General features: G+C 47.2%; 1 protein-coding gene and 2 long non-coding RNA genes across 4 annotated transcripts in view; 2 read left to right on the plus strand and 1 right to left on the minus strand.

The window, feature by feature from the left end:
* Positions 1–2,447: 2,447 nt before the first annotated feature.
* On the minus strand, positions 2,448–23,265 carry LOC103567275 (uncharacterized). The gene is made up of 3 exons (XR_011526249.1): positions 22,977–23,265; positions 10,739–10,845; positions 2,448–2,713 (listed from the first exon to the last, which is right to left on the minus strand). It is a non-coding gene; the product is annotated as an uncharacterized lncRNA (long non-coding RNA).
* Positions 23,266–23,355: 90 nt separating this feature from the next.
* On the plus strand, positions 23,356–24,983 carry LOC103556435 (uncharacterized). Of its 2 annotated transcripts, none has more exons than XR_011526250.1 (4): positions 23,356–23,495; positions 24,003–24,070; positions 24,314–24,412; positions 24,709–24,983. It is a non-coding gene; the product is annotated as an uncharacterized lncRNA (long non-coding RNA). The 2 variants fall into 2 exon arrangements; XR_546202.2 differs by having other exon boundaries at positions 24,321–24,412.
* A 41,339-nt stretch (positions 24,984–66,322) lies between these two features.
* LAPTM4A (lysosomal protein transmembrane 4 alpha) overlaps positions 66,323–71,542 on the plus strand; it is a 17,881-nt gene continuing 12,661 nt past the window's right edge. Inside the window, exon 1 of the mRNA XM_008528549.2 lies at positions 66,323–67,643. Within this exon, the coding sequence (XP_008526771.1) occupies positions 67,533–67,643 (111 nt within the window). The 5' untranslated portion in view covers positions 66,323–67,532. The remainder of the gene's footprint in view (positions 67,644–71,542) is intronic.

A 71,542-nucleotide genomic window follows, 5' to 3' on the forward strand; every position in this document is an offset into this window, starting at 1 on the left:
TGTGCACACACCCGGCCCTCGTCACTCAACCTCTCGAGCGAAGCCCCAGCTGCTGGGAACCACGTCAGCGCTCAGAAAGCTGCCTGCTTCCTCCCCTCTGCAGACGTCTGGCTCTGCTTCTGTCTGGGCGCCTACCCCTTCCTGGTGGGCCTGGTTAACCCCTCTCGGCCCTCCAGGTGTCGCACGCATAAACAGCCGCTCCCTTAGGATCCCCTCAGCCTGCCCCCGGGTCAGGCTCTCCCACGACCAGCCTGCATCAGGCAGGCTCTTCTGGAGCCCGTGACAGAAAGCCCACCCCAAGCCAGGGTGAGCAAAGATGCCACAGCTTGGCTTCTGAACCTGCACAACCCAAGGCTGGACCTGCTACTGGCAAGACTCTCTCCAGGATCCCAAGGAGGGCACCAGGGCCAGGTTCCCGCCCTCCCTGCTCAGGTAGACTCTGCCCCATGGCAGCTGCACGTGGTGCCTGACCACACTCGCCCCTGCTGAACTTTACATTTACATTTAAGTTATTTATATAAACATATTTGTATTTGCATTATTAAGCGTATTACTAAATGCTATTTATATTTTAAATACAAATTTAATACACGAACATGAAATTTGTATATATCTGTATATTAAATTTATACTTATACTTAGATAGAAGAAAAGAAGCATTTTAAAAGGAAGTGCTACCTTTTTTCTCCTCCTTGGCCCGCCTAGGTTTTCTGGCCACGACAGAAGTGAGTTCTGGTAGGAGATTAGAGGAAAAGCTTTATAAAGCTTGGTGGTATGTTTTTAAGAACTAGACATTAGATGGAGGGCAGTTAAAATTTTAAGTGCACTTACCCTTGACCGAGCAATTCCACTTCTACGAATTTATCCTATAAATATTTGACACTTGTTCAAAATAACGTATATACAAGTTTATTTATTGTAGCATTATTTGTAATAGTGAAGTATTAGAAGAAACATAAACAGCCATTAATAGGTGATTGCTTAAACAAAGTATAGTACATTCCTACAACGGCAAACTGTGACTCTGCACAGTCATTAGCCAGGGATGAAAGCTCTCTACACGGACACGGAATGAGCCCCAAGATATGTTCAATGAAGAAAAAGATGCAGAATATTGTGCAACCATTTACGTAAAAGCCGTGCGTGTGTGTGCATGTGTGCACATGCACATGCAGACGTATTATGCATAAAATATAGTATATCTGGAAGGCACAAAATACGGGGAAGGGCGTGTTCCTCTGGGAAGGCTCAGAGGGCAGCATTGGCACTTTTGGGATTTTGTACAGTTTGTCTTTACTTTCCTATTCTAAAATAATAATAGTTTACTCTTTTAAGCACTTCAAAATAATGAAAATAGAAATAGAAATAAACGAAATGCTTAGAGCAGAGCCTGGCATCTGAGAATCACTAGTGAATTTTATCTGTAGCCCCTCCTCCCAGGCCCACTGTTCTCACTGCATTGTGTACACTCCTCCCTCCTAGCATGATGTGATTGTGCAATAATTGCCTATTCCCATGCCTGTCTGTCCAACTGGACCAAACGTGACTCCAGGGCGGGGATAATACTTTTTCGCTTTATGTCCCTGCACCAAACAGATATTGGCACATAGTGGATTGTTGAGTGAATGAATGACTGAATGAACTTACTAATGGAATGTGTTAGAGGGAAAAATGAAGCTGTAGTCCTTGCTCTCGAGAACCTCATGGGCTAGTAGTGGGATAAGAGTCACTCCTGACACGTTTCAGTGAATGCAGTCCCCATATGACTATGATCTTGTGATCCTGGAGATCTTGGGGAAAGAGAAGGAAAGATTCCCTAGAGCAGAGAAGTGATTACAGTTGCAGGGGTGGCGTTTGGGCCTGCAAAAGATGGGAGTCAAGAAAGAGCTGGTCCAGGACAGATGAAGCAGAGGGATCAGGTCTGAGGTGGTGGGAAATGTGAGGGGGACCTAAGCGTGACCAAGACAGCAGAGCTATGCTCAGTTGGCCTACTTCCCTGTGGGCCAGGCTGGGAGGTGGCTCAACCATCCTGTTTCGCCATACCACAGCCTTCAATCTCAGAGCCGTGCGAGCGCATCTGAATGGCATCTGAGCCTCACCATCTGCTTCTCTGGGCCAGCACTCAGAGATGGAGCTGGGGAGCCAGCCAGTTCCCCTGCCTTGGTCTCCAGCCCTGTGGGAACTGGATTGGGTCTTTTGAAAGCTCAGTTCTGGAATTGACAGCATGTGTGCATCCCTTCCCATACTAAAAACTGGCCCGCCTGCTTGGTATAGATATTAACTTGAGTATTCACTTGCTTGTTAACCAAGCCCTGACTTAACCATGTCAGGTCTTGGGGGCTGGGAGGAAGGTGGTACAAGACTCAGGAATACCAGCCAATCTCTCAACGGGAAGACTGTTTTTGTTATCTGTCACTGCATAACAAACCAGTCCAAAACTCAGCGGCTTTAAAACAACCACTATTTTATTCTCTCTCCTGGGTCAGTGGGTGGACTGGGTTCAGCTTGCTGGTTCTTCTGCTGGTCTGCTCGGGGTCTCTCACGTAGGTGCATCCAGATAAAGGCTGGGGCTGGAGTCATCTGGAGGCTGAACTAAGATGCTGAGTCATCAGCTGGGCCTCTCTTCCTCTCCACATGGCCTTTTCCCATGGTCCCATGAGCAGGGGTGTCAGACATCTTACACGGTGACTCAGGGATCTCAGAAGTGAAGCTTCTAAGAAAGAGGAAGTAGAAGTTGCCATTTCTCTTAAAAGCTAAGGCTGGAACTGGCATGGAATCACTTCTGCCACATTCTATGGAGTAATGTGTGTCACAGGCCAGCCTAGATTCAGCGTGGGAGGGGACTATATCATGACACGAATACCAGGAGGTGTGCATCATCGGGGGCCATCTTCGGAGACCATCTTACCCAGCCCTGCTGAGTGTTAGAGGAGGCAGCTGAGGCACCGAGGAGAGAAGTGATCAGTGGTCAGTGATAGATAGTGATCTGAAGGTCCTCTGAGCTGGGCTGAGGAGGTCCTGGGCTGATCTCAGCTCTCCTTTGCACAGAGGAGCCAAGCCCAGGCAGATGTCCTTGCATACAGCACTGCCCCTACCCCAACCCACTCCCATCCTGGCTGTGCCCAGAGCTTTGGTCCCACTGTCCTCTGAACAGATGCCCCTTGACTGGCCACTTTAGCATAGAAGGTAAAGAGGCTCTCGGCGTGGCAGTAGGTGTCTGGTCATTGCAGGGGGAGGCTCCAGTCTCATGCCCAGCTCCTTCCTGGGCTGTTCCACTTGGGTGTCCCAGAGGCTCCTCAAACTTAGTGTGTCAAGAACTGATCCCTAACCTCCCATGCCCACCTCCCCCTGCTGAGAGAGGCTTTGCCCGGGAGCTCCAAGGTCATTTGTCCTTCTAGACAAGTTGGCCCAAGGGACTCCAAGTTGATTCTCTGGCTTCTATTAGAGTAGAGCAGAAAAATCCAGTTCCATGTCTGGAAGTGCTCTTGCTCTATAGGAAAATGAGGATGGTAACCATGCCTGGCTCAAGATTGATCCTGAGCAGCAGACTGGATAAATTACGTGGAAGCGTTAAAAAATGTAGAGCGCTATAACCCAGGGAGGGGCTGCTGTTTAAGGCAGGGGCATTTGACTTCTGTTGATTTATCTGTCTAGTACCTGTTCCCTGTTCTTCTGATAACAGAGCCCCTTTTCCCCTCAGGAAACCCATTCCATGTGGTTTGGATGGGTTGGCCTCCTAGAGAGGTAGGTACATGGCTCAGGCTTAGCCAATCAGAGAAGTCTATATCTCTGACTGTGAGGATCGGTTCAGAAGTGGGCATGTGACCTCAGATGAGACCAATCAGAGTTCTCCAAGCCTTTCCTGCTGGAGCTCTTGGGAGAGATGGTTTCTGTCTGCTTGAATTCCTAGGGTCAGTCTGGCCTCCCGTGTGGCGAGAACCCAGTTGGGCAATATATGTAGAGAAAGACAGAGCCCTGTTGACATCATTCTAAGCCTCTGGATCCAACACTGCCTGAAGCCAGACCAACGCTGACTTTTCAGTTCCATGAGTCAATCAATACATTATCTTTTCTGCAGCCTGAAGAACCTGATTAATTCAGTGTCTTAAAAAAATGTACACATGAAAAACCAAACTCTTTTCTCTTCATTTTCACTATTCCATGACTTTCTTCAAGAACTAGCTCAAGTTCCCCTCTTCCAAGAAGCCTGCTTGAATTACTCCATCATATGGTACATATAGTGCAGTTTACACCTTGTACTGGTTTGTCTGTAACGTTATAAATGTTTTGGGGAGGGAGTGTTTCTGGAACCTACATGGTCCTCCCAAACAGCACGGGAGCTTCCAGAGGGCAGGAGTACCTTGTGCAGGCTGTGAGCATCTGCACGCTGGGGTCACTGCCTCCGGTGGGAGGGTGAGTGTGTGAGGACGGAGGTGCCTGTGCGAGGTCAGGAGGTCAGGTGTGGGTGTGTGCATGTGACCAGAGCAGAGATGATGTGCATGCCTGCGTGTGTGGTGAGCAAGTGTGTCAGCGTGTGAACAGAAAGACAGGCAGCAAGATCCATTCAGAGACAAGTCCCTGCAGGACTGGCAGGAGTGTGTCTGCTTCAGGTCTCACGGTGTGGCCTTGGGCTGAAGCTTCCTTGACCTTCATAGCTCGGCTTTGCCTCTTAGACCACAGAGGCCTGAGCCTTTTCACTGCTGCCTCCCCAGCGCCCAGCACAGGTCCTAGCCTGCATTCAGAGCCCAGTGGTTAGTGTCAAAGGAATGAATGAGGGAATGAATGCTCTGGATCTAGACGATGGTCTCCCCTCCTCCAAACAACCCAGGGAGGAAGGAGGCGAGCCCTTCTGCCCTCGGGCAGGCCGGATGGTCTGCAGGTGCGGTTTTCAGAACGCCCTCACTATGCTCTCACGCCCTCTGGCTCTTTGTATGGTCAGGTGTCCCCGCCTGAGCTGAGATGGCCGCCTCCTCTGCACCTGCCTACTGTCCGTTAAGTCTCAACTTGGACATGACCTCCCCAGGAAGCCTGTCCCTGCACACGCTCGCACACGTTCTGGTAGGTGCCCTTCCAAGGGGCTCCACAGCACCGGTCCTGGCATTTGTGGATGTGCTTATCACATTGCATTATAAATGCCAATTAGTCTCCATCGATCCATATATGAGCCCCCAGGGGCTGGGATCACGTCAGATCCTGTTTTAGTTTTATCTCTGTTGCCTGGTCTCCATTTGTTCATTTATTCAACAGCTATTTATTGAACACCGCTAATGCACCAGGCACTGTCCTAGACACAGGAGATCTGGCAGAGACCATGATAGAGAAGACCCCTGCTCTCGTGGAGCTTCCACCTCAGTCCAGTGGGGGAGACAACCAACAAGCAAGGAAACCAACACTCAGAACCGGTCATTTCCATGATGATACGTGCTCGAAATCAAACAATCAGGGGGATGTGGCCCAGAGAGCCGGGGCTCAGAGATGCCTCTTCAAGGAGGTGATGTTTGAGCTGAGACAGGCAAAGCCCTGGGGCAGCGTATTCTAAGCAGAGGGAAGAGCTGAAGAGCTCTCCCTAAGGTGGCACTGTGCCCACTCCCCAAGTTTAGCAACAGGATGAAGGCTGATGCACAGGAGGAGCGGGGACAGTTGAGTCGGAGAGGCAGGTAGGGGCCCTCTTTTGTATGGAATTGCAGGCCATAGCAAGGAACCTAGGTTTTATGCAACTAACAATAGGGGGGACATTATCTTATTTAAAAGCTTCGAAGCTTGCTCTGGCTGTGTGGTTAGAGCGGACCGTAGGGGACCAGAGGAGGCTCCAACAGTCATGTGGGCGAGACAAGGCATTAATGGAGGTGGAGGAGAAAGGATGTGCTGAGTGGGGTTTACAGGACCTGGAGATGAATCCCATGAGTTGAGTTCACAGGTCTTGGTGATGAATGCCATGTGGCTAGGAAGAGAAAGGGGGGAATCCAGGGTGCCTTCCAGTCTGGAGAGACGGAGTGTGTGCTGGTTCCAGTTATCAAGATGGGAAAGACCAGACTGGGGTGGGGACAGAAATCAAATTTTTGTTTTGCCTATGTTAATTTTGAAATGCCTGATAGGTATGCAAATGGAGATGACAAGTAGACAGGAGCCCATAGCTCAGTGGAGAGGTCAGAGTTGAAGATGCAAGCGTAGGAGGCATCAACACACCAGTGGTTTTAAAACCTTGATTAGATCATCTAGGTAGAGTGTCTGGAGAATAGCAGAAGGTCTGTGACCAGGCTCTGACACAGACGACATTTAGAGGTTGACTGAAACCAAGAGAGGAGCCTGAGACCGGCAGAGAGAGAGAGATTGAGAGAAAGGGGGAGGGGTTTTTTGCTGAAGACAAGAGGGGAGACATAGCCAACCACCCCAGCACTGCTGATAGGTGCAACAGGTTGGCAGAGAAGTGACCACTGGCTTCCTCAATGTGAAGGTTGCTGGAGACCTTGACAAGAGCAGTTTTAGTGGAGTGGTGGTAAAGGAAGCCCAGCGGGGTCGGTATGGAGAGAATGGGAGTGGAGGAGTGAGAGCGGCAGGTAGAGAGCGCTTCTTGAAGTTTCACTGGGTTGGAGAGCAAATAATCAGAGGGGTAGGTGCTGCAGGGGGAGGGCATCAAGGGGCAAATTTTTTGTTTGTTTTTGTTTTGATTTTTGTTTTTAAAGAGACGGGAGCTCCTAGAGCATTTATGTATGTCCATGGGAAAGATCCTGTAGAGAGGGGGAAATTATGCTAAAGAAGGGAAGATAATAAGATACTTTCATGAGCAAAGGTCTTGGGAAGGCAAGAAGGCTGGGACCCAGAACTTTAGATAGGAATTGGCATGGCGGCAGGCAGATGGGTACACATGCAAACGGTTATAGTTTTGGTGGTGGGAAAGTGAAGGGATTCTTTCCAATATTTTCTATTTTCTCAGTGTAATATGATCAACAAAATGATCAGCTGAGGGACAAGTGGCATTTGAAGACAGAGAAGAAGGTAGAGTGAAAATGCCAGGGACATATAGGCGAATGCCATGTTGGGTGCCCATTTGAGAATTCTGTTAGTTGGGTGAGATCCGTCAGCCTCATGTGTGTTTCTCTCCAGCCACATTCAACCACACAGGTACAGGCGTACAGGAGGCAGATGGTTAAGACACATGGCCTTTGGGCAACCCAGAACTTGGGCCTGACCAAGAGGATGAAATGTCCAATGATAACATGGCGACTCAGACCCTAGGCCAGGGCTTCCCTGCCTTCCAGGCGCAGACACCCACACTTCTGCCTGTGCCTGCTGATCCTGGCCTCACCAACAGAGAAGACTGTCCCTCCACTGCCACCCCTGGGCGCGTCCAGCACTCAAGGAACATCAGCTCTTTCCGTGGCTGGGGGAACTACCTGGGGGTGGGATGGAGGGAAGGCTCATCCCTGCAGGCCCCACCCTCCTCACATGCCCCCTCCAGCATGCCATAGAGTAACCACCCCCACATGGTGGACCCGTGAACACAAAGGAAACACAGTGTGGGGCTGGATCCTGGCCCTGACAAACAGGCTGCCCCGGGACCCAGCCCTGCCACAAAGAGCTCTCAGAGTAGTTTTATTAGGGTGCCTATGTGTGTCTCTCCTTCGCTGTCAGGTGCCCACTTGCCCCCAGAGAAAGGGCTCCTTCATCCTTCATGTTAGTCATCTGTCCTTGCACAAACAACAGGTCCTTTCCACAGCTTTCTCACCTACCCTCACCAGAGCCTAGCACAGCGGCTGGCACAGAAGATGCTTCGTCAATCCTTATTGAACAAATGAATGAGTGGACACATCAAGGCGCCCATCTGTCCAAGGGAAGGGAACCCTTGCCTTCGACCTGGCTGGACTGAGCAGCCCCTCTCTCCTCTCTTCCCTGCAGTGTAGCTGGATAATCAAGACCAGCTTGGGCAGAGCCAGGAGGTCTCCAGGTTCACAGAAGTTCCTCCCGGGAGGGGAGGGCAGAGAAAGTCCTTGGGGGCTGAGAAAAGAAAACAAGCCCGTTCTTTCCTTGAGTTGGTACAAAAGAGCCTGGTGTCAGTTTGGTTCTGGACACCATGGCGGGCACCAGCTTGACTGCCTTCTCTCATGACCTCCTGGTCCTGACCCCTCAGTGCCATGAGCAGCCTCTGGCACACAGGCCTCAGCTCCTCACCAGCAGTCGTGAGGCTCCTGACCTCTGGCTGAGGGCCTTCTGAGCAGAATGGTCACCTCAGAATGGCTGGTCAGGGGTCATGCGCAAAGGTGTTGCCATTTCCAGCAGGGCTCGTAGTTCTGGGATGGGCTGGGAGGAGTGCTGACGGAGACTTCCTCCAGGGGGTCCAGGCCTGAGGGCACATGAGCCATCATGCCCTTCCTCCTGCTCCTCTCTCTGTTCCCACCTCTCCTTTGTCTCCAGGAGTCTCCTGAACACTCTGGTCAGCTAGATGAGGAATGGGAACCATAGTTGGATTTCTGGAAGAAGTCTGAGAGGCCAACCTCAGGGAATATTAACTGAGCCCTCCTGAAGGGTTCTCAATCTGGCCGGGAGCTAGAAGAAAGAATAAAGCCAAGAGGGCTGAGGGCCCAGCAGCGGTGCAGATGAGGGGTGCCCACACCCAGCTCCGGGCTCCTGCTGAGGGGCTGACAAGGCCCTGCCGGGCAGGCGCAGGCCACAGCTGCCAGGCTGCCAACCAAAGAGAGGCCCTGAGTGCCAGGGACGCTTGAGAGGGCTGACAGCCTGTCTGGGGCTGGCCAGGACAGAGCCACGCTCCAGCAGATGGTGAGGGTGACCCTACCCCAAATGTGAGGGCTGGGAGAAGGGCATGCCCCTGCCCAGCAGATCCTAGGTCCAAGGAAATACCCCCCATGAGGAGGCCTTGAGAGGAGCTTCCGGGACAAGCAAGGCGGCCTATGGTTGAGCCCAGTGACCTCCTTAGTAACTGTGATAGGGTCCTAGGGCCACCGTAACAGAACACCACAGACTGGGGAGCTTAAATGACACAAATTTATTTTCTGACAGTTCTGGAGGCTGGAAGTCCAAGGTTTAGTTTCTCCTGAGGCCTCTCTCCTTGGCTTGCAGACGGCTGCCTTCTCACTGTGTGCGCACATGGCCTTTCCTAGTGTCTCTCCCTCTTTCTCTAAGGGCATCAGTCAAATGGTATCAGGGCCACCCATACGACCTCATTTAACCTTAATCACTTCCTTAAAGGCCCTGTCTCCAAATCCAGTCAGAGGCTGAGGTACTGGGGGTTAGGGCTTCAATGTATGAATTTTGGGGGACAGAGTTTAGCCCCTAACAGTGACCATGGATATGTTATCCTGATTGTGACTGTGCATGTTACAGAGCAGTTGACTGCTGGGCCCAAATAATAATAACAGCAACAACAGGAGCGACAGTTCCTCCCAGAGCCTCAGAGAAGGACAGGCATTATTGGCCCATTTTACGGATAAACTGAAGGAAGTTGCCCATGTCACACAGAAGGCAAGAAGCAGCCCTGAGATCTCTGCCCAGGCTGCCTGGTGTCCTGGGTGCTCCCTGCCCCCTGTCCCACGCTTTCCAGCAAGGTGGTGTCCGAGGATCTCACTGCCCACTTGGAGGAACCCCCAGCATTCAGCTGTGTGTTCTCCACCCCTGTGCTGTAGGAGGACCTGAGGTCGCAGCCTGCTCCCTGGAGGTGAGGTGCTCCATGAGGCCTGTCATTTACTGGCTGATGCAGTAAAGGGTCTTATCTCCCTGCCTCACTTGATTTTCAGGCTCTGGAAAGCTCAGTGATTTGCCCAGGGTCTGACGGGTGCCTGCACCCATAGGTCAGGGCTCCATCGCTGCTGGGCTCAAACCCCCTAGAGGCCCTGTGCAGGCTTCTGGAGGCCTTCCCTGAGCTGGCCTGGACCAGGTCCCTCCTGGCAGAGCACATCTGGCCTTGACTCCACCCTGACAGCCTTAGTCCTGCTCTCTGGGAGACCTTGCCCCTCCTAATCCTGTGCCCCCTTGGCTCACCCTTGTCCCTCCACTTGGATGTGGAGAGGCTCAGCTCCCCAGGAGCCTCCTGTGGAATGATAAGGGCCAGGGCAGGCAAGGTGGGGTGTGGAGGGCAGCCAGGAGGCTGGGATGCCCAGTCTCCAGGACACTGGCAGTGTCTCCTGGAGGCCATGGAAGCTCTTCTTTGAGTTGGCCTCGCCTGATCCCACCTAGTAGGAGAGCCTTGACCAGCTGCCTTCGCCCACTGGCTGAGACCTTGCTTAGGTTTCCTGTTGGAAAGCTTCATCTAGACACTTCCAAGGTGCTCAAGCTCTCCATGCCTGCCCCCATGACCATGGCGGATGGGAGGCCAGAAGGCAAGTCCTAACCTGGCCGTGGCAGATGAGAGGTCCATGGTGGGAGGGCCACGGCCTGGAGATCCACTCATCTTTGACTGTGAGCTTCTTCCAGCAAGGCAGTCTCTTAAGGGGCTAGAGCAGGAGCCCTGGAATGTCCTCATCTGCAATTTTGGGTCTAATCCTGACTGCTGTGACCTCTCCTGCCTGGCCGTGGTTGCCTGTGAGTGGATCAATGGCCACAAGGGCACAGCCCCTGTGACAGTCAGATGGCTTGAGCTATTTAGGATCTCTTTTAATCAGCCCCAGCGTTCAGGCCCGTCCTAGTCCAGTCTCCAGCAGAGGCCAGGACACAGTGACCAAGAAGCACGCACTGCTCTGTCCAGCCCTCTCATTGACAGGGTGGAAAATGGGACCGGACAACTCACTTGCTCATGTGAGATCCCCAGGGCTCTGCAGGGTTTGTCTCGTTCGCTGCCATGTCCCACGTCAACACAGTGCCCGGAAGGTGGTGGACATTCAAGCATACTTGTATCTGTTGAAGGAATGAACAAATTCAGGTCCCCAGGTAGTTCAAATCTCCCTCCCCCAAGCCCACCCCCCAGGGGTCACGGTCAAGGACTCGAGATTTGGTTCATCAGGGCAGGTGGGTAGGAGGCACCTCTGCATCTTCACAGGAGCCCCAGGGGGTTGCCTGGATGGGAAGAGACTGCAGGTCTATCCCGGCTGTTGCCCTGAGCATGTGGCTTTTCAGGAAATAAAGAGGCATTGATTGTGGGAGCCCTCTCCACAGGTAATTGGAACTGACTGATTCCCCTCAGACCAGACCCTGCGGTGCTCCGGGCTCTGAGCCGGGCAGCCGTGAAAGGCGCTGACTGAGGCCTGGCCTGGCTCCAGCAGGAGCGGCGTGGGAACGTGGCCTTCAGCCCCTGCTGGGCCCTGCATCTGGGGAGGCGGCCGTGGGGGGCTCTCTAAGGCCAAACACTAGGGCGGTCTCTGATGGACTCTTCTGGGTAAACCAGGCCTCAAATGGCCCCAAGCAGCCACTTCTGTGTCATTCATCCCTTTCTATGAGGGATCCCAAGACTCTGTCTTTCGATGGCTGGGGCTTACAGGATTCCCACATTCCCTTGAGTGGACGTGGGCTGTGTTGCCGCCACTCCTCACAGGGACAGTGCATGGCCCATCTGGAGAAGCCGTGATCGCTAGAGTGGAGTAAGACCAGAGAAGGATGGTGGGAGAACTCTGGATCCAACAGTCCCATCCTTCTTTCCTCCACGTCTTTGGGAGAAGGTAGTTTCCTCCGTTTTGACACATCAGTGACTAAGCAAGTGGGGGATGAGGAGTCACGGGGGGAGTGTCTTGTCTAAGGGCTGTGAAGAGTTGCTGCTACTCTGTGAGTGACAGCCCCGGTGGGCGGGTGGCCGCAGCAAACGGGGCTGCTCTGCCGGAAATTCTTGGTCTGGCCCAGCTGCTCCAGAGCCCCAGGCCTGCGGGGAAACCTGCCTTTCCTGTCCTGCGCTCCCGACCCTTGTCAGGCACCCTGGGTGAGGGCAGGGCGCGCTCACCGGTTCTCATACGAAGCTCTCTTGGGTTGGGTTCCCAGCAAACAAGGCCCTGCCCCATCGGGCCCACTCACTTTTTCCTTCTTCCTCTCTGCCTGGTGCAATGGAAAGTGGTAGAGAGTCTTGCATTCAAATCCCGGCTCTGGCCCTTCCTGACTGAGGCCTGGGACAAAGCCACTTATTGTCTCTAAGCCTGATTTCCTCATCTGGGAAACCTGGATGGTGCTTGTGAGAATTACCTGAGAAGAGGTAGGCCAGAACAACCAGCACATCAGAGCCAGTCCCTGGTCCCTAGTACCCATCCCTCCACGCCCCCAATCCCCAGAGTCCTGAGCCCTGAGGCTGCTTGTGCTCTTGGCCTGACCCTGCCAGACCCTCTCCTTGCCCAGAGTCCGGCATGGGCTTTCCAAGCCCTTTTTCTTGTCATCCTGCTCCTCCAGCCAGCTGCCCGTGAACTCTCCTCGGAGGCTGCTGGGCTACACCCCACCTCCCAGCCTCATGCTGGCATTGGACCCTGCTGCAGTGTGGCCGCCCTGCCTCCTTCCCTTCCCCTGCACCCATCCTTCCAGCTCCTGCAGGCCCCTCTCCCCCTCCTCACCTATTCAAACCTCATCAGGACACCCCCCTGAAATGGCGGCTGCTCGCTGCTGGCGGAGGAGTGTCAGTCCTGTGCACCAGCAAGCCCAGGGGGCCCCATCAGGGAGCCCCAACCATGCCCACACTGGAAATCTTGCTGAGCATGCAGGGTCTTCGTAGAGCAGTCCTCCACACTCTCACCTGGGCTTAATCAACTTGACCACAGTGTCCTGCCTCCCATGTGCAGGGATTCATGCTCAAGATCTTGAATCCTCCCAACAACACTGTCAAATGGGTATTATTAACCCTACTTGCAGAGGAGAAAACTGAGGCTCAGAGAGGTGAAGTGACTTTCCTGAGGTCACACAGCTAATCAGTGGCCGATTAGAGACTTGACCCTAAAGTGCATGCACTTTCCACCTAAAGTACTTCCTGGAGGGAAGGAGAGGGCAAGGAGCTTTCTCAGAGGCAGTCATGAAGAGGGGCCCTTCTGAGGGCCAGCTAAGCTGTCAAAATAGACAGCAGCACCCCCAGCCTTGTGGAGTCATCTTCGGAAACCCCCTCGCATCTTTGGGCCTTTAGCATCTGAGGCCGGACTTCTCTCCACAACAGCTAGTGTCAGAGAAGCACCCAGCCTCCACTGGGCACCCACGGTGGGGAGCCCCTTCCCTGACTAGCCAAAGCTGCCAGCCTGCCTGCCACTCTCCCCGTCCTCCCCTCGCCCCAGCCCCACTGATTTGGGTTCTGCCCCATGCAAAGGGGACTGAGGACAGCGTGGGAGGGGCCCAGGTTAGGATACTTATGGACTCAGGGGCCACTTGCCAAGGCCTAGGGTATGTCAGAAACACTTCATGACTTCTAATAAGGAGTTTGCAAACAGACAGATCTGGATTCATACAGTGACTCCGACATTTACTGGTGTGACACCATGAGAAATATGTTTTACCTTCTATCAGCCTCAGATTTCTCATCTGTAAGTGGGTAAGGATTAAATACTGAGAAAGCATTTGCTATTGTGCTTGGCATATAGTAAATGCTGAATAAATGGGGGTGGTTGTAATTAACATTTCTCTAGACCTGGATATTCCAGGTGGAGCCACCCACCCAGGAGTTTAGGGAACTTGTGGATTTCATCGTTGCTCTGCACTGAGAGTTCACAGGTGGGGAGCTGAGATCAGGGCCAATTCACTCGATAGGGGAACCCTCTGCGGGGTCAGGAAGGCCCACAGGGGCACGAGCTTCTGCAGGGGCCAGAGAGGCAGCCCAGAGGCAGTGAAAGCACATCCTGGGCCAGTTGCACCAGCCCACCTCCCGCAGCGGCCCAGAATGCTGCCCCGTCCTTGGACCCCTGCTTGTGTGCAGCCTTACTCCACGGCCCCAGTGAGCAGTAAGGTCTCCTGAGAGTGAGAGCCTCGAGGACCGATGCCGGCAAGCTCTGCTCTGCAGCCTTTGTGGAAGGCCAGCCCAGCCTCTCCCTGCCCAGGGTGACACCAGGTTGGTCTGCATGGGAGGGCCTGTGACAACGATAGGGTTAGCAGGAGGCTATGCTTCCTGTCACAGGGGCAGGGAGCCGGAGAGAGAACCCAGAGGGAAGCCAGCAGCTGGGGGCCAGGGAGCCGTGGGGAAATGGATGGGACTGGCTGGAGTAGGTCTTTCCCCCACCCTGCGGCTTGTGGTCCACATCTTAGGAGCCATCCCTCCTTGCAGGGCCTGCCAGACTGGATTGTGGATGGATACTGAGCTCCCCTGGAGGCGGGACATAGGTCCCCTGGGAGCCAGGCCCCAGCACACTGTGCCCTCCCAGCCTTGGGACTGGGGCCTCAGGGAGCCCAGCTCAGGGAAGACGGAGGACATTTCTTGTGGCTCTGGCTGACTTTGGAACTTCTAAAGCAAAATCACCTCCAGCTTTTTTCTGCATAAAAAAGCTGGTAAGGGGAGGATGTAAGATCTGTCTGCTGGTGGACGGGGTCAAGGGCCTGCAACATTTCCAGCAAACAGCCTGACCCAGAGGTGACCAGGCACTTCCACTCACGTGCCCCAGCAGCTTTGTTGGTCACAGCATGGCTGCAAATTACACGTTATTAGAACAGTCCAGATGATGAAGTCACTGCAGCCTAATCCTATTTATTTCAATGACAGCTTTGGCAGGGCTGTAAATCTTGCTGCCGATCATGTCTCTTGTGGCCAGTTCCCCAAAGAAGCTATCATCAGATGTGACTACAGGAGAGGTTCTTGTTAGAGGCACAATTTGCCACTTGTCACCTTTTTCCTTCAAATGGAAAGTTCTTCCAGGAAAGCCTGCCATGTGGCAGATTGTATTTTGCAACGATGGCCTCCATGGTGTATCCCATCTTACATGTTCTTCTTCACACTCTCCCATTGAGTAGTGGTCTGTGTCCCGTCTCCTTGAACCTGAGTGGGACTTTGTGACTGCCTTGATGAACAGAAGTCACTGCAGAAGTGACACTATGTGACTTCCAAAGCAGGGTCAGAAAACTGCCGTGCCCTTCCACTCTATTTTCTGGGGACTGTTGCTCTTGGAATCTGGCCACCACGCAGTGAGGAAGCCCAGGCCACACGGAGAGGCCACATGGAGGTCATGTAGGAGGCCAATAGCTCCTACTACCCTGGCTGACCACCAGCATCAGCCACTAGCCACTAGCCAGTGAGCAGACTTTCCAGATGATTCCAGCCCCAGCTGGCAGCTGACTGCAAGTGCATGAAGGACCCTGAGTGCGAACTACCTGGCTCAGCCTGGCCAACCTCCAGAATGGTGAGAGATAACAACACAATGATTATAGTTGCTTCAAGCCACTAAGATTTGAGGTGATTGATTACGAAGCAAGGGATCACCAGAACACCCACGAATGATGACAACGGACAATCTTGGCCTCTCGGCTTCTCTGCTATTGAAAAATGGAAGCACCCTCCTTCCTCTCAAACTTTCCGTCTTAGGTTCTAGAACTTTGTAATATCTGGGTGATTCCATGTCTCAAAGCAGGATTTGAAAGCGAGAACTGCAGATTTCAGGAGCTGTAGGACTGCTCTTTTAGTCACTTTCCCAAGGAAGTTCTTCTCTTGAGCATTTCTCCTGACAGAGGCAGACACAATGTCGTGGAAAGATCGTGACTCAAATGTCAGGTCGACCCGGCGTCTTAGTCTGTTCAGGATAATATGACAAAATGCCAGCGACAGAGTGGCTGATAAACAGCAAACATTTATCTCTCACAGTTGTGGAGGCTGAAAAGCCCAAGATGGTGGCACCGGCAGATGTGGTGTCTGGTGAGGGCCCATGTTCTGGTTCATAGCTGTGCCTTCTATCTGTGGTCTCACATGGCGGAGGGACTAGCTAGCTCGTGGGGGTCTCTTTCCTAAGGGCACTAATCCAAATTGTGAGGATTCTGCCTTCATGACCTAATCACTTCCCAAAGGCCTCACCTCCTAATACCCCACTTGGGGGGCCACAAGCATTCAGACCATGGCACCCAGATACAAACCCCAGTTCTGCCACCTCCCAGCACTCTGGCCTCGAATCAGTCACTTCACTTCTTTGTGCTTTAGGAGCCTCAGCTACAAAATGGGAAAACTCATACCCACCTTACTGGATTGGTATGACAATTCAAGATTCTTTATAACCAGTCTTATTCTAAAAGAAGTATTTGGGACAGGTTATGGAGTGATCCGTGTAAATTACCTTGTGTTAACAAGAACTACTGACATTTGTCAAATGCTTACTAAGTGCCAGGCACAATTTTAAGCACATATTACCTGATTTGACGGCCACGACAACCCTGTGAGTTAAACATTATTATTATCTGCATTTTACTGATGGGGAAACCAAGGCACAGAGAGATTAAGTAACTTTCCCAAGGCTACACAGGTAGTAGGTAGCAGAGCTGGCATTTTGCCCCTAGAGCCCGCCCTGCCACACTGCCTCTGAGTGACTGGCTCACTCTGGGTTAGGGGTGCTGATGGCATGACTGTCCAGCCCACCCCCTTCCTGAAGACCCAGTCTGGAGAGATCCAGAGTTTGAACCAAAGTGACATCTGTGGCGGATGCTTAGCGCTGAGTTATACTGATGGGGGAGACAGAGTGCAGGTGAAAGTCACACCCAGCAGCCCCAGGCCTGAGGGGGTAGGAGGGGGTGCGTGTGTGTGTGTGTGTGTGTGTGTGTGTGTGTGTGTGACAGACCAGGAGGGAAGGAAACAGCTGAGGAAGAGGACACTTTGCAACACCAGGACAATAACACCCATCTGGAGCCCTCAGGGGCCTGAGTCATTCCTGGAGAGAGGCAGCTGTGGGGAAGTGGAGCTGGTGGAAGTGTCAAGGACACTTGACATTGAGACTTGCTCTTTTACGTAGGCCATGGGACCCTCAGTGAGTCACCTGCCTCATCTCTATAATGATAATAAATTGTGCAGCCTCCCCGATGAAAGTGTGCGCACAAAGTGCTTGGGAAGCCAGAAATGACAGCCACCACTCAGTTTTCTAGTTAGCAAAGAATGTATTCTTTTAAGCTTAAGTAAATTTTAACTATTTTGGAGGGAAACTTACTTAAACTGAATAATGTGCTTCCTTAACTACTTCAACAGAGTCTTGAACATCGCATAACTTTTCTCTGTGACTCAGGGTTAATCATTACGGGCACCCGTTTCCATATTGAGCTGCAAAGTGATGACAGGCTTAGAGGGCACTCCTCGTCTAGGTGTGGCTCTGTGCCCCGCGCCAGATGGCCCCGGGCTGCTGGGCTCTCTGGGCCTTACGATAGGCCTTTGTAGATCATCAGACTCATCCCTCACTAAGGCTGTCAGCTGTCACCTCTCTGTGCTGTCAGAATGTTGGCCCAAAGCAGTTTAACAACACTTTGATTTGTTGCTCCTAATCTGTTGTGGGTTTACGAACCAGATGCCTGCATTTGTTAGAAATGTTCATAAAAACAGGAATTCCTGAGTGCGTAGAACCGAGGGGTTCAACTCAGGGTACAGTGCATGAGCTTTACTGTATGGAGATTGTGACATCAATCTTGGCTACTCACAGACACTTTCTGCTCCCTTCATGGATTTCAACAGCTCCAGGTGGGTGTGTGTGTGTGTGTGTGTGTGTGTGTGATTATAGCTGGTGACCTCTCTGTGACCCTCTTCATTTACTTATTTATTACATAGAACTGTTTCTCTTCCTTCCTGCAATTGGTGTTTATTATCCACAGTAACTTCAGGGCCATCACTGCTCCACCAGTCCCAGAGCCTCAGTCCATGCCCCGCTCACATCCAACCTGGACCCAGTCTCCTTAGGCTACACCTGGCAAGCATTTTCTAAGTGCCCCTATGTGCCTGGCACCCGGCCAGGCCCTCGGTAGGGATGGCTAGGGCAGGCCAAGCCGGGGCCCTGCCTTCCGGGAGCTCACAGTCTGGCTGAGGAGGCAAAGTCGAAGCCCAGGAATAGTGAGGGAACCCACGGGAGGGCCAGAAGTAGAGGCTGGCTGGCTGTAGCCCCAGGGGCCAGTATGTTAGCGCAATGGGCCATCTGGAGGGAAGGCTGTGATGACACCTGCAGTGACACATGCTGAGGGACACCTAATACTTAGCAATACTCAGGTTCCAAAACATGCTGCAGGTGTGAAGCCAGCCCAGGCCCCCTGAGAGCAATGAGGAGTGGAGGGGCGGGGAAGCACGCTGAAGCCCCTCAGGATTACTGGCTGATGGAGAGATCATGGGCCTCCCTCCTGGAGATTTGGGTTGGGGATGAAGTGGGGAGAACACCAGGAAACAGACAGCAAGAGTGGAGGAGGGCGAGGGAGGCTGGGAGCCCTGGGAGGTCAGAGTCCAGGCCAGGAGAGCCGCAGTGTGAAGGGGGCATGGGAGGAAGGGAGGCGGGACAGTGCCGAGCTCCCCCAGCATCCCTGGGAGTCTGCCCAGGCTGAGCTCAGACAGAGCTCCTTCAAAGCCCAGGGGAGCCTGCAGACACCCAGCTTCTCCGGGGTTCTGGCTGCGGTGGTAATAGGCAATTATCAAAATGAAATGTAAACAGGAAGCCTCTTATTTGATCACCTTGAAATTGGTTTCAAGCAATATTAACTGAAACGCGCACACTCCCTCCCTCACACACCTCTTGCACACACATAAGAGAAAGTTTCTTTTCAAATTTACAACCGGTGGGGAGCATCCTGCACATGCGCAGGGAGGGCGGAGAGGCCCCTCCTCCCACCGCCCGCGGCCCTCCTCCCCCAACAAAGCAACCTGCTTTGAGGGCAGAGATGTCCCAGGAAATATGGTACTCAAAGGTCCTAAGGAAGGCCTTGGAAGGGTTTCAGGAGGTGCCTTGTGTGTTCGCTGACATTGTTGGAACTCAGATAATCAGCGCATAATCCGTGCCCATCCTGAGGCCTGGCCTTGCCCCAACATGCCCGGCTCCCCGCCCCACAGTGCTCTCAGGGCTAGGAGGCAACGCGCTGCTCTTGCAGGGTCGTGGTCCTAGTAGGGATTCTGGCGAGGGCAAGGTCAGCGGGGAATACTGGCCCTTGCTCCAGAGACCCCAGGAGTGAAGAAGGGGCGACCGTGTGCCCGCAATGCACCTTGCACACCCCTTGTCTTCTATTAAATCCTCTTGGTAGACAGCCGCATCTCAACTTTGTTTAGATGAGGCCACCCAGGCCCAGAATGGTGCAGCCACTCATCCGGGGTCACACAGCTGCTAAGTGACAAAGCACAGACTCACTGCAGCTTTCAGGCCCAAGATGACAGTGAGAGGCCGCCGGGGTGGAGGAGTGGGGTGGGCGGGACGCTGATAGTGATTCTCAATTTGGACCCCATGTTCCAGAAGGCGTCGACAGGAGGTAAGGGTCTCTGGTCATCCCGCACGTCCCCAGCTAGATCCCACCCAAGGAGGACCCCCGCCCCAGGGGCTCTACTTCCTCCCAGGATCCTGTTGGCTCAGGCCGGCCCCTTCCCAGAGGGAGGCGCCCCATGGCTGGGCGGGAAGCGCCGAGAATTCAGCGGGTACCGGGGGCAGGGCGGGCCAGCCGTGGGCCCGACCAGACGCCCCCCCGTGCGGCCTGAGCGGGAACTGCGGGCGCGTCCTCGCCGGCCGGCCGGGCTCCTCAGCGTCCGGCCGCGGACCTCCCATACTGTCTTCACGGAGCATCACCCGCGTGCTGAGGCCCCCGGCTGCCCCCCGGCTGCGCGCCCTCCGACAGGGGCGCAAACCAGGAGTCAAGCGACAGAACGGGCAGCACAGTGACCAATGCCAAATAGGAGCAGGGGCAGAGAGGAGTGCTCCGGAGGGAAGGACACCAGAGACCCAGCAGGACCCATCCCCATGGGACAGAAGCTTTCCAGGGGGAAAGAAGAGCAAGAATGGGACCAAGGTTGGAGGGGAGGTCGCGGCACCAGGGCCATGGGCAGGGCGGGTCAGGGGCCCTTCAGCGCCCCGCCACCCCACCCCGCCTCCGCTGAGAAGCGGGGACTTTTCCTGGAGGTTGTTGCTTCTGAAAGGAAAGGAGGGTGGCACCCCGCTTCCAGAGGCATTTGATGATGTGCAAGGAAATTCAGAAGTCCCAGGATAAACGTCACTCGCCTTCCTTGAGTTGCTTGAAAGTACATAATTAAATACATAAATTTAAAATTTTAAAGTGGATATCTTATGGAACCTACAACACAAAATCCCCTGCATTTAAAGCTAAAACAGGAGACTTTGATTCCATCTGAGCTGTGGTGGGCTCTTCAGGATGTGCCCCCAGGTAAGGGACACTATTCTCTCCACCATGCCCTGAGAACGCCTGGCAAATGCTGGCAAAGCCCTAGGAGGGACTGGAGGAGAGGAGGTCAGGAGCATTGGATAAAGATCATGGGCTGCCCCAAGGGAGCAGGGCCAGGAGTCAAGGAAAGGAGTTAGGGGGCTGCTGCCAGGGTCGGGGAAGAGGTGAGCTGCCATGAGTTCTCTGTTTTGAGGTCAGGGCTCCCTGAAAAGGGTGTTGAGAGCTGCTGAGTTAAGAATAGGGTTGTATGAGCCACAGGCCCAGGCACAGAGCTGGAACCTAACTTGGTTTTTAAATAGCTGTCTTTGGAGCTCAGGTTCCCTTTTCTTTGCTCATCCAAAGAATCTACATTGCACTGAGCTGGGCAGGGTTGGTGCTCCTGTGATGTTCTGTCTGCTAAATCAGGAGACTGGAACAGGATTCATGCTCATTATGTGAGATAATTCATCAAACGCAGGCAGACAAATACATCTACAGATACAATTGTGCTTTCATTTAAAAGTCATTTTCCAACACAGGGACATAAACAAAGTTATGGGACATTAGAGCTAGTAGGCCCCTGAAAATTCTAGTGCAACTCTCTCATTTGAAAGATGGAGAAGTTATAGCCCAGATAATCCAATTCAACCCAGTTCAACAAACATTGAAAACCTATGATGTGGAGAGTAAAAATAATGCCAGGGGTTGAGGGACGGCATGTTCTTTTAAATAGGGTGTCCAGGGGAAGGCTCTCTGAAAGGTGACTTTTGAGCAAAGGCCTGAGGGAAATGAGGAAACAAGTCATGTGTTGTTTGGAGGAGAGGGTTCGGGCAGAGGGAACAGCAAGTGCAAAGGTCCTGAGGTCAGAGGACACCTGGCATGTTGAAGACACAGGAGAAGACCAGTGTGGCTGGAATATAGACAGTGGAGAGAGGTAGGAAGTGAGGTCAGAGAGGGGACAGGGCAGATCCTGTAGGGCCTACAAGGCCATTGCAAGGACTTGAGTTTTGTTCTGAATGAGATGGGAAGCCAGTAGAGGGTTTTAAGCAGAGCCATCACATAACCTGACTTAGAAATTAATTCCAGTCACTGCATGGAGAGTGGACCAGGGTTGGAGGGCTGGGCCAGAAGCAGAGAGATGAGCAGGAGGCTGCCGCCTTAATTCAGGTGAAAGACGAGCATGGCTGGGGCAAGAGTGATAAGAGAACAGAAGTGAGAAGTGGTCAGGCTCTAGAAACGTTTTGAAGGTCAAGTCCTCCTAAAAGGAACTTGCCCAGGTCACGCACAATTAGGAAATGATGCGGCTGGGGCTTCGGGGCTCCTGAGTCCCTGGCCAGCACCTCAGTGCTTGGCACGTATTATCTGTAAGTCTGACCCCAACTGGGGATGCGGGTACGATAAGTCCAGTTTTACAGATGAGGAAACTGAAGTTGAGATGGACAAAGAGATCTTCCCAAGGTCACACAACTAGTGAGTGGCTGTCTCAGGACCACTCCAGAGCCCCATTTGCCAAGGCCGGGCATCACTACTGACCACCTCCTTCCTGGAAATTTCAGTCGACACAGCAGCCAACTCTGGGGGGCGAGGACTGCTGTGAACACCTCCCAAAATCTCCTGCCCTAAGATGCCCCCTTGGGTGGCTCTTCCACTTGTCTGAAATCCCCATCTAGAGATTTCTCTGAGGGTTAAGGCATTGCAGGCATTGCCTATTACATGAAAAGAGTGATTAAATCCTCATGAAGCTTAGGGTGCGAGGAGTCGAGCAGGGAGCTAGGGTAGCAGAAAGCAGAGACCCCCAGAACGTCACAGGGGCACGACCCTCGCCCACCTCAGTGCCATCTCTGGATAGCAAAGCAAAGGGAACCTGAACGTCAAAGACAGCCATTAAAGAAAAATTAGGTCCAGATCCGTACCCACGTCTGTGGCTCACGTGACCATATTCTTACTTCAGCAGTTCTCAAAGTGGTCTGGGGGCCTCTGGGGGTTCCCAAGACCCTTTCACGGAGTCTCGAGGTCAAAACTGTTTTCATAAAAATACTACGATGTTATTTGCCCTTTTCACTTTCCTTCTCTCACGAGTGTACAATGGAGTTTTCCAGAGGCTACGTGACATGTGACATGTCAAGAGACTGAATGGACGCAAATGTAAGAATCTAGCTCTCTCACACTGAGCCAGACATCCAAGAGATTTGCAAAAGTGTAAAACAATGCCACTCTTCTTACTCTTTTTGTCTCAAAATGTCTAGTTATTTTTCATTAAAATGTTGTGTTAATATGAGTTTATTATTGCTATTTTAAAAGAATTAGTAACTATTTTAAAATTCTCAGCTTTAGTTTCTTACGTGGTATAAATCAACAGATACAACCCACATAAACATACTGGGACCCTCGATAATTTTTAAGAGTGTGAACGTATGTCGAGCGTAAAGGGTTAAAACGTTCGGTCTGGTGACAGACGCACTCACACTCAGGCGTCCGGCCGCTGCACTCCCAGCGGGAGAAGCCACCTAAAGCCCGTCGAGTTTCAGAGCCCACAAAGGGGTCTGCCAGGCAAACGGGAGGAGAGGAACCCAGGGAGGGGACGGAGGCTGGGAGGAGACGAGGTAGGGAGGAATTACTCGGGCTGCTGCGGAGACCAAGCTGACATTACACCGAAGTGACACATGAGGGCGCTCTTACCAACCAGTAGATTTCTTGTAGCTCTGGATATTGGGATGACCGGTGGAAACATCAGTTTCATTCACCACATTAACAAAAATCTAGTCTCTTGTTAATGACGATGTGGTGTTTACCTCTCTCGGGCTTCCCTGGCTCAACGTGTGTTCCAAATAAACTCGCACTGCCTGGCTGTTTATCGACTCCACACTGGGGAGTCTGGGAATTGTCCTGTCCTGGTCAGCCACCTCCTGGTCACATCCCTTCTGACCCCTCCGGAGGGTGACTCGGAAAGGCACGACATCATGCATCTGGCACTGCACCTCCTGAAGTGGCTGCCTAATGCCAGCCTCCCATGGGGTCCTGGAGAGGACGGAAGGACACTTTACTACGTGGAGCCCCCACAGAAGCCACAGTGTTTTGGCAGCCACCCTAGTCACTAGGACTGACGTTTAACACTTGGCTTTGTGACGCCACAGGCTGTCTTCCCTGGGTTTTATCTCTGTCCCGTTCTTGGGGTTATCCATACTTGAGACTGGTTCCTAACAACAAATTAGACCTCGTCTTTGGAGGGGTGCAGCCGGCGGAGGGGGACTGACTGGCTTCCACACATGCCTCCTTGAGCCCTCAGACATTCATGGGTCCACTGGCCAGAGGTTCTCACCTTTCCTGCCTGGGTCAGAGGGCTGTTATGGGACTCAGATGGCACAACCATGTGACAGGCATTGTCAAGGATAAGATATTAACAGATAAAGTGTGGATGTTTATGGAATTCTCTTATCTCTCCTCCTTTGGGGGTGGGCAATGACAAGGTTCTAGTAGGGAAAGGACAGGGTCTATTTTGTGTCTTAGATTTCTCTGGTAGCTGGTGGGGAGGATATTTTGGAGGACAACAAAGGTGGAGGGACACGAGTTAAGAAGCAGTTCTTAGAGGCGAGGCAGCACATGAGGAAAGCCATGCTAGGGAGGTGATAGGGATCGGGGGCAGGGGCAGGTGGTGAGAAACCTCAGAAGCAGAATGGAGGTGTCCTAGTAACTTCGATGGGAGTGAGGAACGGGCTAAGATAGGATTAGGCTGAGACAAGTCCCAGGGTGTCTGGAGGGGAAGGAGGAACGTGTTCTTGGGGATGGAGGTCATTTTTTTCAACCCTCTCACTTTAAAGATGGAGAAATTGTAACTCAGATACTCCAATTCGACTCAATTCAACAAACACTGAGCACCTATGATGTGGCGAGTAAAGTCAAGCAGAGTTGGATGCCTGGCACTGAGGGCTGGGGTGTGCAGTGGTCTGAATGTCTGTGTCCACCCCCCAACCCAGTTCATATGTTGAAATCTTGACCCCCGAAGGCAATGGTATTGGGAGGTGGGCCTTTGGGAGGTGATTAGGTCATGAGAGTGGAGCCCTCATGAATGGAATCAGCATTCTTATAAAAAGGACCTCAGAGAGCTCTCTGGCCCCTTCCAACATGTGAGGACACAGCAAGAAGTTGGCAGTCTGCAACCCGGAAGAGGACTCTCACCAGAACCCGACGATGCCGGCACGGTGATCTTGGACTTCCAGCCTCCAGAACCGTGAGAAATAGATGTTTATTGTTTATAAGCTTCCCAGTTTATATAGCAGCCCAAATGGACTAAGATAGGGTGTTACCTTAGATAGGCCGCAGGGGGAAGCCTCTCTGATGAGGTGGGACTTACAGGTGGGATCCCAGGCCCCTCACCACCATGAAGGACCTCAGGAGGCGCTGGAAGCAGACCACGGAACTCCCTGTCCACAGTAAGCGTAGGCTTCAACTCCTACTCCAGACAGACTTAACTAGATGTCTTGGCTCATACTTCTCCCATAACTCACTTCTTTGGTTACATTCTAGGACCACAAGATCTGGTTACATTCTGGGAGAAAGGATATTTCCATCTATATTTAGAGGGTGGGAAAAAATACCTACTGACAGAGAAAAATCATCAATGAAATATTTCAAGAAAATTTCCCAGAGCTGAAGGAAAAGTTTCCACATCAAAAGGGACCACTCCAGCACAGTGCATGGAAAGAGACCCACAGCAAGGCAAGTCATTGTGAAATTTCAAAACACTGGGGACACACACAACAAAAATATTAAAAAGAAAAGTCCTCTTGCGTACAAAGGAAGCAGAAATCAAAAGGGTTTCATATTTCTCAACAGCAACATTTTTTTAAGGCAATGGAGCAATATTTTCAAAACTCTAGAGGAAAATATCTCCAACCTAGAATTCTGTATTCAGCCAGACAATCAATCAACTGCAAGGGTTGAAAAAAGACTTTTCCAGATATTCAAGAGTCAGAAAATGTACCTTGAATGCACTTTCTCTAAGGAAGCTACTGGGGGATGTGCTCCACCAAAATATGGGGGTGACACTAACCCAGGAGAGGGGTGGAGGGATCTCCCACTGATGCGTGTGCTCGGGCCTTCTGGGGAGTCATCCAGACAGGAGCAGGGCTGAAGGACGGACTTCCCAGGAAGACAAAATTGGTAGGTCGCCGTGCATCTGAATATCTTGAAAGGAGATTCATAAGATACTTGACAAAAACTTTGGGGTTTAGATAGTGATAAGTCATTAGAAACCCAAAGAAATTAAAACAAACAAAAGACGATAATTAATTTCAGGAAAAACACAAAAATAAGCAAAGAAGAAAAAGTTACTATAATATACTATATAATTCAGCTGTGAGTATCATTGATCCAGTAATAATGTATATGCAAAGTATTGATCTAACTAAAATTATAATGAAACTACATTTCCAGGGATAGGAAATATGTTTATGTATAGGTGGAAGGAGTGAAATCCCATCTTCCATAGTAGAAAGTCAATGAATGACACTCAAAATTGGATAATCCAATAGCAGTAATGTAAGTGTAACATTTAGAGCAGCGCAGGTAAATACTAAAAGAACTAGCTGGAAGCTTGCGGGGGGAGGAGAAGGTGAGAGCTGGGGCTGGGGACAAGGACCTTTAAATTGTAAGCATGTAGACTGATAAAAATGCCAACTGAAGTTGAACGCACACCCCTCTGTCAGCCATTCAGTGATCTTTGTGACTGGGTCACAGGCTGGTTTACTAAACTTATTTTCCACTGCTCTTCCCCCTACCCACATAGCTGTGATGTCTCTCCCTTCCAGAAGCTGTCACCTCTGTCTAGGATGCATTCTCCCATCTGTCTCCTGTCAGCTTCCTAACAAAAGTCAGCTTAAACCCAACCTCATCCAGGAGGCCGTCTAAGATCCCATAGACCCCGCCCCCACCCCGCAAGCTGGAATCAACTTTTTAGGCTTCTTTGTCCGAATATCAGGCGCCCTGACTGAGGCTATCCTGCTTATCACAGTCTATGAATCAGCACACGAGGCCACCTCCCCGCCAGGTCTTGGGGTCCTGAGATCCTGATCCTTGTCCGTCTGTCCTACATGGCCCAGCACCACTGCATCTGGCCCCCTCTGGACTTGTTGAATCTCAGTTCTTGGTGTCAGAGCCAGACACATACATATGTGGGGTGATCCCTGGAGCTCTAGAAACCCAAACTCTGGCCTGTAAGGGTAACTGACTGTGACTTCCTCCTGCCCTCAGGACCAAGACAGCCGTCGTTCCCCTGCTGGGCTGGCCAACAGGCTTCCTCCAAGACGGCTCACTCAACGGCCAATCCCAGCACCACCCCTCACAGCTCTGTCCCTCTGCCTCTAGACTCTCACTGTTCTTAGAAGGCAGGTCGGGACAGGAGGAGTCAGATTTCCTAGAAAAGATGAAGGGACAATTCACTGAGATATTAATACGTGTTCTCTCGCTGTTTCTCCTCCCCATTACAAGCAGGTAGCCAGACCTGGCTATGTTCTTGCCTGAGGGAATTTTGCAAAGCAGGTCTTGAGGAGTCTCCGGGAAGAGCTGGTTGATGTCCTGCAGGGGGCACCTCTGAGAGTAGCACTGAAAAGAGATTTTATCCCCTAGCCTGTGGGAGCTCACAGTGAGGCCTGTGAAGAGGCCCGTCCCTGGGTGCGCCTGGGCCTCCTGGACCCTAGAACCTGGGGCTTCCAGTCTTGCTAGATATTCCTGCACTGGAGATATTGTACAGAAAGCACAGAACCACCTGACGTGAAGGGTCCATGTCAGACTAAGTCATTGGGAGTCCAAGTGGTATTTGGGGGCGGCCAATGACTGATGACAGGAGGAAACTCCGAAAGTTTCCACACAGTTCTAGTAGGGGTGTGAGAGCACTAGGGTAGATTAAAGTTGATTTAGAAGAATTAAAGGTATATGAATTAATGGAGCCATTCGAACCAGGTGCATGTCAGGGCCTCCCTGGAGCTGACCACACGGGGTTTGGGCTCTGTGTGGGGAAGACTTTTGCTCCTGGGTGGCCATTCCCAAGAGGATGGCCAGGCCAGACCAGACACTGGTGCCCAAGAGGTGCCAAGACCACTGGCAAGAAGAAGGAATTTCCACGAATGGTTTAAACTAGTTGAGATTCATCTCTCTAGGCTGGGAAGGGGACCTTGAGTTTGTGGCCATCAGGTCTGGACCAAGACAGAAAGGTGGACAGAGAAGGCTGTTGGGTAGGAAGCGGCCATGTCTGCTCACACCTACGCTCTACCTTGAGAATTTCTGAAGTCTGTTGGATGTTGCCATTTAATCTGAAAGGAAAGAAGGTGGAAAAGAAGACCAACCTGTTCTTTCTGATAATAAAAGTAACACTGGGAGGAGCAGCAGCATGGCTGTCCCTGAGCTGGGGGCAGACGTGTGTGGGTCTGTCTGGGTCACTGGTGGGGAAGAAATCTGTCTGCCTGGGGGTCAAAGGAACCCCCGGGGAAGCATCCACATCAGAGGCAGAGCGTACCCTCAAGGAGAGATCCCAACATGGTGAGTCTGAAGCAGTATGAAGCCTCGGCCCTCAGCGAGGAGGACCGACTGGAGATCAGCGAGTGCTGTCCCACAGACTGTCCCCTTGCCCGGCACCCCTATGTCCTCAACAGCTCCGTGAAGCCCAGAGTTAGGCTAAAATAGAATGCTGGGCTGTGGCAAAGCCCTGACTGATTGCAGCTCCGGCTTTGAAACCATGAGGCAACGTGTAGCGATTTTCCTGGAATGATGTGGCTTTGAGGATCCCAGAGGCTATGGTGCCGCTGTGGGACCCTTTGCAGAGCCCTGATCACCAGCACAGTGGGGTCCCGAAGTGACGACAGTGCTGCCCAGCAGGCAGGCTGCCCAGCAAAGGCGGCTGAGACCCCAGGGACTGACAGCACAGCCCGAGGGTAAAGGCGACAGCACCAGGTCTCTTCGCCTGGACTTGCTCCCTGGTGAATCCCAGCCTGGCTCCCGTGGGCACACACAGGGCTGTGTGGGAATTAGACACAGGCGCCCGGCTGGGCAGACAAATCACGAAAAGGCGGCCCTCCTCTGCTCTGAAGCGGGGCTTGACAGACGGGGCTCAGGCTGAATTTCGGCCTCACCTCGCGGCCAGGCACTTCTGGACAATGACTCTGGACATCCACGAAACACCAGTGGAGTGGCAGATGTGCAGAGAAGGGGATGGGAGCTGTCATGAAAGTGTGTGTGTCGGGGTGGGGGTGGTAAAATACTCTGATTAGAACAAAATGTTTTTAAAACCCAGAAGAGTATAAAGAAGAAAGTTGAAATCACCCCAGTCTCAATCTTTGATGTTCAAGCCTCAGAAAATTTGATGCAGAGAGAAATCAGATCCAGAGGATCCTTTAAAGCCCTTCCTTTGATGTTGCTGTTGAGTCTTGCGCCAAACCAGGGCCTTTGTGGGATGCCGGACCCAGCCGCTCCCTCAGCAGCCTGGGCTGGGGGCCCTGCTGACATACAAGTTATGCCGAACAAAGTTATTGCTTCCTCTGCAGCCGAGACTTGGGAATTCCATTTCTCTTCGTAAGACCCAGTGTGTTGGATTCCTGGGGCTCACAGCCCCTGGGAACCCCCCAACCTCTGGAAAACCATTGATTCATTCTCTTTCAAGAATATTTCCTGAGCACCTCCTCTGCCCCATTTTTACCCTCAGGAAAAAAAATCACAGTGTGTAGAAAGGAACGGTTGGGTCCCTCCCCCTCTGCCTGCGTGGCCAGCTGTTGATTCCTTGCAGCTGTTCCTCCTGCTCAGAGCCTGGCCTCCCTTGGGCGGCGCCCCCACGAGACAATCACACTGCATGCCAGAGATCCGTTTTATGTTGTTTCTCTCCAGCGGTCAGTCCCAGTACTCGTCCCATAATACTCCTGTGCTGTGTTCTGCCTTTTGCAACATCCTTTATACTGGCTCAGGACTAGATTCTGCCATTACCCTAAAGGTCCCAGCAGATGACAGAAAGTGATTGCAGTAGACGGAAGGAAAATGTCAGACAAAGCTCCAAGGAGGAGGTGGGTTGGAAGGACTATGAGGTTTTCAAAACGTGAAAATGGCAGAGGAAGGCTATTTTAGGCACAGATGGCAGCGTGGGCAGAGCATCCTGGGGATATGCCAATGTAACCCAGCACACTGTTTCAGCACATGCAAACCTCACATGAAGGCTGACATCACACACCTGCACGCTCACACCTGTACACAGGCTTCTAACTAAGGCTGAACCCTAAGAGCTTTAATGCCGCCATAGTGGGGAAGGGTGGCGAGTAGCTTCTGATGCCAGAGGTGGAAGCTTCAATTAGCCTTGAGGGCAGATCCTTCCTTCCCCTCCTCCCTTTCCTTCCTATCTTCCTTCTTTCCTGCCTCCTGCCTTCTTTTCTTCATCACCAAAAAGGGCCCTCGGGTCCCACAAATATAATGTGACCATTGTTCTTGGGGAAAACTGTTAAGTGATTAACTCGTAAAGGACTGTGTGTGCATGCGGCTGAGCTATGTTATCAAAGCTGCTGGCAGTGTGCTGGTGGTGGTGCTGGGGAGCAGGAGGGCGGGACGGGCAAAGCTTCTGCAAGTGTGCAGTTTGGATGACAGCACTGTACCTCCGCTGTCGCTCGTTCCTAAGGAAATAGATGATGGCTGAAATAGAAAATAGGGGACAGATTGCGCCAGATTGTTTTAAAAGCTGTTTCTTCAGAAATATGAAAATTCGGAATACATAGACACCGCAAACACGCTAACAGATAACTGCATAACGTTGTTTCGAAGTCAAAGAACTGTTTCTAAAAAATAATATCATAGAAGCTGCACTATCAACGAGCATAAATGAACAGTTGATGTGTGTGCAGATATATTGTCAATAACCTCTAGACCTTTCCCACCTCCCCAAGCTGGTGCTCTGGCACATTGTGGGGACATCTGGCCACCCTGAGTGGAGAGGGCTCTCGGGGACGTGCGAGCCGAGCTGAGGAAGAGGCCGAGGGGCTGCAGGCAACACCAAACACGACGTTCTCTGCTCTTTAGAAGACCTCACAGACTCCTTGAAACCCATCCAGGGACCACAAGTTAAGAACAAGAAACACTAGCGAAAACTCTTTCTCCCATGGAAAAAGCACCACAAATCATTTGAATCGAGTCCTTGCAAGAAAAAAACATGAAAAAGATGTTTGGTAATCTTGATTTTAATTAAAAAATTAAACTTTATATTAAAAAGTTAATCTTGTTAAAAAGTTCTCACGGAGCCAGCCTGGTGGTGTAGTGTTCAAGTCGCTTGCTCCTCGTTTGTTGGTGGCCCAGGGTTCACGGGTTTGGATCCTGGGTGTGGACCCACATGCCATTTATCAAGCCATGCTGTGGCAGCATCCCACATAGAAGAACTAGAAGGACTTACAACTAGGATGTACAACCATGTACTGGGGCTCTGGGGAGGAAAAAAAAAAGGAGGAAGATTGGCAACAGATGTTAGCTCAGGGCCAATCTTCCTCACACACAAAAAGGCTCTTGTGTCCTGGAGGAAGTGGCGCAGACAGCAAATGGAGTGTCCTCACTCTACCAAGAAGGACCCTGCATCCCCGATCCTGTGGGACACTTCCAGCTGAAATAAGCACTTCTTTCACCAGAGTAAACTCAGCAAAGATTTATTGAAAAAAAAAAATGTAAACAAACCCAGATTATCTGATTCCAAAGCCTGTGTGCTTTTTTTTCATTGTACCGCGAGTACCAAATTAGGCAGATCTTTAGTTATTTAATAACTATGATTAAACTGTTGAACTATAATCAAAGGATGTAATTTAAAAAGAAAATCATTGCGTTCACATTCCCAGCACTGGGCTGAGGGCAAACTTAGAAAAAGACCCTTGTATTCTGGTGAGGGAGAAGCAACATGGAGACGGGCAGCAAGGAGGGACCGGGCAGCCCGGAAGAAGGGGAGAGAACCCCAGCGGCAGGTCCGAGGGTGCCAGCAGCCCTCCAGGACTTCCTGGCGGACACAGTGGTTGGGCCTTAAAGACCAGGGAGGGTTGGCTGGGCAGAGAAGTAGCTTTAAGTGCGTCCTTCCCCTGTTTCCTGTTTTGCCCAGAAGGGGGTGAGGACAGATTCCCCTGAGGGCCTTTCCAGTTCTAAATTCCTTGACTGCCCAAGGGAACAGCAAGAGCAAAGGCCCTGAGGCTGGATTATCCACAATGAATTCACTGTTCTCCCTGGATTCCTGCCTGCTCAGAGCACTGGGTGCTTCAGGGGAGCAGAGGGATAGACTCCTGAACGCTGAAGAGATTGAACTTGCTGCTGTAGGCAGTGGGAGCCATGGTGGGTCCTAGAGGAGGGAAGTAGTACTACATTTAGTCCAAATCGCTAAGGACGCAGTGAGGAGAGGATAGAAGTCTGCATGTGAGTTGTGTTGGATATTTTTCTGTTTGTCTCTCTGCTCAGAGCCATTCTCTGCCCTCCTCTGTGCCAAGGACCCCCTGAGGACTGCATCAAGGGCCTCCCTTGTTGAAGAGAGATCCAGCAGGAGATCAGAGGCGGGGAGAGAGTGAGATGGGGGTACTTATTCTGCCCCTCCTCACCCCTCTGCTCATTCCCTCTCTGCCTTGCTGAGTTCTGGTGCTGGCTCTGTTCCTCTGCCCTTGGAGAGCTCTAGATCCACCGGGTCCCTGGGGGCAGTTCCCTCCCATCACCTTCCCAGCTGAGCTGCCCGTTGTAGGTAGTCCACAAGTGTCCCTAACTTCCTATTGCCAGAAGAAAATACGGGATGCCCAGTTAGACTTGTATTTCAGATAAATAATGAGTAATTTTTCAGTATAAGTATGTCCTAAGTATTATAGCTATAAGTATTTATCAAAAAATTATTTATTGTTTATATAAAATCCAAATTTAACTGGGCATCCTGTGTTTTTATGTGCTAAATCTGGTAATCCTGTTTTCATCTCCCTGATCCTGCCTACACTCTGCCCACAATGGTCCTTTCATCAAACCTTTACAGGGGAACCCATTTCCTGGTGTTTCCGACGCACACGCAAGCCATTTGCTTTCTGCTGTGGTTCTCGGTGGAAGCAGCAGGCCCTGCCCCACACGGAGGCTGAGCTTTGCCAGGCCTTGAACCCCTGGTGTCCAGATCTGCCAGCGAGCACCCCTTCTCTTGCTGCTGCCTCCTGCAGTGCACGATACACGGAGGCCTAAGGGAGCCCCTCAGGTGAATCAAGGGGAGCCAGTTACCTGCACAGGGCAGGGCCCATACGGGCCTGTGCCTGAGAACGACAGCTGAACAGACTCAGCCTCTGCCACAGGCCTGGGCGTCTGGGAGGAGACCCTCCTGATGCCCGAAGCGTTGTGGCTACAGGTGGCGCAGGGCCGTGGATCAGACGAGCGGCCGTACACTTGAATCCGGGCTCTGCCACTTATTGGCTGGGTGGTCCTGACTGCTCTGAGCTTCAGTTTCCCCATCAATAACTTGGAGATATACTCACCCCAGGCTCATCGGGAGGAATAGAGATCATGTACGTAACAACTGGGCACATAGAAGGCATTTCAAAATAGCAATTCTTCTCATTATCATTGGTTGTGTATGCCTGTCTCCCCTGTGAGACTGTGAGCCCCTCGTGTATTATCCACTTCTGTCTCCTCGGCATCTGCTCAGGGCCTGGCAGAGGGCAGCTGGGAAATGTCAATGGAGTGTGAGTTAAGCTGCGTTAACCATCTGCCAAAGGTCACAGAATGGGCAACAGAGAGCCACTGCCATGTATCGGGCTTCTGAGCAGGGAGAGGTCAGTGTGAGGGACCACGTTCAGACCTTTACAGGCCCTGAGGCCTAACTGTAAAGTACAACAGAGTTGGCATCACCGTTTTGATGATTTTTCTCAGCTATCAAGACCCCCTACCACCACCTTTTTTGGGTATGTGATCCAGCTTTGCTAATGTATTAAGTACAAGCTTTATCCATTTATTATGTGATCCAGTGCTGGGAGGTGGGGCTAGGGCAGGGGGCCTCCCGCCAGACGATAGTCAGGCCCTCCTGCAGCCCTCTGCCACCCTCCACTCCTCAGGAGAGCCAGGATTTCTCCTCCAGGCCACAGCCCGGCAGAGTCAGCCTGATCTTGGCTGGTTTCTCCTGGGCCACAGCCCACTCATCAGCTCTGGGAGTCCTGGGCCAGAAGCCCAGGGGTTTTGGGTGGATTGTAGAGGGAGTGGCATGAAAGGGCCCAGTTAGGAAGCCCAGAAGTGCAGCTCAGACACCCCTACCCCCAGGGGACAATGGGGCTTCTGAGCACCCTGGGTCTGCCCTGGGACCAGCTGACTCCTGGTTTGATGTCGGGCTGGGTGTGGGTTCGTCACAGACCACCCAGCTCAGACCTCATCTGGGCTGTGCAAAACAAACACAGTGAGCAACACCTGGCTGCACAAAGGCCAGACCCCCTCCTGGACTCAGACCTCCCCAGGTCCCTACCACACTGAAATCCTATTCTTGGAGCCAGGCCAGGCCAGGCCAGAGGCAAACCAGCGGAGTCCACGGAGGGTCAGAGCCACCTCACAGATGTGAGAGCCCATCTCTCTGCCATGGGGGCACAAGCCACAGACCCACCCACCCAGATCCCAGATCCCACTCAGCAGAGGCAAGAGCAGGGGATGGAGAGCTGACACTGAGCTGCCCGAGTGACAAGGATGAGAGCAATAATGTAAACTAACGCATGATGAAGTCTCTGAAATGGAGTAAGGGTATTTTGCTTTTCTTTCTGCTCAGTGGTTAGTACTAGGTTAGGAAGATTGGATCTACCCTGTACAAAATTTAAAAAGCTGTTTTCTCTGCAATCTGAGCTGTGGTGTAGATCACCCCGAACCCTGTGGCAATGGAGGAAGTGTTTCAATAAAGTGAAGAATTACAGGGTCAAGGGGCCATTGAGGGGTGTGTTGAGGACACTTTTGAGGCTGACATCCAGGGCTGCACACTTTCACATCTGTTATAGGGTGGACATGAGCTGTGACAAGGAGATCTTCTCAGTTCTCCCTGTTTGGTCGTTTAACTCACAAGCTGTCTCTGCGGCCACAAGTCAGTGGCGGAGGAGCAGGGCTCAGGGTGTGATTGCAGGTGGCTGCAGCTCTGAGGACGACGGCAACTGTGTGTGGCTACAGAACTGTTGCAGAGCTGGGGGGGTTTCTGCTGACCGTGGCTAGAACAGCCCCCACGACCAGCCGGCCCCTGAAGTGCATCATCCTGGACCCATTTATGTGTCTGGCGGGATCTTTGAAAGATGTTTCCTTCTTTTTCAAAGGATGGCAGGGAGCCTCGCACAGCGCCCTGGACTTGTTTTATTAAGGACCTTGGAGATCATGTAGTCTCTCTCTCCCCACCAATTTATAAGCTTCTCCTCCCAACCCATGCTCTCACACTGGGGCTGCTGGTTATGTTCCATTTGCCCTGATCTGCCTTGGGAGGCTGACACCTAGGGGCTGCATCACCTGTATGGCCCTGCTCTCTGGCTTCCGCTTGGGTTTGGTTAACGAGAGGCACCAGCAGAAGATGGGAGGGCAGGAGGAGAGAAAGGGCTGGGTATTCATCTCCATCTCTACACGCACGCGCGCACACACACACACATATACTCCCCTTCCTTGCAGGTAACACAGCTCCTTCTCCTGGTCCCTTCACGCTTCCTCTGATGCTGGTCCTAGGGTGATTTGACATTGCCCTAGCTCCCTTAAACCTGTATGAGTTCCTGCCAGGAAGACAGCCTCAGAGGGCTTCTCACTGCTCATCTAAAATACTAAACACCCCAGGGCCTCTATAGTGGTTCTGGAAAAGCCCCAAGCTAAGGACTAGGTCTCAGCTGTTGGGCAATGTTGATGCATTCTGTCACATTTCTCAGATTCCCCTCCTCGACCGCCTTGGGATGGTTTGTGGAAGTCTGATGATCTGAGAAGGTTTGGAAGTTGCTGCCTCCGTCCGGGCCTGTCTGTAGAGAGGAGTCACCTTCTGTCTCATTCTAAGACTTTCTAGCTACTGGATGCTTTGCAAAATCATTGCAACCTTTCTAAGAGATCCACTGAATCTCTCCTAGGACTCTGGGAAGATACCGCATCAACTTTACCGCCACTATCACCACCGCTACCTCAAAAATATGATCAGAATAGCGCTGGGGTCAAATTTGGGTCACACGTGGCAGAGGCTGGGGTGAGCCAGGCTCCAGAAGAACCAAGGGAACTTTACACCTCGGGCACCTGCAAACTGGAAGAGTCTGCTCACTCCCCACCTGACAAAATGGTTCTAGATCCAGCCCATTTCTCAAATGTCACCTCCTCAGTGAGGTCTCTTTTCCTCAGCAGAATCAATTATGGATCGTGCTCCCGTGGTGTTTGGGGACATCACATTGTGTAAGTTAGTGCTCTCCTCTAACCCACAGCCATCCCCAAGGAGACTGAGAGCTCTTCAAAGGCAGGCCTCAGCTCATTCATTGCTTAATAGCAGTGGAACGAAAGAATGAGGGCATGAACACTTTCCACTAATTAGACTGAAAGACTAAACCATGGATAGGTTGGATCAGGCAAGTCAATGTTTTCTAGATGTTCCCTGAATTTGCCTCAAATTTAATTTGCCCGAGGTCAAGGCCAAGAAATTCACTGTCAGTTTCATTTGCCTTTCTTGAAGACCAGTGGGGACCATAAACATCCTAGAATTTCCAATGGTTGGAAAACTCGCTCACTTCACAGGCTTCTTTGCTGCTGAGATTAATAAGTGGAAGAAGCACTTGACCTCAAGTCCAGAGACCTGGGCCGAAATCCAACTCCACCGCTTGCAGCTGGGTGACCCTCAGCAGTTGACCGCAGCTCTCTGCCTAGCAATTTCCTCACCTGTGAGAAGAACTGAAAACAATAATGGGTGCAGAAAACCTCTGGAGTTGGAGAGCACGCTCCCATCAGGACTCTGGGTAAGGACAGGAGTCCAGCTAAGTGAGCCCTAGTGTTGCAAATCCCGCAGACGCTGTATGGCTAGAAGGGAGTGGTGGCCCTCTGAGAATGTGTTTGACAAAACAGTAAATGCACTGTTGGGTTCAGCTTTGGATTTCCTGAGTGGAGAACACAAGTGGCCCAGGATTTGGGGAGGGTGGATTTGCAGAGGGGCTGGAACTTTTTGATTTGAGATGGAAAAAGAGGAGATGTGGGAAGGAGAGAGAAAGAAGGAGGAGTTGCTCTAAGGGAGAAGAACATGGAGGCAAGAATAGATTTATAGTAAGCTTGTCTGAGTGAGAGCTGAATAACATCTTGGCTTCCCATAAAATCCTCAGTAAGATCTACCCTGTGCGCCAGGGCCTTGGTGGTGGATGTATGACTTAAGGGGCTACAGTAATCAGCTGAGATTGGTCATGAGGCAAATGTGATGAAGAGCATGGCTGTCACAAAAGACCTGGTCACGTTGGACTGCACAGAGCCCAGCTGATTTGAAAAGGAGTATAGCAGGTGGGTAATAGAGGTGTGACAGCCCTCCCCATGTAGTCAACGCCTGGGCCATTCAACCCCTCTCTTCCCTGAAGTGTGGCTGCAGAGTAGGTGTCTTGTAGACATCTAGACTTTTGTCCACCAGGACATCCTGCTCCAGTCAATTAGGAATGACCTTTCAGGTATAGGATTGAGACGCAACACACACGTGACTCCTTCCTATCTGAGAGTACAGGTGGTAAAAAGTTGCTACAGAAACAAAAGAAGCTGCTTCAGAAAAAAAAAAAAATAGAGCTAATCCAAGATCAATTAAACTTTGTAGGTCTAGGAGGAGAGAGGATGAAGAAATGTCATGTTCTCAGAAGGTCCTTAAAACATAAGTTTATAATGATTTAATAAACCAGATTATTGCTGATCTGAGCTATCAGAAAATGGTTAATAATATAGGTTTAATTTCCATAGGACCTTAGGAGAGTGTCTCAGTGTTTGAATATAAGTACACAATATTTGTGGAAAGGGTCTTGCCTCAGCTCAAATAACGAAGTCCCACAGTGTAGGACCAACACAGAAGGGGCTGTTCTATATCCTGTAGCCCCTGTGCTCCTGTTTCATGCTCGAGATGGACAGAACCATCTCTCAGATGGTTTTAACACACGTTTATGATTTCTGTTCACCTGGTTCATGTCTTCCCGGAGGCTGCTGACTGCTCGAGGAAGGAAGAGGAACAGGAGAGCTTGAGGGAAGTGAGAAGTAGCATTTATTGACTGTCTTTCATGTGGAAGGCAATGTGCTAGGTAATTTGTACATATTCCATGTGCTGCTTCAGAAGATGGTGTATTGTCTGAAGTTGGGTGCAAGAGTCTGCATATCAAGAACTGTGAAGGGTCTAATATTTTATCCTACTTGAAATTTAGTAGCTAAGCCTGCTACAGTTTCATGGATGCTGACAGAAGACACGAGACTCTTGGATCAGAGGCAAAGGGCTTTATTACTCATGGCATAGCAGGCAGCATGGGCTTCACGGTTGCCTGATTCTCCTTGCCCCACAAGTCCCACGAGGGTGATATGGAGGGGCCCAGGTGGATGCTGGACATGCAGTGGGTTTGTTTCACAGCTGAGGAACCCCAAGCTTGGGAAGCCTCCAATTTCTATGATGGACTGAAAGCAAACCTGCTCAAACTTTTCCTTGGAGGGAGATGTTTATCTTTATTATACAGGACAATGAACAATTTTCCTCTGCTCTGGAGAGAGACATTATCTCTATATTCCAAGCCTGTTCACTACACAAGCATCCTTGAACATCCTTGAACAGATATCTGAAACAAAAGCTGCACTCCCAAGGAGTGCAGAAGTGTGAGAGACCGATGGAGAAGTGTCTCCCAACACTATGTAAGCATATTGTCACAGTTGTTAATCACTTTGTCAAATCTTTCTAATTTTTTTTTGTGTGCTTGATGTATGAATACTTGATGGAGGTATGTAAAAATCCCTCACAATTATGGTGAATTTGTTAACTTCTTCCTGGAGTCCTCTTATTTTTGCTTTATATATTTTAAGGCAATTTAAATCAGTGGCATACAGGTTTAGAATTGTTATATCTTCCTGGTAAATCGAACATTTTGGCACTATGTTGTGATCTTCTTTATTCCTAACAATGTTTTTTGTCTTAAAAATCTATTTTGTCTGACATCAACTTTCTTTTGGTTACTGTTTGCCTGACCTATCTTTTCCCATTCTTTGATTTTCAACATCCTTATTTCCAGGTGTGTCCCATGTAAAGAACATATAGCTGAATTTTTTTATCCAAGCTGATAAGCGCAATCTTTCAAATGCAAAATTAAGAACAACTAAATTTATTACTCTTTTCGGTACATTTGGTCTTGGTTTTAACCATCTTACTTTGTGCTGACTGCCCCATTGTTCTGTTTTTTTTTCCCCTCTCCTGTCTTGCCTTTGATGGATTCTTTATATATGGATAGAGATTAGAAAGAAAATCCCAAAGGAGGATTGGAGTAAAGAGAAATAAGCTATAACGTTCTCCAAGGAGAAGAAAACAATACTTATTCTACTAAACCCCTGCACTAAGCAGGCCAAATAACTGGTTTTCATTTGATCCACCAAAATAAGCATTTGTCTCAAAAAATTGAATCTGCTTATTCACTATTCTTCTTTAGTAAAATAAGAAAAAGAAAAGAGGAAAGACTAAAATTGCAAAAAATTGCAGTCAGCCAGGCAACGACTATTGAGCACCAGCTTTGTGTAAAGCTCTGAGCTGGAGTCTGGGAGCTTCTATGCTAAGGAGAGGCAGACAATAGACAAGTACACAGGCAGGCAAATTTCCCCATGTGAAAATTACCATGAGTAAATTAAAGAGAGTGGTATCAGAGCAAGGGACTGCAGTCAGGGTGGGAGGAGCTACTCTAAAGGGGACAGTTTCTCTGAGCTGAGATCTGCAGGAGGGGACGAGGTAGCCTTGGGGAGGTTCAGGAGGAAGAGAAGAAGGAGGAGCAGGCAGAAGGAACAACAGGCCACAGCTTGAGAGACAGGAGTAAACTTGGTCTGTTGAGGGCAGACTGGAGGCAGGGTGGCTGATAGGAAGGAGGGAGGCTGAGAGTGGTCCAGGAGCAGGAGGTGAGGAGAGAGGGGGGTGAGATCCAGATCACAAAGGGCTTAGAGGCCATGGTTAGGAATCTGGATATCAATAAGGGATGTAACATGATCTGATTTTTTTTAATTTACCATTTTGTAGAAGGAATTTTGAAGAGGATGAACAACTCATCCCAGACAGCCTTTTAGTACTAAAAAGTCCAATGTCCTGGGAACCCCCTCAGGCCTGAGCAAACTGGGGTGGCTGGTCACCCTAAGTGTATCATAGGGATGAATCCTGGTCTATATTCAGGTCTTCATGAAACATTGCTTTATTTCCAGTAGCTCAGTCTAATTTTTCTCTAAGCCCCTTCCTTCCTGGCAGGTCATTACTGAGACCTCTCGCCCTTTCAGGACCACAAGGGAATCATTAGGCACTCAGAAAACTGGGCAAGGGCGTCTACCTGGCACGGTTACAGCAGGTACCCTGACTGTTCAAGATTAGAATGGGCCCCTCAATGACTCTGCCCCAGCCGTGGGTAAAATCCCCCTTCCTTGGTGTCCCAGGCTGCCAAGCTGTCTGATCGGGTTGCCTCCTTCCCCGGAGCCTTGGCTGGGCTCCTCACTGCTCTCAGCGCTCACAGAACTCTCTCTTCCAAGTTTGGGAAAAATCTCATCTCTGGCTCTGTTGCTGGGTCCAGACATACTCTCTCCCCACACTTTCCAGGGCATCTAGCAAAAAGGAATCTGATTCAAGCTTCTACAAATACACACACATCATTAGGCCTTTCTATAATTCCAGGACCACGAGATTATAAAGTCTGTCTACCTTGAAAAATGAAGTGGAGGAGGCAGAGAGCGAAGCAAAGAAGGGGAAAATATAGAGAGAACTTTTCGATCAGTTTTTCTCCCACAAGCAAAAGCAGAGAGGCAAGCTAGGAAGCGATTGGATATTCCAGGTGACAGAAGGTGGTCGCTTGGATGAGAGTGACGGCAGTTGAGGTGGAGAGAAGGGAATAGGTGTAAAACATATTTCGCACATGGGAGATGAGGAGACAGGGCGCTCAGGGATCATATCTTGAGTCATCCTTTTGGCTTGAGCATTTGGCATAAATAACTTCTGGTTTGGAGACTAGGGGCGTGTGCCCACACACCAGATAAGAATGCATGGCAGGCACTGCACTTCTTCCTCAGGTGGGCAAGCTGTGGCAGGGGATGCGGAATGGCTGTCTCTCTAGGGACAGCCCTGTCACAGGAGGGCAGCGGCTACAGCATCATGAATGAGCCGCGGGTGGCAGTTGTACCTCGGAAGATCTGAGAGGCCTTTGTTCTGCATGTCTTTTGGAATGTGGCACCAGACACACACGATGCCGGAGAGTGAAGAGATAAGCTGTGCTTTTCTCAAGAATGCACCAAAATGTGCTCAAACCTCTTAAAAGGGTTCAGAAAGTAAATAGGATTTTTGTTACATTGAAAAAAAACGCTTATATTTTTAAAGACAGCTAGACCAGTGGGGCAAACTCCTTTTTTAACTTTCTCCCTCTGATTTTATTGGGACTTTACAGTTCATTCTTCAGTGGGTCCTGAGTCATGAAGTGCTAGCTTTCTGGAAAGAAGGGAAAGGAAAAGAAGGAAAAAGAATCTATTAAAGAATGCCCTCCCTTTGCCCCCCAAAATAAACTCCAACAAAACAAACAAAACACCAAAGGTCTGCTTTAGAACGTGCAAGTGGGTCAACTCGGTGAGAGGCAGTCACGGCCGGGGTTCTGTTCCCTGTTTTGTTGCTTTGAAAACATCCGACAAAGGAGCGAGGAGGGGAAGTGGGAAATCAAGTCAGCCTAGAGTCTGGGGGGAAAATTAGGAGAAGTGGGAGAGGGGCGTTAGCGAGGTGGGAGCATGGGAAAGAGGGAGGAATACTGTGGGCATTTGGAATTGCCCAGCATATGACAGAATCTGTTAACCAGGACTGTGTTCTTCACAAAGTGGCAACATAGGCTGGTTTTTGGGGGACGGGGGCAAGGAGAGCAGAGCCCTTTTATTGTGGAGTCTGAATCTTAAAGAGCCGGCAAAGCAGGTTTCCCTGTCCGGCCCATGCAGGGATTTCCTCCGTAGGACCCCAGGGAGGAGGGGGTCTCTTTACACAGACGTGTAAACCCAAAAATGTCAGAGCACAGGCTAGTCTGTAACCAGAAAGAGATTTCCTCTGGGTGGGGCTGAAGGCCCGTGGGACCTGTGTCATCTTTTCCGTCCTCGGACCAAAGAAGCGAGTAGGCCAGACTTCACTGCAAAGCGAAAAGCACTGCTTGGTGGAGCCATGGTGCTCCTTGGCTGAGGCAGCCGCATCCCGGCTCTCGCAGGCCCCCACGACTCCAGCCCTGTCTTCCCCATTCCCCGGCCTGGGCTGTCCGCCCCACAGCAAAAGGATGGGCTGCACTCTGCAATCCTGTCCATGTGCTCCGAGCACACTCTGGCCTCCATCCCTGCCCCTTGCCCTTGCCAGCACTTTTGCTCTAAAGTTGCTGCCCCTGTGCCTGCAGCCCTCAAGGGGGAAGGCTGCGACACATCTCTGATGAATGTGGCTGGGATTCAAAGCCAAAGCTTCTTCTGCACATGCCATAAAATATCAAAAAGACAAAAGGATGCAGAGTGAAATAAAAAATGTCTCCTTTCTTCCCTATTCCCTGGCCACTCAGTTCCCCTCTTCAGAGGTAACCTCCTCCTCCCCCATACCAATGTCTTGCATGTCCTTTATGATATATACATATACATCTACAATCATAACCACATATATTATTAAAAATTTTTAATAATGGTAACATGTTTTACATACTTTCTACATCTGGCTCTTTTCACTTAATATATCTTGGAGATACATTCATTTCAGTACATATAGAACCGCCTTTCCTTTTTAATGGCTGCATAGTATTCCTTTCATACCTGTGATGATTAATTTTATACGTCATCTTGGCTGGGCCATGGGGTGCCCAGATATTTGGTCAGACATTATTCTGGAGGTTTCTTTGAGGGTGTTTTTGGATGAGATTTACATTTCAATTGGTATACTTTGAGTAAGCAGATTTTCATCCATATTGTGGGTGGACCTCATCCAATCAGTTGAAGGCCTGAATAGAACAAAAAGCTGACCTTCCCTGAGCAAGAGAGAATTCTGCAAGCAGACTTTTGGACTTGAACTGCAACATCGGCTCCTTCCTGGGTCTCCAGCCTCACTGCCTTTGGACTTGAACTGAAACTCTTTTCCGAGTCTCCCACCTGCTGGCCTCCTTCATCATATTTTGTACTCACTTCCACAGTCACATAAGCCAATTCCTCAAAATAAATCTCTTTCTATATATACATACATCCTGTGGTTCTGTTTCTCTGGTGAACCTGACTAATACAATGCTATAATCTATTTGACCAGGCCTCTATTCATGAACCTAATGTTTTTCATTTTTCTGCTATTACAAGCAATGCTAAGATGAATATTTTTCTATGTATGCCGTTAGGCACATGCCACACCCATGTCTTAACCACTATGATACTTTGCTTCAGTATAAAGGAATTCAGAAAATCCTCTCCCCAAGCAATAGCCAGGCCAGCTTGGGAAACGCCTTGCTATAAATCTCATTCTGAATGTCATTAGTCATTTGGGAAATAGAAATTGCAACCACAGTGAAATACTGCTGTACACCCACTAGAATGGCTAAAATGGCAGACTGGCCGTGTTAAGTGTTGGTGAGGAGGTAGAACAACTGGAACTCTCACACCCAGCTAGTGGGAGGAAGAAATACTACAGCTACTTTGTACAACAATTTGGCAGTTTCTTAAGAAGTTGAAAAGCCACCAATGTTATGACCCAGCCGGTCCATTCCTAGGTATTTTCCCAAGAGAAATGCAAGCATATGTCCACACAAAGACTTGTACACAAATGTTTACAGCAGCTTTATTTGTAACAGCCAAAGACTGGAAACAACCAAATGCCCATCAATGGGTGAACCTATTGCGGGATATCCATACTATAGAATATTACTTAGCAATAAAAGGAGTGACCTGCTGATTCATGCAACAACAAAGATAAGCCCCAAAATAATTATGCAGAGGGAAAGAAACCAGACAAAACAGGGGTAAATACTGTATGATTTCATATACCTAAAATTATGGAAAGGCAAATTAATCTATAGTGACAGAAAGCAAATCAGGAGTTGCCTGGGAACTGAGTGGGGGACCAAGAAAACTTTTGGGGGTGACGGGTATGTTCCGTGTCTTGATTGTGATGACCATTTCACAGAAATATGTGTGTGTTACGTGCCGTCAAGTCGACTTCGACTTCTGGTGACCCTATGAATGAGTGATGTCCACAACGTCCTGTCCTCAGCAGCCCTACTCTGCTCCTGTGGACTCATGCCTATGGCTTCGTTTATGGAGCCAATCCATCTCAGATTTGGGCTTCCTCTTTTCCTGCTGCCTTCTACTTTTCCCAGCATTACTTCTTTTCTAAAGGATCCTGACTTCCCATGATGTGCCCAAATTAGGACAGCCTTAGTGTTATCATTTTTGCCTCCAGCGATAGTTCAGGCCTAATTTGCTCTAGGCCCCACTTGTTCGTCTTTCTGGCAGTCCAGGGCATCCATAGAGCTCTCCTCCAACTCTATATTTCAAATGAATTAATTTCTTTCCCATCAGCCTTCTTCACTGTCCAGCTTTCACACCTGCACATGGTAACTGGGAATACAAGGATTTGGATAATCTTGGCCTTGGTCTCTAATGACATTTCCTTACACTTGATTTACATATATGTCAAAACTCATTAGATTGAACACCGAATTGAATATGTGCAGTTGTTGTATTTCAACAAAACTATAAGAATCTTATTTTGAAAGTCAAAAGGTGAATGTTAATACTTTCTTTTTTCTTTATTCCTTTTGGGACAACCTTAATCTCCCCCATGTAAATGAGTGCCTCTAGGCAGACTAGAGAATGTCACATACTCAGAAAGGCAAAAGAGAAAAGCGCATGAATATTTTTCTAAAATATCACTCCAGTTACAAGCTTATATTGTGAGTATGCCCCCTAGCCCTACTCTGCTCTTCAGCCCCGTCTCCTATCACACTCAAAAGGCCAAGTAAACTACACCATACTGAACTGTCCGTTCCCCACATACACCAGCTGTGGTCACTGTGACCTGTTGAGCAGACAAAGCTGAAAGCAGCTGCAGAGTCTCCAGAGCAGGAGCTCACTCCAGCCTTGAGGGCAGAAGCCGGAGGGTGTCCAAGGGGCTGATGCCCTTCCCTGCTCTGAGCTGGGCTCTCCTTGCCTGGCTCCAAGCTGTAGGAGGAGAGATGAGTCAGCGCCACAGTGTGGCAAGATGCCAGCTGAGAGGCCGGGGCACTCCTCACTGCTTGGCAGCCTGTGCAGATGCCCTCCTGCCAGGCCCAGACAGGCCCTCAGCAGCTGCCCCAGATACAGGGCTGGATGCTGGATGAGCAATCGGAAGCTCCTATTATGAAGCAGCCTGTCCCTCTTACATGTCAGCACAGGCAAGAAGCAAGAGAATGGATGCACCGAGTGGAGGAGGAAGAGCTTCAAGGCTGCGTACTAGAGGGGGCCAGGAGCTTTTCCAAAGTCTCTTGGTCACTGTGGTCCAGCAAGCCCTAAACCCATGGCCTAGGATTGTCCAGAAACTTTGCTTGTCTTCTATGTAAGTTTCACTGATGTCTATTGTTGGTGCAAGGGACCCCCTCACTCCACATCCCAGCCCAATCCTAGTCCCCTACCTCCTGACAGAAGGATCTGCTGGGCTCATTTTGTTTCTCTTGGACTACAGAGGACAATACTCTCCATTTGAGGAACTGTACAAAAAAGGTCAACACTTCCTGCTGACCCCCTGCTCACCCAGTGGGACAAACATGAGTGGAATCTGCATCATTTATTACTTTTAAAAATTATAGTCTAGGTGTTTGGCAAGTTCATCTTTCTAGGTTCTTTGGTTTCACTGGCCCTAAAGCCATTTCTGGCCCATGATTCTGCAGACTGTCCTAATTTGGGGGATTGCTTTAGCTCACGGACACAGGACCCTTGGACTCCCAGGAGACTCACATGCCTGGTTACACTTGGCTATTTGTCTTCATTTCGTATGTTCAAGAATAGCTGTTAAGTTGAATGGTGAGGGTGGTAGAATATTCCATTCTCAGTAAGATGCATTCAGAAGATTCTACCGTTAAGAGTAACATCAAGTAAATGAAATGTACAAAGAATCCCAAGATCAAGAACTTGCGAAGTATTAAAAAACCATCAAAGGCAAAAGAATTCAAGAGCCTCATCTTACCTCAGCCAGAATGAGGGTAGGAGGTCAAGTTATGTTGCCCACATAGGAAATGTTTGACATGTATTGTCAAGGTTGAGGGCCTGGACTAGACAACTAGGGCTCCCTGTGTTATATTTTCCAAAACAACCTGGAGACTGCAGGTCAGAGTACAGGTAGTATAGAACAGTGTGTTGGTCAGGGTTCATCCAGAGAAGCAGAATGAGTGGGAAATATATATCAAGAGATTTATTGCAAAGAATTGGCTTATGTGGTTGTGGGGGCTGGTTGGCCAAATTTGAAATCTGAAGGGAAGGCCATCAGGTAGGGTGGGCTCAGGGGCATGGACAGAAGCTACTGTCCACAGGTAGATTTCTTCATCTTCAGGGAAACTCAATTCTGCTTTTGAGGCTTTTCACTTGATTGCATCAGGCCCACCCAGATTATCTAGGACAATCCATCTTACTTAAAGTCAACCGATTATGGACTTTAATCATATCTATAAACTATCTTTACTGTAACACCTAGATTAGTGTTTGATTGAATAAGTGGAGACTGTTAATCAAGCTGACACATAAAAAAACCATCACAACAGATTCTGCCTGTGGCCTCAGGCTAAACCATTTCCATAGAGTCCTCCTGAGAAGTCTGGTGGACCAGCAGGTGAGTGACAGCTGGACATCTGAAGGATGAGCTCCCCTGTGGTGGGCGAATGGAGGGGCCCCAGCCCAGATTATCCAGCACCACCCGCCGTTCACCATCTGGGACTTTATACCACAGAATACCAGGGAGACCAGAGCATGAGAGCTGCGTGAGCCTTTAGTCAAACTCCCCATTGTCCACTGAGAAAACTGTGGCCCAGATCAGTGAAATAGGCAAGACCAGCTGGAAAAAGAATCATGTTCTCCCATCTGCCAGAATGGGGGAAAGAATTAGAGACTGAGAGGATAAGGAAAGAAGGAAGGAAGGGAAAAGGCCTGATGGAAAAATAAAGGCAAATAGAGCCTCAGAGCTCAGAGCTGAAAGGGCCCCTGGGGATCCCAGAGTCCACCCCCTCATTGCACAGATGGGGAACCTGAGGCCCTAAGAGGGGAAGGGACTTCCTCAAGGTCACTCTGTGAGTTGAGGGTAGAACTGGAACCAAAGCCAGGCCCATGCCTCCTGGGACAGTGCTGGATCACCACTGCCCACCTGGCCCTCTGCCCTCCCAGGGAGCTGCAGACACTAAAGGCTGCCCCTCTCATCCTCAGGCATTTGGATTTTCGCATTCTTGGAAAAGAAGGATCAATTCATTAATCTAGATAATTAGTTAGGACCCAGAGGGCTTGGGGACTATGCCATGAGAACAATTCCAAACTCAGTCTCTGTTCTGAAAAAATATGACACCTCCTGTGTCCACAGGTGACATCCTAACCTCAGCCGTCCATGCCAAGGGCACCAGGGAAAGGCTGGCTGGCTCCGTGCAGGCCACCTCCATCCCACCCTCCTCAGTTCTCAGCCCCAGAGGGACACGTGCCTCAGAACAGGCGTCCTCTGGATGGCGGGCAGACACAACCTCCTCTTGTGCTTCTCGTGCATCTTGCAAATGGCAACATGGAGCACAGAGAAATAATTGGGTCAAGGTCATCCAACAAGCTGCTGACTAAAAACTCCAGTCCTCCAATTCGCAGTTCGGGGTCTTTGTTTTTGGTTTGTTCCCGCACCTCGATTTTTCACTCGTTTCACTCATTTGATTCCAGCAGGGCAGCCCAGCACATAGACAATGCCGTCAAAGGGCCCGAAAATGTCTTACTGCGTGTTAGTGGCCAGATGGAAGGCAGGCAGGCTCGAGAGGGCTCAACAAGGTATAATTTAGCTACTCAAACTCTTACATCAGAGGAGAAGTATCCAAGTATGATTTTGAGGTCTCATGCTTCAAAAACAATCACACAGAGAAATGCCATGAGCCTCTGAGGGAAATCTGAGAGTCGGCCTGCTCGGAGGCTGCGTAAACAGTGGTCACGACCGTGACTAATCTAAACCCCATTCTGGACTTTTCAGAGTACGTCAGTTCTCCCTGTGGCTTGTGAAATCCCTCCTCAAAATGGGACCCTTTCAGGGAGTAGGAAACCGACACTAGTAGCAGGGGCAGAAAGCCACAGTGGGTCACACCACACTGCTGCTGGGAGACACCCTGTGTCATGAAAGGTCACATTTCCGAATGACTAATGCTAGCACCAGATGCCAAAGCTGGGCAGATTCAGGTTTGCAGAGCTCCAAAATAGATGCTCTTACCAGTTTAATGGTCCATTTATCTGAGATCCAGGGTCAATGACCCCATTTCTACATTGCCCATCCATCAGCAAATATTTATTAAGCTGGGTTTAGTGCTAGGTGGTTTGGTGTATAAAAAGATTTATAAACATGTCCCAGCTTGCCAGGAGCTGTCTAGCTGAGATAGTAAGACAAACTCATATGCAGGAACTGAATAAAACCAGTCCCGTGTGCACTTGGAACGCCACATGAGTGGTGCCCTCAGGAGTTGGCATCATGGCAGCCCTGGCCACTGTGGTCAAGGCTGAGAGCTCAGAGGAGGGGCGGATCCTGTTGGGCTGGGCCGGTCAGGGAATATGGCTGTTCAATGACCTCATCCTTCCTCTTCCTTTCTCCCGCTGGCAGTCACTGGCTGGGCCTTTTGTCAATGACAGAGGTCGGAGGCCTGGTTATAGTCTGGTGAAGCACTGGACAAAGGAGGGCACCAGCCTGACAGGGGGAGGACCACTGGCAAGCCACACTCGGCATTTGTGCAGATTTCCTTGTTATCCGCAGCGTCACTTCATCACAGCCAGCCAGCCAGCCTTCAGTCCACTCCACTGGCCCCTTGGCAAGTGCCCACGTGCAGGTTTACCAGGGCCAGCTCTCCACCATGCTCACAGAAACCCCTTGCCATTTCCCATTTCTCTCACCAATCAGGTGATATAAGGGGCAAAAGTAAGATGCTAGCCTTCCCACGTACCCCCTTAATGCCTTCCAGAGGGGAAGTTTTACCTAAAAATTTTACTGAAATTTTACCATTATAGCTTAATTCTGGTGGGATTAAGGGGCATCGTCTCTAACCTTCTGTTCTGAAACACCAACAAGAAGGTGGGGGGAGGGAAGTCACTGTTACCTTGGGGTGAATCATTTGTTCAGATTTGCTGTATCAATAGAAACATGGTCTCCAGAAAAGGCAGGGGGCCACCCCGTTGGGTCTCTCTGCTCTGGATCACACTGGGAAGGGCACCTTCCAAGGGATGTTGAGCCGCTGCCCTATAGCAAAAAGGAGAAAACGAGGGCGGTGGGGAGACTTGAAATCTTATCCTCTGAGTACAGGCTGAAGAAAACTTGTTTTATTTTTGAGCCAGGTGTGAATATATTTCCTGATTAAAAAAATTATGCTTGAAACTGTTTTGAGAAAAAAGGTGTTGTTATAATCCCATGATGTTGTAATGACCGGAACCGTCAGACCAAATCGGGCACTTCACAGGGGCTGGCAGAGAAGAGAGGCAGATGATGCCACAGAGGCAGGACAGTGGAGCTGCACAGCAGGACCGGTGCATGTCTACATCCTGTCACAGTGAGATGTACACAGGAGAAGGATGACGAAGGGAAAGGCACAACCCTATCAGAAAGCTACTCCCAGAATGAGTTTCCCCTCTTCTGGTCCACCAGAGACATGCTTGGGTCTGGCGGGACTCTGGTTCCCTCAGTCTCCTGTCCATTCCAACAGGTGGATTCAACACCATGAGGACCTGGCAGCAGATGATGTGCGTGTGGGTGGCCGTGGCCCAGCTTCTCTAGATGGTGCGTCTCCCCGAGATCAGAGGCTCCCCAGGGCCTGACTGTCACAGCTTGGAGGAATCTGATTCCGCTTGTGTGAGGCAAGTTTTGTAACGTCGAGCTTTTATGACATTACATCTGCTTCTTGATGGACTTAGAAGCAGCCAGATCACATCCAGTTGCTTGCTCTTCCAAAAGAAAGTCTAGAATCAGGTGCTAACTAATACACTGAAAAAATAAGCTTCCCAACTTTTTACATTTTTGATTAGGTAATACATTCACATGGCTCAACAATCAAAACACTACAAAAAGCGCTCAATGAAAAGTCTTCCTCCCACGCTTGCTCCTGAGGCACCCAGTACCCTATGCTCCACCCGTCCCAGGTTATTACTTGTTAGTTTTGTATAGTTTCTTCCAGAATATATTTATGCAAATATACATAAACATGAATATGTTTTATTCCTCCTCATTTTTTTGCTTACAAAATGATATGTATACATTGCTCTGTACCTTTTTTCTAATATCTTAGAGATCTTACTGTTCCTATTTATACAGAAATCTTCTTCATTCTTTCCATTAAAAGGACAGAGCATTGTTTATTAAACCAGTCTCTAGTGATGACAATCTAAATCTCTTTGGACAATCTCCAAACTTTTGCTGTTACTAACACCACTATGATGAATAACATTGTTCATACATCATTTCACACATGTGCAAATGCATTTGTACTATAAATTCCTGGAAGCTCGATTGCTGGGCCAAAAGGTGTGAATACATTTGAAATTTGATGAATTTTGTCAATGTGCCTTCCACAGGGGTTGCACCAGTTTACACTCCCACTGGCAACATATGAGAGGGACTATTTTCCCACAGCCTTGTCAAGAGTATGTATTACCAAACTTTTGGATTTTGGCCAAGGTATTAAGTCAAAAATGGATTTCAGCTCAATTTTTTGGGGGGGTAACTTTTAATTTTGATACAATTTAAAACTGTCAAAATGTGTAAGAATATACAAAGACTTTCTATATATTCTTGGTTGAGCTTTAATCTGCATTTTTTCTAATTAATAGTGAAGTTGTGAGAAAAGCCAAAGAACTGACTGATGACATCAGCAGCAAAGCTCGATGCCAGGTGCTCCTATGGACGCCAAAATGCAAGCAGATGGGACAAATTACTGAGAGCAGCAAGACCTGCATGGTATCAGTTTCGGTGCAGGGGAAATCAGGGCAAAGGCGGGGGACTGTTGAGGGCCCTGCAAGCTGGCGACCCTACACTTGCCAACAGATACTCTCAGGAGGCTCAGCAGGCCACCCCGAGGACAGCACACAAACTGGGAGGGTCCCTGAGGCTCCAGTTTGTGGGTAAGTGCAGCTACAGGTGGCTCGCGTGGTTGGCCGGTGCTGACACAACCCCATGAACTCCCAAACTCGTCCACCCAAGATCTCTTCCAAGATGAAGCCCCGCGTTAAAAAGCACTGCTTAGATATTATCCAAACGGAACAAAACAGGAACACGACGCGCAGGTGAGGCAAGAGGTCCGGTGAAGCGGGGAAGCAGAGCCAGCAGAAAGTCTGAGGAGGTACTTTTTAACACTTGGCGATAATAGAGAAGAGGGAGCCCAAAGACATACTGGCAAAGACACAAAAATATGTCTGCAACAATATTAACTGTTGCTCTATTTGTAACAGCAAAAACTGAAAACAAACCAAAGATCCATCAATAAGTGACAGGTTGAATAAACCACGGCGCATCCACGCGATGAACTCCTCCGCAGCTAGAAAACGGAAGGAGCGAGATCTGTGTTTATTGCTAAGGGGTGATCTTTGGGAGATATTGTTACCTGAGAAAAGCAAGACAGAGACAAGTTGAGTTCGCAACTATTTGTTGAATAAATGGGGGTGACAGGGACATAAGTACGTATATGCTTAGATTAACATTCCTTTTTAATTTTAAAAATATCCATGTAAGAGAGGGGGACAATGTATGGGAGACAGGGGTAAAACTGTATACTTAGGAATATATTTTCTTTTGTAGATTTGACCCTAGAAACAAGTCAGTTTTATTTAATTAAAAAAATAAGTTAAAATGAAAAAGCTGTTCTTAAAAGTTGAATAAACAGTCAAACAAATGTAGCTGTCTATCCAGTTGATGACAGAACCACACAGAGAGGAATTACTTCAAATTACGTTGAAACACAATAATTTGACTTGTGGGGTGAGGCCAAAGGTGGTCCTTCGGGTTTTACTGCCAGAAGGCTCTCTCTTCTGCTGTTGCAGCTGCAGAGTTCTTCCTGGATGTATGATGTTATGGGTTGAAAGATGTCACCCCCCAAAATTCGTATGTTGACGTCCTAACCCCCAGTATCTCAGAATGTGACCTTATTTGGAAATAAGGTCATTGCCGATGTAATAAGCTAAGTTAAGATGAGCTCATTAGGATGGGCCCTAATCCAAAGGGCTCTGTGTCCTTATGAAAAGTGGAACTTTGGACACAGAGATATGCACACAGGGAGAATGCCACATGAAGATGAAGACCCATCGGGGTGATGCTTCTACAAGCCAAGAAACGCCAAAGATTGCCAGCAAATCACCAGAAGCTAGCCAAGAGAAGTGGAATGGATACTCTCTCACAGCCCTCAGAAGGAACCAACCCTGCCGACACCTTGATCTCAAACTTCTGGCCACCAGAACTGGGAGACAATACATTTCTGTTGTTTAATCCACGCAGTTTGTGGTGCTTTGTTATGACAGCCCCAGCACACTAAAGCCTGTGGCTTCTCTCTTTAGTTATTTGCGTAGAGCACTTCCTCGGCTACTGTAAAATAAATCAGGTTCCAGAAGGACGGCTGCCACCAGTCCTGCGCACCGAAATCCGTTGACAAGAGGAGACACGCACCTCCCCTTCGAGGTGAGAACCTCACCTTAGGAAGTTTATGCTTGTTGATGCTTTCTGGACTCCGCTGCTGCTTGGGCCTCATACCTCTTCACCTCTTCCTCCTTCATGGCTTCTGTCTAATCTCAGGCGCCCCTGGTGGCCCTGACTCGTATTCTGAGGGCTATGGATAGCTGCTCCCAATGATGCCGAATATCAAGTTCACCGAGTTGGTCATCCTGCTTGATGCTTTTGTATGATTTAAAGAAGAAGAAACAGAAAAATGCTAAACCTCTGCCACCACACTCATACCAGAAGTCTCAAAGGTTAAAATTTAATTCCGCAAGCCCAAGTAGTGATTTTAGCCAAGTGCATGGAAAGTAATTTTCCCATGGTGATAATTACACAGTACTTTTCATCTTCAAGGTACTTGGGCAACATGTACCAATTACTCCTTCCAATACCTAGGGGCAATTAAAAATAGAAGCCGCACATTTAATTTGGCTGAAGGAGATAATTACCAATATTAGCAGACAAGAAATACCTTGAGGGATTGGAGATGAGTAATTAAATCGTGGTAAAAATATTTCAAGTTCTGATTGCCTTCTGGGTTGATCAGAGTAAAGAAATGAAGGCTTCAGTAGGAAGCAAATCTTATTTCCATTTTGCAGGTGAAGAAACAGATTCAGGCCAGAAGCTCCTTGTTCGGGGTGGCACTGATTAGCCAATCATCTAAACTGAAGTAAATGTGAGTATAGTATAAGCTCACAGTATTAAGAATTTTTTAAATCCTAAATCCACTTTCCTCTTCTGTTAAAAAAAATCTGCTGAAGGCAGCTTTTAGTCCTCCAAAGTCCCCATTCTGAATATCAGTAACCCTTGTCTGCTGCGGTGGTTAGAAGGCTCAGGTGAGTGGTTCTCAAACTTTTTACTCTCAGAACACTTTCTACTCAAAATGACAGAAAACACCAAAAAACTTTTGTTGATCTAGTTTATAACTATTGCTATTTACCGTATTAGAAATTAAAACTGAGGAAAATTTAAAAAATATTTATAAACTAATTTTAAAAGGACAATATAAGTCCATTATATATTAACAAAGACAATATAATTTTATGAGAAATAACTATATTTTCCAAAATTTAAAAAATGTAGTGAGAGGTGTGGCGCCATTTTATATTTCGAAAATCTCTAATATTTGGCTGGATAGGAGGGAGCTGGATTCTCGTGTCTGCTTCTGCCTTCAGTGTGTTGTGACGTGTTCTTTGGGTGAAATATGTGAAGAAAATCCAGCTGCCCACAGAAATGTAGTTGGAAAAGGGAGGAGCATTTTAATAGCCCTTTTAGATAATTGTAGCCACAATTAATTCTTCTTTGATTCGACACCAACACTTAGTAAGTGGTAATTCCTTAAAGGTCAGTTGCAATGTAGAATGTGAAACTATATGAAGGAACTTTTCAAACCCTTACATGAAAAATTATTGGTCTACCATGTATTTTGACTGGCTCTTTTACTATGCATGATTTTGTAACACTATGCATTGTTTATCTGGGAAATGGTTCACTGAATTATGCAGCTATTCAAATGTCGACAACATTGTACAACATCAAAAAATTACATTTTTCTGTTTCACCTCCAGTCTCATCAGAAGAATCGTTAATTATTACTGTCAAGCTCATGGTCATGCATACAGGTCTTCCAAAATTCTAATTTTCCCCTTGAAAGCTCTAATTTTATCCTTGGCAACAAATATTCCAGTTAGGACAAGTTTACTTCATCATTTTCAGGAAAACGACTGCCAAATGCCCATATCTAAATATTAATATTTGCCTGTCAGTTGTTCTTTCAAGTGAAAATGGTGCTAAAAAAGCAGATAGTTCCATTCCCAAGTTAAACAATTGCAGAAGTGCTTTATGTGTACTTGCTATTTTTTTACACGGAATGTTAGAAATATGTATTCTCAAGGGTCAATGTAGCAAAATTAATAATTTTCTGTTCATTGTCAGCATACTGAACCCAAACTAGCATTTTGTGTGTGTGTGAGTGAGGAAGATTGTCACTGAGCTAACATCTGTGCCAATATTCCTCTATTTTATGTGGGACGCTGCCACAGCATTGTTTGATAAGTGGTGCTAGGTCCGTGCTGGGGATCCGAACCTGTGAACCCCAAGCCACCAAAGCCGAGCACTCGAACTTAACCACTACACCACTGGACCAGCCTCCAAACTAGCATTTTTTAACTGCTGATGTGTGGCAATGAAGAATACCATGATGATCAGTACAATTTAGTCCCACTGTCTTGATTCATGCTAAGGCTTCAGCAGTTTCATCCACCATTGTTTTGCACGATCAGTGCAGATGTCAACAAGCTGAAAAAGATAAATACTATATTATTACGAAAATAATTTTGAACTCACAGATCCTCTGAAAGGGTCTGGGGGACCCATAGGGGTCAGTGGACCACACTTTGGGAACCACTGATTTAGGTAATTCACCTGAGTGAACACTGAGCACAGTCAGTATTTAAGAAATTGCCATTTGGAACCTTTCTGTAACGTGATCATTAGAAAAACCAAGAGAGAGACAGAAACACGGAGAGATGATGGATCTTCGAGTAGCTTCATCAGGATGAAAATCCAGTACAATTGCAGAGGACAGAAACAATGATACCCCTCAACATGTTTTTCTCTTGAGTCACAGCACTCCAGTCTGGACTGGTTGACCTCTGCCCCTGATGCACAGTTTTCATCTTGGGGTCTCCCTTCATCACATTTTGGAGTCTTCATTCACGTCTCACCTATATTGAATCTCTTGTTTTCTATCTCTCACATCTCCCCCTTTCATGGCTTCGTTTCATTTCGTTCTGATGGAGCACATCCTCTGGTGGCTTTCTGAGAAAAAGGTATTGTAGGAAGTAAATTTTTTGACACTCGCCTGAAAATGTATTTATTCTGTCCTCATACCTGATTGATAGTTTGGCTGTGTGTAGAATAGGACATAAGTTGGGAATAATTTTTTTCCTCAGAGTTTTGAAGGAAAACCTGTGTTGTTTTCGAGTTTCCAGGGTCACTGCTGAGAAGTTCAAGGCCACCTGGTGCGGATTCTTTCTATATGGCTTGTTTTTCTTCCCTTTCTCCGAAAGCTTGTGGAACCTTCTCTTTGTTCCCAGCGTCTTGACACCCCACTCTGATGCACCTTTACAAGGACCTACTTTACGCCAGTGGTATGGTCACTCAGCAAGCCCTCCTTCTGCGAAATGTTATTGTAGTGATGGTTTCTTCACTTCTATTTCCTCCTTCTCTCTTTCAGGAATTCCTATTACTCACATATTGGGTATCTTGAACCAATCTTTGAATTTTCTTATTTTTTTCTGTCTTATTTTGTGTACCTTTGTCTTTTTCTCTGCTTTCTGGAAGATCTTCTGCACCTTATTTTCCAACCTATTAAGTTTTCATTTCTGCTCTCGTGTTTTTAATTTCTAAGAACTTTTTTGTCCTGTGAATCTTCATTGTTATGGCATCCTATTCTTGTTGCATGGATACAGTGTCTTCTCTCTTCTCTCCTGGGTTCTCTGGACACTCCTCTCCTTTCCTGGTTTCTATTTCCTCCTAGTCCCTGTTTCCTGATGGTTTGGCCTGTCTTCATGCTAGAGTCTTTCCTTACAGCCTGGTATCCCTCCATTATCTGTTCTATGTTAAGAGTGGGAACTTAAAAGGCTGATTGCGATCTCTGAACATATTGGTGGGATTTATCAACTTTGAGCTTCACTGTGTGTTAATCTGGGTGGATCATTTATTGGGAAACTATCAATGTCATTATCCGTAGGTCATTCTCTTGGGCTAGATACAGGGTGAATTTGAGTTTTGTGAAGTAGAAACTTATACAAATGGGGGGACTTTTTAAGAAAAAGATTTCAAAATCAGAATATCAAAACTAAATACGAAAGTAAATATTTACTTAGAATAGATAGAAATCACAATGATTCACAAATTTTAAAAAGCTGACAACCACCGCCACATGACAAAATATTTTTTAAAACATAATATTTAGATGAACTAAGTACTTAACACACATCTATCTATAATATTTTTTCCTTCATTTTTACAAACTCTTTTATTGCTTTGTTTGACAATAATTTTGTAACATCCATAAATAAAGAAGAAAGAATTTAATCTTTCTTGTAGCATGGTTGATCATATTTCTTGTTTTTTTATTGACAGTTTAAGAAAAGATTTTATCAACGTCATAACGTCATGTAAGTTTTTAGGATTGTTGTCTAATTTGGGAAAATTCCATCAAGAAAGTAGATTAGTGGTTGACTAAGGATAAGAGGGATGGAGGACTGGAATGTGATGGCTAAAGGCAAAGGGCTTTGGCGGAGGCAATGAATAAAAATCTTCTGAAACTTATTGTAGTGATGGTTGCACAACTCTGTGCATATACTGAAAACTCACTGAATTGTATTCTTTAAATGAGTGAATTGTATGGTATGTGAATTATATCTCAATTAAGCTTGATAAAAAAAACTCCATCAATATGGTTTCTTTCAAAGCTGGGAGATTTGAAGTATTTTGCAGGGACTAGTTTCTGGCTCTGAATACTTCAAACCTTGTTTCTCCTCCATGACCCGGGTAATTCCAAGGCCGGGTGCTGAAGGACAAGATCATAACGTAATGGTGTCTTTAGCCCTGTCTTTCATGGCAAAACACAAGGTAAATCAGCACAGCACGAATAAGAGCGGTCTTGGAAGCCATTCCCACAACAGGGAAACGCAACTGAGATGCATGAATATCCACTACACCCCAAATAATGAAACCCCACTCCAACTTCTCCTTATTTGGATGCCCAAAATCCCCACAGCCACTAGGACACCAGCTGATATGAGAGGAAGTGTTACAAAGGAGAAGCAGAAGTGGAAAGAGCCAGGGGTCTTACCCAATGTGGGTCAAAGTCTCTTAGCTTTTGCAAATTAAACAAAAACATATGATCATTTTTAACATACAGCAAGGTGCTTTTCTAGGCCTAAGAAAGAGAAGGATCCTGAAGCTGAAGCTTGTTAGATCAAAGTCTTAAACAATTTGTGAATTAGTAGACATAAAGCACTTTGAGAGCCTTAATTTAGAATCAGAATTCTAGATCCGAAATTGGACATCATTCAACTTAACCCACTAGTTTTTCCCATGAAGAAAATAGAGCCTATTGAACTATAGAATGTTGCCCAGGAAAGTGGTGTAATGTAAAACCCTCATGTGTAACAATAAAGAAATTTCAGCAATTGAGAGTGTTCCTCAGAATTACCCAGATAGGAGCTGAGCCAGCACCACAGAGTTCCCTACTAACTGACTTAGAATCTGGACAAGGAAAATCTTACTCCCACTGTAAAAATGATTTTAGGCAACTAACATGCTGATCACAATCAAGTGTATCTATTCATTAATTATGTACTAGAAAGAAATGAAGTTAGATTTTTCTTTTTTTTAAAGATTGGCACCTGAGCTAACAACTGCTGCCAATCTTTTTTTTTTTTTTCCTGCTGTTTTACTCCCCAGGTCCCCCCAGTATATAGCTGTATATGTTAGCTGTGGGTCCCTTTAGTTGTGGCATGTGGGACGCCGCCTCACTGTGGCCTGATGAGCGGTGCCATGTGCGCGCCCAGGATCCGAACCGGCGAAACCCTGGGCTGCCGAAGTGAAGCATGCGAACTTAACCACTCAGCCATGGGGCCGGCCCCCTAGATTTCTTTTAAAACATTCTATAACTTGTTCTTTTCGCTAATTTGGACCCTTGGTAAGAATTTAGTGTGTTTTAAGGGTACCTGTTGTCTTATTATAAAATAAACTTCTTGAGCAACCAAACACACACACACACGAGAATAGAAATAGAAAATAGATAAAAGGAATATGGTAAATCCATAATTTCTACTAGCTTAACAGCCACTGGTTTTCACTTTGATATATTTACTTCTGTTTTATATTTAGTGTTGCTATAAACATAGAATAGACAATTTTGTATTCTTTTTTCACTTAACATTATAACAAATATTTTTCCTTGTTTTACAATTTTAATAACATCATAACATCTCATCATGTAGGTATACCATAATTTACTAAACTATTCCTCTATCACTGGCCATTTAGGTCGTTTCTAATTTTTTAAATTATAAATAGTGCTGAGATAAAGGATCTCTTTGTGCGGATTCTTTTGTCATTTTTTAGACTTTTCTCTAAGAACAGATTTTTTCGAAATGGCATTATTAGGTTAGAGAATGTGAATTTATTATGGTTCTTCATACACGCTATCAAAGAGTTTTCCAAAATGGTTGTGCCAATTTACCATCCCACCAGTTATGTATAAAAGTGTTGACTGAAATAAAGAGTCTAGGTAAATAAAGGTTAAACGGAAGAGTGTATTTGATAATCAAAGTGAGGAACTCGCGTCTGGGGCAACAGTCCGACAGAGTATTCTGAGGAACTGCCTCAAGGCCTACAGGGCTGAGCGCAGTTTACACACTTTTTAACAAAGCAGTGTGTGTGCAGGAAGGGGCTCACACGTCTAATAGTCAGATACTTCAAGGATAACGAGAACTTTTGGTTATACATCAGACAAGGCTTGGAATGTTGGTGTTATCTATGCGTGGAGGGATACAGAGTTTTACTTCTTCCCTCAAACTTTAAGAAACGCAGCTGGGGCACGTGAGAGAAAGGTATCCTTTATCTTGCCCTGTTGTTGATCTTTTCAGTTGGCATCTTCAGTCATGAGCTAAGGGGTTCAAGGTCATTCTAACACAGGCTTAAGATGGCCTGCACGGCTGCTCCACAGTACAGCTTGAATTTTTGTACTGACGCTAAGCCTATGCAGCTTGCTTGCTAGATTTGCCTGTTCGACCGGGGAGGCGAGGGGGGTTTGGGGGGGGGTGAGGGGGGGGCGGTCCCAAAAGTTTGTTCACAAAGGTATTCATTTTATGATATCCTCACCAGATCAGGATATTATCTCTTCTTTTAAAGTTTTATTCATTTAATAAAGGGAGAGAAATAATCCTTCATTTATATTTAATTTCATTTCTTGGATTTATCATTTTCCTCCGTGTTTCTTAGGAAGTTTTGTTACTGGTTGTGAATGGTCAATTCACATCTTTTGCCCATTTATCTATTTCTGCTTTGATGTTTTATTTATGAATTTTGATGATTTCTTTAGACAGCAAAGCTATCAGTTAATTTGCTATAGATTATTTTTCACTGTTGTTTACCCTTAGTTTATTCATTTTCTTTGGCACTGTTCCTTATTCTAAAGCTTAGTTTTTGGGTGGGAGGTAAAATGAAATTGATTTAGAATATAGCTTAAATGTGCTACTCATTTTTACTAATAAACTATGAAGCAGAATTCAAAGTTCCAGATTTCTTTTTCTCTGCTAAGCTTCTTTCAGGTATATAACAAATTCTTTAAGTACAATCCATACTAACTTACAAGGAAATAACAATTCTATTGAACCCAAGCCTTTGGGCTGGCCGCTAAATTATTTCTACAAAAAGTCATGTTGTTTGGAAGCCTCCACCCTGTGTGATTAAAAAGGCAAATATTTCAACAAAATCATGAAATGTGCCAAGCAGGACTTTAAAAAAATCTACATGACATCAAGAATTTATAGGGAAAAACTATTTGAGGAGATGGTTGTGGGCATCTTTTGAACAAAGGAAATAAAGTTCTTTGTGAAATATTGCAATAGGACGTTAAAGGAAAGCAGCTGGGTTCTATTTTATTAAGGAGCATTTTCAGCCAAAACAATTTTTGCCTTATGAAGGGGATGGGGGAACAGATTAATATTCTTGAATATTTCATCCATATTTCCAGGTGCTTCACAACTGATAAGACAGTCTAATGAGGAGTCTAATAGAGATTTGAATTGATTTTTCACTAATCCTTTTATTTCTTGGAAGTAATGAATATATTATATTGCATTATAGATTCATTCATCTGCTATAAGTGCTTTTATTGGCAGGCAGATTTTCCAGAGTGTAAGTCTTTAAAAATTATCTTCTCCAACAGTGCTATAATTAAAGTTGATAAAGAAGGATAATATAGAAGAGCATATTTTAACCATAAATTGTGGTGTGAAAGGTCAAATGAAAATAACACGTAACGGAATAATATCAGTTGGGGTGGGAGTAGGGATGAGGTAGAAATAGGCTTATAAAAATCTGTGGGGAATCTTTTTCAGGGCATTGATATAATTTAAACAGTCTACATTAAAAATACATTAGATCTCTACCTTATACTATTTACACAAATAAATTTGAAATCAGTTATAGCTCATATTTATTGAGCGCTGACTATGTGGTAGGCCCTGTCGAAAGGCTTAATGTGAATAAACTCTTGAAATCTTCACAATCCTCCATCAGAAAAATAGTATTATTGTCCCTATTTTACAGTTGAGGAAGTAGAATCTGCTCATGTATCCTATTAATCTGTCTTGCTCATATTTTATCTCTTTGTCTCTGTGCACTGAGTTCTGGGTTAATTTATCAGTGCAATCTTCCTATTTACCAATTCTTTCTTAAAATGACTCAATAAAGACTTTCTCCAGTCTATTGAGATTTTTTTCTTTCACTACCTTTTCCTATTTCACCAGAGTTCCTCTTACTTATTTATTTGGTTTACTGAGTCCCTCCTTCTGTTGGGGCTGACCCTTCCATTTGTGCCGCGTAGCCCGTCCTCTCCTCCGTTTTTCCTCTCTCTGTCTCTCTCTTTCACAGTTTAGTGTGATATAATTCACAACCTACACGATTCACCCATCTAAAGTGTACAATTCAATGGTTTTGTATATTCACAGAATTGTGCAACCATCGGTGCAAACTAATTTTAGAACATTTCATCTTCAAAAAGAAATTCCGTTAAAAAAAAAGAAACTCTGTACCCTTTACCCTAAAAAAAAAAAAGGACTCTGTTCTCCCCCTCCCGGTCCCTATCATCCACTAATCCGCTTTCTGTGTCTACAGATTTGGCTATTCTGGACATTTCATAGAAATGTTTTTATGCAATATGTGGTCTATGACTGGTTTCTTTCACTTAGGATAATGTTTTTGAGGTGCATCCATTTTGTAGCATGTATTAATGCTCCATTCCTTTTTATTACTGAACTATATCCCATTTTATGGATATACTACCTTTTATTTTTCCATTCATCAGCTGATGGACATTTGGATTGGTTCCACTTTTTGTCTATTATGAGTGAGGCCGTTATGAACATTTGTGAGGAGCGTTTGTGTGCACACATATTTTCAATTCTCTCGGGTATATATGTAGGAGTAGAATTGGTGGATCTTATGGCAACTCTGTTTAACTTCTTGAGGAATTGTCAAACTTTTTCACAGCAGATGCATCAGTTTAATTTTCAACAGCAGTGTTTGAGAGTTCCAATTTCTCCACATCCTTGAAAATACTTTTGATTGTCTTTTTTTATTTTAGCTATCTCGGTGGGTATGGAGCAGTATTTCAGGTGCTTCTGATTTGTGTTTCCCTGATGCCTAATGATGTCGAGCATCTTTTCATGTGCTCACTGAGCATTTGTATGTCTTTAGAGAAATGTCTATTCAAATCCCTTGCCCATCTTTAAATTGGGTTGTCTTTCTATTATTGAGTTGTAAGAGTTCTTTATGTTATCTAGATACAAGTTCCTTATCAGACATATGAATTTGCAGATATTTTTTCCCATTCTGTGGGTTGTCCTTTCACTTTCTTGATGGTGTCCTGTGAAGCAGGTAAGTTTTAATTTCGATTTAAATCCAACTTACCAACTTCTTATTGCTTACACTTTGGTGTCATAGCTAAGAAATTATTGCCTAACCTAAGGTCATGAAGATTTACTCTTGTGTTTTCTTCTAAGGATGTTATAATTTTAGTTCTTACATTTAGGACTGTGATCCATTTTGATTAAATTTTTGTGTATGGTATGAGGTAGAAGTCAAAATGCATACTTTTTTGCATGTGGATGTCCAGCTGTTCCCATACTACTTATTTATCAAGGCTCTGTTATCAAAGATCAACTGACCATAAATGTAAAGGTTTGCTTCTGAACTCTCAGTTCTATTCTGTTGATCTCTATGTCTAGACTTATACCAGTACCACACAATCTTGATTACTATAGCTCTGTAGTAAAATTTGAAAAGTAGGAGTTCACTAACCGTGTTCTTCTTTTGCAAGAATGTTTTGGCTATTCTGAGTCCCTTGAATTTCTATATGAATTTTACAAGTAGGTTGTCCATTTCACTAAAAAAAAGGGAGATGGGATTTTTATTGGAATGGCATTGACTCTGTACATCAATTTGGGGAGTACTGCCATCTCAATAGTACTGTTTTCCAATCCATTAACAAGGATGTCTTTCCATTTTATGTAGGTCTTCTTTAATCTCTTTCAACAATATTCTCTCTCTCTTTTCTGTCTGTAATCTCTCTCTCTCTATTGGCACCTTCCCATCAGCACATAATGTAGTCAAGTTTCTAGCATATTAAAGGAAAACAAAAACGAACTTTCTGGACTCTACTTCCTTCCAGCTCTTATCCTTTCCCTTTTATCTCCTTCTCTGTCAAATATCTTGAAAGTTTGGTCTCTCCTCATTGTCTCCACTTGCTGTCTTCTTACTCTTCAGTCAACTACGGCTTGGCTTTAGTCCTTACCTCTCCACTACAATTGCTCTTGATTAGATACCCAATCTCGTGTTAACTTCAGTGAGTATTTTCAGTCTTTATCTCACCTCTTGTAGGATTTTATATGTTGACTGTTCTTAGTGTGAGGCATTTTTTCATGGCTTCCCATTAACCACGTGCTCTTGTTTTCTGTGTAGTTCTCCAGCAGCTCCTTCTCATTCTGCTCTGTTCTCTCTTCCATTGTCCATCCTGTAAATGTTGATGTTTTTCAGGGCTCTGCATCAGGCCCTTTTCTTTTCTCATTTCCCTACTCCCAATTGTCACTTATTTACAAGATGACTCCCCGATAAACAGCACCAGCCCAGATCTCACCCCTGAGCTTCAAGTCCACTTATCCTGCTGCTGAGTAGACATGTCTCTTGGAGATCCTTTAATGGTAACAATGTCAACATGTTCATACCTTAGTTATTCATCGTCCCCTGCTCCTTCGTCTTCCCTACCCCAGCTACTACAGCTACTACAGCTAATCAGTTGCTCAAGCCAGAAATCTAGAAGCCATTCTTGACTCCTCTCGCCATTCCCCACTCTCATCACTTCGTCACCAATTCTATCAATTATACCTACTGAATAAATACATCCCAAATCCATGTATTCTTCTCCATCCTTATTGCTACTTTACTTGGTTCATGCCAGTATAAGCTCTTACATGTGTTTCTGTGACAGACTCCTGCCTCCAGTACTCCCACTTTCATCCATTCCCCATATTACATCTGGAATAATCTTTCCAAAGTGCAAATCTGATATTGCAACTCCCTTGCTTAACCCTTTAATGGTCTCTCATACTTAGCATAAAGTCCAACATAGCTCCTATTAAAGAATACTATTTTAGGAAAAATAAAATCATGACTCTCACACAAATATAAACTTAATATGTCAAAGATTTTTATCTCTTTATTTAATGAGGGAAGCAGTAAGATGTTACAACCAGTTCAAAAGAGAATTCAAAGTACCACACCTACATAGGTCAATCAGGAAGGTTGAAATAATTTACAATAGATGCAAAACTGGCTTTTTCTGCAGGTGGTGGCAAAATTTGCATGCCTCTATGGGTCAGACTTCATTTGCAGGTCTAAGGACAAAAATCTTGCTACCAGTTATCTACAATTTAGGAGTTTTAAGTAGCTCCAAAATCAAAGAAAGGCACAGAGACCCCAGAATCAGATAATCCAGTAGGATGAGTTAGACAAGGTACCCAGTTGGCTTTTTGGTCCATGCCAAGACTTTTGCTATTTTTCCCTTATTAGGCCTTTTTGATCTGGCCCAAGCTTTCCTGTCTGACCTCAGCTCTTACTCCTCTTTTCCCATTCCCCTCCCCAACCCTTACATTTCTCTAACTATACCAAACTTCTTTTAGATTGGGATTATGCTAGCTGCTATAAAAAACAACCCCCAAAATAGTATTGGTTTAACCCAATAAGAGTTTATTTCTTGTTTATGTAACCATTCAGTGTCAACCTGTGGCTTTCCCCTATCTGGTGATTCAAGTACCCAGGCTCCCATCTTGTGGCTCTGCCATGTCCTGGGGCCTCAGTTCTCTGCATTCAGCCAAGCAGGGAATGAGGGAAAAGGAGAGCAGAGAGGCCCCCATCCCTGCCTCACTTCTTAAAAGCCCTGGCCCAGCTGTGACACATGTCATTTCTGCCCACATTCAATTGGTAGTAACTATTCATACAGCCACCTTGATACAAGGGCTGCTGGAGAAGGGCTGCTGGGAAATGTAGCCCCTGGCAGGGCAGGCACCTTTCCTGCCACACAAACATCCCCTACTCTGTCCTTCCCCTCCCCTACACTTTTTCCATACTATTTCCTCTGCCTTGGCTCATCCTTTCTCTGTTGCCAGCCTAGTTTCCTTCTACTATTAGCTTAAGTTTCACTTCCTTCAGGTACCCTATCCTGATAAGTTAGGTATTCTTGTTCCGTGCTCCCATAACACACTTTATTACCCTGTGATAGCAGCTATCAGCTTTACCATAATGTTTATCTTTTCCTCTCTAGACTATAGAAACTATAAGAAAAGACACAAGCCTGTCTTATTCATTCTTGTATCCCCACCACATGGTATATAATAGACCCTCAATAATAATTTGCTAAAGTAACGTAAATAAGACTATGCCATTATTTAAAAGAAAACAGTAGATTAAACTATGTTAGTTGAAGAGCTTCAGACTCACTCTAATTTCCTTTGTTGTGGATGTTTCTAAACTATTTTCTCCTAGAAATACCACCCCCCAACAATAACAAAAGGACAAGTTGCTTGCTAATAGTACCTTAAAATTATTTTCTCCAAAAAAATGGTATGTATATTAGATAAAAATTATCTACACAAAACTCTATAATCATGTTTTTTCCCCCTTAATCCACAGTTATATGCTCTCTAGTGATTCACGCTTAGCCACAGTCCCCTGGTCCCTTTCCGGGGATAGTCCTAGCACAGGTAAACCAGACTTTAAGAGCTGATCTGATGCCATGTTAAATATACCTGATTTAGAATACAGACTGATTCTGGCTTTTAGATAAACCAGGTAACTTTCCCCCATCTTATCTTTCTACTTTACCTTATTTTTTATTTGATTGTATATTTATTTTTATCTACCACTTTTGTGTCCGGACAGAATAACAGTGCTACACATTAGAATCATCAGGAGAGCCTTAAATTCCAGGGCCCAGGTCTTACTCCATAACAACTAAATCAGAATGTCTGGGGTTAGTAGCCAAGCATCAGTGGTTTCTAAAGATCCTCAGGTAATTCCAATGTGCAGCAAAATTTGGAAACCACTTGCACGGCAGGTTTTAATCTCAGTTCCAACACGTGCTGGCATTGTAAACTTGGACATGCAATTTAACTTCTCTGTGGAGTTAAATAATATAAAAGTACCTGCCTTATACAGCTGGTGTTATAAGGATGAAATGACACAAAATAAAGTGATTGGATCCTTGCATAGAACACAGTAAGGGCTATGTGATTGTGTTTTTGGAGGGATGGGTTATTAAAGTCTACTCCCAACGTGGGGAAATGTCATAATTCACTATGAGCTAAACTGCTACCGCCCCACTCCATCCTTCAGTGTAGCTTGGCTTAACTATGGCCTCCCAGATAGTTTGGAAGTATCATCCAAACCAGGATAATCGTCCATGGACAATTCCTTTAGTGTAGTAGAAGTAAACACAGTCTCTGCTCTTCCAGAATTTACATTTTAGTGGAGGAGATAAATAATCAACAAATTAATATATAATTTCAGGCAGTGCTCATTGAAGCCATGCCAATGCAATAACCTTTACTCTGAATTCACTGTGGTCTCCAGCTAAGAATATACTTGGCAGAGGGGAAGGCCTTTCTATTAGCTAAAAGGAAGTGTACTTTCCAAAGAGTTAAACCATGTATTTCCTTAAAAAGTAAAAGTTGTAAGTCTCATACAAATACAAAGTGAACATGTGTCAAAGATTTTATTTACTCATTAATGAGGGGTGGTAAAATGTTAGAAATAGTTTAAAGGAGAATTTAAAGTACCCATTTATATTGTTTAATCAGGAATAGGAAATGAATTTACAAAAAGATGCAAAATGGCTTCTTCCAAGGAGTGGGAAGATTCAATCCGAAGTTCAATGAACAAGAGTAAGTCGTCTTGCTATTAGTTACCTACAATTTAGAGTTGTACAGAGCTCCACAAACAAAGACGGAAAGCCCCCCATCAGAATACCCGGAAGGCACTGCCAGACTATGGCTGGTTTTTCACTGAAGACACCCAGTAATCTTTTGCTCCATTCAATGTATTTCACAATTTTTCCCTATAATAATCATTCTACCTGTAAACACCCAGCACCTAGGCAGTTCTTCCGCTTTACTGCTTTTACTTTCCTCAATTCTCTTGCCTCTTAGCTGCCTTTGGCAGGGTTGGATTGTATTTCTTTGCTTCCTACACACAGCCTTCACAGTGACAAAAAGCGGATCCCTCCAGGAAATCCCCATCTTCCCCCACGGTGCGGAGGGAGACCCCAGAGAGGTGGTTGGCTCCGCCCCTTCCCCCACAGGCCCCGCCCCCGGCCAGCCCAATAATCGAGCTGCGCGCAAAGGTCACGTGAGCAGCCGCAGTCCCGTGAGGCCTCCAAAGTGGGACGTGGCACAGACGTCACTCAGAAAATCCCTTCGTGCCGGCTTTCTGCCACCGCTCATCTCGTCTCTCCCACTTTCCATTAAATGCCTCTTTTTTCTTGCCGCTCTGGTCTCAGGGATGGTGGCCTGCCAGGCTACCCCCAACTCAAACGATCCTAGGCCTACGAGCCAGCCCTCGCCCTCACGGAAGAAGGGGGGATTTATTAGCGCTGAGGCGAGCTGCACTTCTGATTGGGCGTGACGTCTTGTCAATCTTCAAGTTTTTCCAATCAGGGGCCGAGTCCACCCAGCGTTCCGCTCTTCCATTGGCCTGTGTGCCGGGAAGGTGGAGGAAGAGGGGTAGTCCGAGGTCGCGCGAGAGCGGCGCTCGGCACTCAGTGCGCAGCTGCGAAGCAGCTGGCCCGGGCTCAGGCTGGGGGCGGGCTTGAAGACGCTTAGTTTGGTTTTGGACTCGGTGACTGAGCTGTCTGGGTTCAACCGCTGGGCGCAAAGCGTTTTTCAGGGGCCCGGCCAAGAAGGAGGCCCGCGATTTCCCGATGGTGTCCATGACTTTCAAGCGGAGCCGCAGCGACCGGTTCTACAGCAACCGGTGCTGCGGCTGTTGCCATGTCCGCACCGAGACCATCATCCTGGGGACCTGGTACATGGTAAGGGCGGGACGGGAGGGTAGGGGCCCTGCGGGGAATGCGCATGAGCGAGAAGTGGGGGAGCCCGGGCTGAAAGGGAGTGTTCCCTGGGAGGAGGTGGGACTGAAAACGGGGTGTTGGGTGGGGCGAGAAGGTGTAGGGGAGCTTCTGTTTGGGGTGCTCTAACTTTGAGGGAGGAGACTGTCCAGGAATCGGAGTGGGGGTGGGAGGGAATGGGGAGATTGTTTGGCAAGAATTAGGGGAAAAGCGGGACTGGGAAAGGCGGAGGCGTTGCGGGGGCGGGGGGCGCGGGGGAGGAGATGAGGGTGCTAGTTTTTGGTGAGGGTTTCTGGAAGTTACTAGACTTCAGTTCTTTTTGTACTTCGTGATCTGAAAAGCCCCCCGTCCCCCCCACCGCCACCATTGGTCTCTGGAGTTTTTTCCCCTAACGAAACAGTTGGGAGCGGCCCTTGATAAATGCAGCCTAGTTTCGACATATGTCTTGCTTGAAAGGAAAGGAAAGATCCAATTGTAACGCAGTTGTCTGTGGTTCCTGGACCTTATTTGTTACAGTGTGTTTGTGATGTAGGCAGAAAGGCATCTGTTGTGAGTCTAGACATTCTGTTAAAGGCAGTACCTTTTGCTTGGATTTACACTCGATCTGCTTTTTCCTGATGCAACTCGTCCCTGCCTATTAGACGCTTTTCGTGTTAGACCCGGTCCGTTTTTTAAGAGACCTTTATTGAGAGCCTGCTGTATTTTGCCCACATATGCTAGCATTTCCTGGATTCCAAGATCTGTGCAATTCTATGTCATAACCAAGTTGACGACGTTGTTAATTGGTGGTTCACTGGTACCACTTTGTGATTTCCTACTACTGTCTCCAGTCTCCGTACACGTTGAAGCTCGTTTGTCTGTGACTTCTCAGTATGATTCTGTTTAGGTAGTTTTAGGTTATGAAGACTTTACAGAAGCTTTTATAAACTTCTCACATTGTCGACTTGGCCGCTTTTGCTAATGACTTTGTGATTTTTTTTTTCGGTGTGGGAGGTTGTGCCATTAGTGATACCACACAGTTTCTGATAACTTCTGTGAACTGCCAAAAAGGGAAGAGCTTTATCACAGATATTGTTTCTGTCTTTGTCCGTCTTCGTTACTTCCCTACTCAGTGCCATGAAATCATTACCACTTGCACAAACACCAGATGAGAATCCTCTTCAGTTGGGCAGATACTGTTTCATGGCCCACCCCCAGGGGGACCCCCTGACCTCCACATTATTCCTGACTGCCCTGTTGTTTTTTGCAGGCCTGCTTCATTACTGTACATTAAAAAGAACAACAACAAAACTTGAATGTATAGGCTTATTTACTCCTACTAAATTTATTTTGGTATTTCTGGTAGCTTTACATTTCAGAAACATCATCTTATTGGTATAATTATATCACATTTTTATGCAAAGACCCCCTCTTGTTCTGTATTTTAACAGATTTGTAATACTGGACATCAATCATTTAACTTCCTTTTTTTCTCCGCTGTGCTAAGGGTTTGGGTCTTCAGTTTCTTTTGTTCCTCCTTAGCTCTGCCTTCCGTTCTCCTAAATGAACAATTCAAATCTTTAGGGTCCTCAAGCCTCTTACTCAACCCTGCCTCCCTCATCCCTAGAAGATGATTCCCTCCTCCTTAACTGAGAAAGTCCAGCTGCCTGGGACTCGCGCCTGCAAACTTAATCTTCCTTTTTCTTCTCGGGTTTTTCCCTCCATTCACAGAACAAAGGATTTCTAACTTCTCAAGAAGGAAATAAGCACCATCCCGATTTCAGCCATCTGAATGTAATTGGCTGTGTTTCTTCCCAGTCTTTTGTAGGCAGGTTTTTCTTTATGCAGTGGGCTCCGCTCGTAAAAATGAAAGGAATAGCAGGGAAAAGTGGGAATTATAAATAGTGAACCTGAAAATGCAGAGAGAAAAACTTTAGTAAAGGCATGTATTCTCCCAAAATAGGGGGTGAAGAGTTTAAATCTGTTCCCTACGGGAAGCATGCATGTGAAAACATTCCACGTCTCTCCTTTTTTCCATGCTTTAGTTTCACAATTTTAAAAAGATGCCATAGCTGTTCTTACTTTGCTGGACTTTTCTTAGTGGAACATTGTAAATTGCTTCGTCAATTAATCTGTCTTAAGAGATTTATTGATCATCTACAATGTAAAAGGCTGTGGTGGACATAGAACAAGACCAAATCACAGGGACCGTGTGTCATTCGTCTTTTGTATTACTATTACCTGTGAAATAGAGGCTCCCAAATGTTTCTTGTTTTGAACATGGCATCCATCCATCTGTCCATAGTATTTATAGCATTACAAAGAACTTTGGAGCACAGGTACAAAAATGGAACTTATGGTACAGTGTCAAGAGAGAAGGAGATTGTGATCGGTATTATCAGATTCAAATCAGATTAAGGACTGGAAAAGGCCACTGGTTTTGTTGATCACAGTATTTCTGGTGACTTTCAAAAAGTGTGGCTTCAATACCAGAACAATATAAAGACACAATTTCTGCCTAGTTGGGGAGACGTGTAACATTTAGAAAACAAGACCACCTGCACAAAAGTGTAGTATAATATTTCTAAACAAAGAGAACTTGTCCAACCAGTGCATTTTGTTGCCAGAAGCTTCTTTACTAAAATAGAGAAGCAATGTGGAAGTGAGTGAGGTAGAATGTCACTTCCCTCTCCAGCTACCTTGCCAAGATGCTCTCCTCCTCTGTTCTAGGTGGGAGAATATTTATGATTCTCTTTAGATTGCCTCTGTGCTGTTTGGAACCTGAAGGTGCAGCCCCCGCCTCCTGTCGGGCCCAGAAGTTGTGTCAGTGACTTTGTATCTGACACAGTATCAATGCTTTCTAGCAACTGCTTCTACTGGTCTAGTGTTAAGGCACCTGCCGCACTGTATATGCTAAAGCATTAGTTGTGTGGTATTAAATAGTGCAGCAGGTCATAGAGAAGCCAGAGCCAGTTATTAGGTGCACCAACCCTGAAGCGTTAGCCTTTGGCATTTTAGATTTGAAAGAAGCATGCCTAGCTTAATACCTGGTTAAGTAATATTAAATTTCAGAATGAGCTCCAGTTTAAATTGTGGTGTTCCTGAAATGGTTTTCTCTATCATTTATTAAAGAATTTGAAGTGAGATGATTTTAAACAACAGTTTCTTAGGTGGCGTAAGTTCAAACGTTTATTAAATGATTGAAAGTGGGCTTAAACATCTGCTGCGGGGGTCTCCTCCTTCAGGGTTAATGGGCTATTGCAAGAGGACATTTTGAGCATTTGCTATAATTTTAGATCTTGGAAAGATTTAATGTATGGCTAATTTTACACGAGTGTCTCAATGATAAACTTAGGTTGGGTAGCCTAGAGAAAAACACGGACAGCTTTCCTCCCTCACTCCTGACTCCTTTAAATAAATATAGTTTGTTTATGTTTCAAAGTTAGTATCTTTCCCGTTTTGTTTTGTGCCTCAATGCCTTTGCAAATGCTATTCCTTCTCCTCGCAAGTCCTTTCTTGAAACTTTATTAAGGAATATCTCAAATAACAAAAATAGTGAAATAGTATAAAAATCTTCCTTTTACTTATCACCCAGCTTCAGTCTTTAACAACATTTTGTCAATTCCAGTTAATTTTTTAATGGTTAGCTCACATGTGTTCTTGGTGGAGCTTTCCTTACCTCCCAGCCAGAGGGCTCTGGTTTCCTCACTGTGTACCTAGAAAGTTTCTGCATACCTTTTGTATGTACTTATTAAATTGTATTGGTTGCACATTAGTGTGATTATTTCTTTCTTATTTTTCTCCCCCTACAACAAGATGTCCTCCTTGAGGGAGGAAGGTGATAGGTCTTGCTCAATAAAATATGTGTAGTAGCTAAGTTATTA

The sequence above is a fragment of the Equus przewalskii genome, chromosome 14, assembly GCF_037783145.1.
Source record: "Equus przewalskii isolate Varuska chromosome 14, EquPr2, whole genome shotgun sequence".
In the NCBI taxonomy this organism is placed as follows: domain Eukaryota; kingdom Metazoa; phylum Chordata; class Mammalia; order Perissodactyla; family Equidae; genus Equus; species Equus przewalskii.